This window comes from Manis javanica, chromosome 17 (genome assembly GCF_040802235.1).
Source record: "Manis javanica isolate MJ-LG chromosome 17, MJ_LKY, whole genome shotgun sequence".
NCBI lineage: Eukaryota > Metazoa > Chordata > Mammalia > Pholidota > Manidae > Manis > Manis javanica.
Window position 1 is genome coordinate 62,135,211 of NC_133172.1, and position 69,135 is coordinate 62,204,345.

Below are 69,135 nucleotides of genomic sequence, written 5' to 3' on the forward strand. Positions count from 1 at the left end.
CCCTGAAGCATCCAGATGTTTACACCCAGGCGGCTCACTGCAATGCTCAGCTTTTTATCCAAGTGTTTCATGTAAAACTTTAGTGACTTTTAAGGAACCATAAGTACTGGCTGTATTCAGTCTCGGTCTCCCTACAGGTCAGCTGTGGAAATCCATGTTAAGCCAAGAGAACAGACCCAAATACGATCCCCAAAGGGAAGACACTGTCTTCGTTAGCCTAACCTTTCTCGGTCTTCTGTGATTTCCTCCACCGCCTGAATAAGCCTGACACAGGAAAGACATTCAATCTTGTTTTCACAGGGGAAGAAAGCACAGGAAAAAAATATTTTTAACAGAAAGAACTTAGTGCAAGAATTGAGGTTTCAAGGCCCTGGAAGACACAACTGGAGTATTGTACCTCGGGCTCCCCACTGCAGCAGCCAGCTTGCCAGACAGTAAACACACTTCTAATGAGATCAGTTTTGAGCAGCAGATTCTCTCACTGTGAGTAACAGGCAATGTGCTTCCAAGTGCATGTCAAGCTAAATGGATTTGTCATCTCGGACGGGAGACCCTCCCAGGAACATGACCTGAAGAGTAGCAAGGGGGCCAGGCCTGCACAGTGAGGCCATTTCTTATCCAACCCACGGTTCCTCCGAGCCGGTGCTCAGACCCACCTGAGGCTCACTAGGAGCGGGACCTTCAGTCGTGCATGCGCGCCGCGGTGCCACCGGCATCCTTCCCCAGCCACGCCCCTCGGAGCTCCTGGGTGATACAGGGGGCGTCCAAGCAACACAAGCCCTTAATGCACATTGCTTCAGAGCATGTCTATTTAGGCTAATCAACTGACAATCACATCTTGCAGCATCATTTAATAGGAACTCTATAGAGTTAGTTAAGCCTGTTGGATTTCTGCCTGTGCCCCAGCCCCAGCCACTGAGCCATCAGAAAAGCCTGGACAGCGTCTCCTCGCGATTTAAGGCCTGTGAAGCCCCAGGTGTGTGCCTCGTGAAGGTGATGGGGGTGATGCCGCAGCGAGAGACAAGCCAGTCAGACGAAGAAGGAGGGTCACACCATCGGCTGTCACAGAGGCAGCCTGGCCTTTGGAGCTGACTTGGGCTCCCAGTTCCCAGGACAAACAGCACAGCTGCATGGCAGCTAGCACCGCTGTGCCACCCAGAGCCTCCTACGCAGGGCCATGGGCATCTCCAGGACCGGCCAGGGTGCCAAAGAATGAGGAAAGATACGGACGCCTGTCCTCTCACCAGAACTTGGGGTCTTTCGCCCCAGGGCCCCCTGCGTTTTTGGGTGGGCAGCATGGAAGACGGGGAATGGCTGAAGGCCCAGGACAGTGGGGAGGCTGTCCTAGGAGGCAGTGTTGGGGATCTGGCTGTTGGGCATGTGGGTGTGTTTGTTTTGACAGGAAGGGTCTAGGTGGGGGTGGTTCTGCTCTTACCCCAGCGTACCCGACGTCTACCTGCCAGGGGCTCCCAGAATCTCCGAGCAGGGGGTCCGTGGGAAAGGGATGAAGACTGGTATCCTGCAGAGCCTGGCAGCCAGGAGGTTGGGCTTTGGCCAGTGGGGGTGGGGTCATAGCTTCTTCCCTCCAGGACACACCTGCCTGCTTGGAGGGGGCCCATCAGCCATGATTAATCCCCTCCCTCGGAGGCCTTGGGCAAACATTTAGACTGGGGACTCCCTCTTCTCATTTGTCCAAATATTTGTAGCTTGTGGGTCACCCAGTCACTTCCTGAGAGGCTAAATTTGGGGTGGTTCTACCCACACAATCTCCATCCCCCCAGCACTGCCAGGGCCAAGCTGAGCATCATATCACCAGTGTTTCCAGAAACTTCTGGTTCCAGGGGGGCCACCCTGACATCCAGGACGCTGGGGAGGGGCAGCAGTGAGATGACCCTGCACATCTTCTCTTAGTTGAGCTCCACCCAGGAGACCAGGCCTCACATCCCAGCCCCCCCTGGGGGCTCTGTATCAGTTGTCAGCATTGAGGAGCTGGGGACCTAGACAAAGGACACGTGTAACCCGTGCTGCTGGTGTCCAGCCGCAACCTGGGCTCTGTCTCATACAAAGCAGTGGCCCTCATTCATTCACACCCACAGCCCAGGACGTTCTTTTTTATCGACATCCTCATGATTTTTCTTTTGGCCACTATTTGCTAAACGTCCCCTCAGGTCAGAAGTCAGGCTATAGCCTTCATGTTAAATCTGATTTAATTCTCCTCAGTCCCCCGAGAAGGAGGTATGATTTCTCCCCCATTTTATAGATGAGGCTACTGAGGCTCAGGGAGGTTAGGTAACCCACCCAAGGCTGCACAGCAGTGAAACCACTGTGGACACCGAATGCACTCACCCTCACCAAGCTCCAGACATTTCTGACCCTGGCAAAGGTTTTCCCATGGAAACCAGGCAACGGGGCTGGAGAGACTCTGAATTTGGGAGCTCAGACCAGAGGAAGTGAGTGCAGGTGCCCCTCTTTGCCGATGAGCAGTGACGCTCTTCAGGACCTTGGGGAAGCAGCAGGAGGCTGATTCTGGGGCAGGAGTGCAGGCGAAGTTGGAAAGGGCCTAGAAGCATGGCTGTCCGGCCTGGGGTTGCTTGGAAGCCGGAGCCTGTACTTAATTCTCTCTGGTAAATAACAGCATTGGTTGCTGCTAAAGGGAGTCATTCCCCAAACACAATAATTTCCATCATCTTCTTGCTACAACCCCCAGTTTATGGCTACACGGATGCCGTAATGAGCCCGCTGCTCTGATAGCCTTGTTAAGGAGATAGTTGGCCTTGGGTTTAATTGCAGGATGGAAGGGATGGCTGGGCCCCGCCAGCTTACAGGCAAGTTCAGCACTCGGTGTGGGGCATCCGCTGGCTCCAGAGAAAGCGGTGAGGGTGGAGGAAGCAGTCCGTGAGGCGCCCAGGCCGCCGAGAGCAGGCTGCGGAAGAGGAGGAGGGCACTGGCTAACTTGGGGGGGCTGCCCTCCTGCAAACAGCATCCCTTTGCCTGCCTGCCTGTCCCACGACCCTGTTGGGCAGAAGGCAAGGCCAGCTAGCTGGGCACTGGGCTTGGGATGAGCCTCACCCCCAATCGTGACAAATGAAACACACTTTGAAGTGTTCCCAGCGCAAACCTCCATTCGGTCCCGGCAGGGCAGGGGCGAGAAGGAACCCGGATGAGGGCGCCCTGGCACCTGCTGAAGGCTATGGAGGGTGAAAGGCAAGAGCACAGAGGAACGGGCTGAGGAGCGGCAGCAGGACCTCAAGTAAGGAGGGGCTCTGGGAAGCCACTGCGCCCCGTATCCCACTCCTGGTCCTGCGACTCAGCGCTTCAGCACGGAGAACGTGGCCTGGCTGAGCCTGTGAGCCCCCGCTGCCCCGGAGAGGGGGGCGGGCTCAGGCCTCCAGCAGCTGACGGTGCTGGGCACACCGCACCCAGTCTGTTCTCTTGGATTTTTCCCTTTGCTGCTCAGTGTCAAGGCTACAAAACCCGTCAAGGGAGTGTCAGCTGAGGGCGAGGGTTTGACAAATGGCAATTGTTTGAAAGAAGGGGGTGCCGGGAACTGGAACTGGCCTGATTTATTCTATCTTGGTGGTTCTTAATTTCGGGAGGGAGCGTGTTAGGGACTTTGAGCAGCCAGTGAAAGCTGTGGGCTAAAAGTCCCCAAAATGCACCCGCACACCTAGTTTGCACCTCTTCGATCTCTAATTAGGAGCCATACCTCCTCTGACAGCTCCACTGACTCCATTACCTAAAGCCCCGGGCTCCCAGTCTCCCAGCTCCAACAGATGTGGACCCCTGGCCGACTGCAGGGCCAGGCATGGTGCCCTGAGGGGGCAGAGCACAGAAGGGGCGCAGTCCCCAGACAGATGTCCCCATCCCCGCAGGTGTGCAATCTACCCAACCAGGGAATCACAGCGAACCTTCCTAAGAACAACTCTCCCTACCGAGGAGAAATCCACTTGCAGAACTCCAACTCGGCCAGGGACTTATCCCCCGTTTGTCCTCTTCCTTAAGATTAAGAGTTCTGCGGCTTTGGTTCCCTCCGCTGCTTTACTGCCAGGTGCCAGGTGGGTGGGCCAGGCCTCCAAGATTTTGAACAGTGATTCTGCTTTGTAGTGACCCAGAAGCAGAGATTCAAACGCGGGGTGGTGGGGATGCGGTGCCCCAATAATGCTGCAGGATCCAGCTCTTCAGGTGGGAAGCCCCGGGCGGGGTGCTCGTAGGTGAGTGCCTTCCATCTGCAGGAGCTGGGCACCCTGGCACTACACCGCCAGCTGAACTGACTGACCAGAAAGGGCAGGGAGCAGCGTCTACACAAGCAGTGGGGCGAAAAGCCGTGAAAATGTATCTAGGCAAACCAAACGCTCCCTATCCAGTGTCCTCCAGGAAAAGGTTAGACAGGCCCTGAATTTTCAGTGCCATTTTGCTTTGGAAAGGGGCCGGGGTGCACGTCCACGAGGACGGGGGCAGCTGTGAGCTGCCCGCGGGGCTGTAGTGCCGGCTGAGCGCCGCCCTGGCGCTGCCCCTGGGCTCCCCGCAGCTGCCCCCTGGCGCCCTCCAGCTGGGCGCAGCTCTCCCGTTCTCCCGGAACCGAGGCCGGCACGCACCGCCGACGTCCGGCTAGATCACAGCATAGAGGATGGGTGCTGAGAACACCGAGGAAAAAATCCTGCCGGGTTGGGAGCAGCGGAGGGCCTTGGGGAGTACAGCTACTTCCCCCTGCAGAACGTCCTGCGCCGGGAAGCAAACATTAAAGCCGGTCTAAAATATATTATTTTAGAAATAAAGAGACAAGGGAAAGCAGACAGCGAAGGAGAAAAGGGAGACCGGATTCACCCCGCTGGGGCGTCCCAGGAGGTACCTGGTTGCTGTTTTAAAGAAGGCGGCGCCGGGCGAGAATTAGGGTTTTTCTAATCCCGAAACCCTATTGCGCTAATGCTGGGGGTGGGAGGGGTGGTTATTGCAAAAGAGTTCCCGATTACCGGGGGAGGACGCAGGGCAATTTCACCCAGCCGGAGACTGGGTGGCGGCGGGGGTGGGTGGCGGGGGGTCCGCAGAAGGACCCAGCGCCCCGTCGGGCCCGGACGCGAGCCGTGGGAGTCCTCGCGGCCCCTGCGCGATCGGAAGGGCTGTTTGTAATTCCATCCTTTTTTTCATTAACATAAACACCACTTGAAAAAAACATACACGGCCACCTACTTCGCAGGGAAAGGGCCCCGCGCCCACCGGCCCGCATGCGCCCGCCGGCTGGGCCGGCCGCCTGCCTCGCGGTGCGCGGCCGGGGCCGAGGCCCCTCGGGTGGCTTTGAAGCCTCAGGTCCGCCGGCTCCCTGGCCGCCCCCACCCCACAGTTCAGCTCGTCTCCCCGGCCCCCGCCGCAGCCCCGACGGAGGTGCTGAGTTGTCAACGTAAATGCCTAGTTAAGCCACTTGTTGATAAAGCCTCGGGGCAAATTGGTTCCGCCGTACCTGCCCCCCACCCCTACCCCGCCCGCGCGGCCCTAATTACAGGAGCTCGTCGCCGGCGGCCGCGAGCTAGCGGAGCTGGAGCCCGCGGTCTGCGTTCCGGGGACGTCGGCGGGGGCGGGCGGGGCCGGGAGGTGGGGGCCGCGGCGCCTGGAACCGCCGACCCGGTCTTGGAGGCCGCGCTTGCCGGGGTGGGCTTTGCTCGGAGCAGGAGCAGAACCGGAGGGGGGTCCGCCGGCCGCACAGGTGGACGCAGGGACGGTCCGGCGGCGCTCGCGGGTGCGCCAGCCTCCCCGGTTCGCGCCCACGCAGTCCGGGTCCCGGTCCGAAAACCCCCAGCCTGCAAGGTGCGCGGGCACGTGCTCCTTGGACCAGTGGGCGCGCCGGCGTCCTGGGCCCGAGCTTCCACCCACCTGTGTGCCCCCACCGGGCCCCGCACCCGCCCGGATTACAAGTCAGCACGGTTTGGGGGATCATCTCGACTGGGCCCCCGACCCGGCTGCAGGCTCGGCTGTCTACAGCGCAGGCGGGTGGAATACTGGATCCGTTTCCCGCGTGATTCTGGCTCCAAACAACGAAGCGGGAATAGGCCAAGCAGCAGACCGTTAGTGGGCAGTTTTCCCTTTCATTACTGCGTATCTTTGGTCTCTGCTATTGCCCGTGACCCGTATAGACACGTCCCAGGGAATCTTGCGTTGTCGGTGCATTTCCCGGTTTTGCAGAAAAGAAAATCCGGTTCGAGGCACCCCAGCTTCAGCGGCCGTAGCTTCCGATCGAGGCGTCACCCTCTAGCGGCAACCGAGGTCGCATCCAGAGTCCAGCGCAGAGACCCCCCCCACCCCGGCCCTCCAGCCCCTCTCCCTTCGTGCTCCCGCGCCGCGGGAGCCGGGACCGGGAAGTCCCGCCACGGTCAAAGAGGGGTGTCGGGGTCGGAAGACGCGCGCGGGCCTGGCTCCCAGAAGAGACCCGCGGGCGCCCCGGAGCCCCCCAGCCTCTCTACTCGGACGCGTGCGCGGGGACTGCAGAATCCACCCCGGGGCTCCCGCCGCGGCAGGGCCAGGGCAGTGAGAAAAGGGGGTGCTCACCGCCCCTGCAGACCCTTGCCCAGCCTGGGAGTGTGCGGATTCGCGGCTCCAGCGTCCCTGGCGGCGCCCCGGCGCACACCCGTCCCCTGGGATGGTCGAGGTGAAGTAAACACCGCGTTCACACCGGCAGAACGCACCGTCAGCCCGAGCCGCGGCTGAAACGACTGCTTTGTCGGAGAACGAGAGCGCCGGTAACCAGCGGGTCTGCCCGGGCGCACGCGCTGCCCGGCCCGGTGGGCGCGGAGCCCGTCTCAGCCAGGCCTGCCCCCACCCGACCGGTGGCGCGCCGGGAGCCCGCGGCCTGGGTGGGCGCGGGGAGAAACGCGCTCTGGCCTGGCTGCGACAGTCGGATGCAGAGCCCCCGGCCGGCGCCAGCCCCCCACAGTCCTTTTCTGAGAGCCGCGTGCACAACGCCCCAGTCAGACTGGCAAAACCAGAGAGAGTCTCAGCTGCTTAAAAAGGAGAGAAAGAGAGACGTTAGGGGCAGGTAGGTGGTGGCAGAGGGCAGCTGCCCTGCAGCCTCCCTGGAAAATGATGTTTTGCACACACGGAGAAAAAAACGTGGGGGCAGTGGGGAGGGGTGTTAGGACACCTATTACTAGTCTTTTAAAAGAGCGAATTTCATTCCTAATTGAGTTCGTTTTCATGGTGAATTAAATGGGTCTTAGCCCGATTTGGGGGTGGGTGGGAATGACCCCATGGAAGCTTTGCCTGCAACTGCCTCCTGGACCTACTCATTCTCATATTTTAACAGCAAAACGGAAGGTGGGAGGAAAAGCCAGATAAAAGGATCGCTCTTGACCTTGGGAATAAAACAAAATGTTTAAAATATTTTAAGATTTCTACATTTAAAAATAGCAGGTCTTATTCATCCTCCCATGTTAGGGATCGAATTTTTCCAGGTAATTAATTGTGACAGATTAAGAAAAAAAATACCCAGGATAAAAACTAATCGGTGCTGCGGTAGAGAAATGAAGTGCCTATTTGAAAACCAAGTGCCCCAAGGAAATTACTTTCAGAAAGGAACAGGGCTCGGATCTGTGTGTGATCAGATTGTTCCAAGCTTCGGTGTATTTTAAGCATTGAGAAAATATGTTTCAAAATAAAAGGACTTTGAAGCGTGAGCTGCTGCTTTATGTTCGCCTCTGTTTGATTTTTTAATTGTAAGGGCGAGAAAGCTCTTGGTAATGGGGAGGGACGTGTGCGAGGCAAAAATAAGAACAGCGAGAAGGGACAGAGCCGGGTTTCAAACACAGGAGTGCCGCTAGCTTTCGGGCAGGAGCAGCGGGTGGGGCTCTGCGGTGGCACCAGGTAGACTTGGACCTGGGCTGGTCTGACCTCCCGTGCTGAGGATGAGGAATCCCCCGAATGTCCATTCCCTGGGGGACAGAAACACCTTGGCCTCCAAAGAGCTAAGCTTGGGGCCGCTCCAAGGTCTGCAGTGCCCCAACTTCATGCCTGGCTGAGGGCAGGGGGTAAAGGTTTGCCCAGGCCACGGTGGGTAGGGGCGGTCTAGGCAGCTCAGTGAGCCCACCCCCACCAATGCCCTGTGCAGGCCGGGCCCTGCTGTCCCCTCTCCCTGCGTTTCTCAGGAACTGGGCTGTAGGGCAGCGGTGCTGGGAAGCAGGGTGGGAGTTGGCAGGGCCTCTTCAGGAAGCTTCACTCAGCCCCTGGGCCACGGGGGTGTGACAGGGTAGCGGGACTTGCAGGCTGGAGGCTATTTTGTTATGATACCAGGTGGAAAGATGGGGGATTGGGGAGGTGGGTAAGTTAAGCAGAGCCTCCCCGCTCGGGGGCGGCAGACACCCCTCTTCTTCCTGGACCTGCCAGTGGAGCTGAGTTGGGACCCCAAGTGTGCCCTCAGGAGATCCTCAGCTGCGGAGCCCTCATCATCTGCACAGGGTGCCCCTTGTTTTCCTGTCAGCAAAAGGGGCTCTGAAACAGCACCTCCTCAGCCCCAGGGGATACGGAAAAGGCCCACAAAGCCATACACACAGTAGGCGCTAATGGTTCTTCAAAGGCAGCGCCATTCTCATTGAGTCTTCGCAGCAGCCCTAGGGACAGATAACCTGACTTCCGCCATCCTGCAAATGAGAAGAGAGGCCGCCCGGGATGGGGCAGGGGGGTGGGATCCTACACCCTGTCTCTGGCCCACCAGGTCCCTGGTCTGGGCAGCTGAACCGCGAGGGCAGGAGCCTTGGAGGGGCTCTGCTGCTGCAGGGGCGACGGGGACCAAGCCTTGGGGACGCCCTTGAGATCCCAGCCCCATGCCCTGTTCAGGAGGTCAGCCCTGGGCTCTCAGTCACTGGGAGGCCCCCTCTACTCCACACCCTTTCACCTGAAGTTGCCAGGATTTTAAGGTACTTTCCCACCCACTGTGGCAAAATGAAGCCCACAGGAGAAGGAATGTGTCCAAAGTCCCCCGTGAACTGAGTCCCCTATTTGCGCTCCCCCAACCCAATGCTTTGTCTTGTCGGGCCAAGTCCCCAGCCCAGGGCAACGGGCTTTCAGGACCTCCAGGGAAGGGGATGCCACCTCTCAGCTTCGGGGCCCCCAAACACCGGGGATGAGGGAGCACCCCAGTGGTAACAACTGTGGCTTAAAATTCCTTACAGAAGCCCCTCGGCACCCAGAAGGAGGCACTGCCATCATTCTGGTGGGCAGAGGAGGACACAGGCACAGAGAGGTACGGCTGCCACTCCCAGGTCACACAGCAACGGAGCCAAGTCTCAGGCAGAACCACACTCCTAACGTCTAGGTGATGCTTTTACAGTTCTGTCCTGATCCACATTTACAGTGCCCCCCACCTCCATGCTGACCCTGCACAAAGGACCTCTGGAGTTTCTCCTCTGGTCCAGGCAGCTCTGTGCACAGGCACGGACTGCACCCCACTTAAGATGAGGAATCTGAGGTGCTCTGAGGTTAAACCGTTTGCTAAGGCTCTGTCCTGCCCATGGCCCCACTGCTTCGGCTTTGCTCACAGACAGCTCCAGGGATGTGGGAAAGGCCCAGAAACACCTCCCCACCCTCTTGGGAAAGCCCCACCCCAGGACTGGCCGGCATGAGGTCTGGGACCCATCCCTGGACTACTGGAAACAGAGAAACTTCCATGTCAGAGCAGCCCCAGGAGAGTGTCCAGGGGGTGCTGAGGTAGGCTGCGCCTCCAGACACCTCCCTCCCTCCCTCTCTGTCTCTGTCTCTCCCTCCCTCTCCCTCCGGCTTCCCTCCCTCCTTCTTACACACTCTCACTGCCCCACTGCCAGGGCAGCCGCTGGCTTCCAGCCACTCCATCCCCAAGAAGCAGGGGACCCTGCCTACCCTGTGAGTTTGGACTCTCAGCCTTGGTTTGCTCCCTGTCTGTCAGTCTGTCCGTGTGGTGTCCCCATCTCACCTTGGTGTGTGAACCTCGTTCTCTCACCGCTGATACTGGTCTCTTTGGGCCCTGCTCTCTGTCTCCGACTCTAGGTGTCTCTGGTTCTGATGACCGAATGTCTGAGATCTGTCCCTGGGGAAGGACCACTTGCCCAGCACCCCCACCCAGCTCTGACTTTCCAGGGCTGCCACCTAAGCCCATGTCACACACACCCAAGAGCTCCCTCTCTGATCAGTCATGCAGAAAAGGGCCCAGCAAAGCTGCGCAAGTCCATGCACGCCCATGTGCAAATTCTCCCAGGGGTCCCTGGGACAGCCGAGTTACAACCCGGCTGGGACAAAAGGACCCAAACCAGATCTGGGGGAGGCGTGGGAACAGGGGCCACCTCGCTTCCTCAGCAAGCCCAGCAGTGGGCCGAGCCCTCAGGCAGGCAGGCCTCCTCAGTCCCTCCCTTCCCAAGCTCAGCCAGGTTTTGTTTTCCCCCTAAAAATAACACATTTTCATCATTTTCTACGCCCTCTAAACAGGAATAGAGCATTAGCAGCTATAAACGGAGACCAACAGGCACATTCTGAGTGCAGACTGGCAGGTTTCTGTGAGCGAAAATGCTGTTTTTCATTAAGAAGCAAATCTGAGTGCGGCCCCTCTGTCTCTGCGGTGTTCTAATCCCCTCTTCCCTGCTAGTGGGGTGTGGATGTGGGGGTGTCTTATTTTATCTCTCCCTCAGCTCTGAGAAACAAAAAATACCTTCAAGTTTAACTTATATTTTCCTCCTGACTTATTTTGTTTTGTTTTGTTTTGAAATGCCCCAAGAATTCATTTTCACCTTCTCCGTCACACTGCCCACCCCTCACACCTGAAGGTCTTCTTTCCACCCGAGCCCCACCCTGGGGCAGGCCTGTGGCACCCACTCCTTTTTCTCTGCTGCACCTTCGGGGCTCTGCCCTCACTCCTGCCAGTGGAGCCTGTGCTCAGAAACCACCTCTGGGTACCCGGGAGACACCCTCTCCCCCCACCCGTGCTGGAAGGAAGAGCTTCTCCCCATCTTTCTGACCACAGCTGTCCAGGCAGCAGGGATACACTTCTATCAGGACGCTGAGCGCCTGCCTCTGTGGGAAGCGGCCCAGGCCCCCCGGAATAGGAGCCTCAGGACGCTCCAGGGCCGGGAGCTGCCTCTGTTCCTCGGAGCAGCATGCACTGCGAATGCCAGAAAATTTGCAAAAATCTCACAGAGAAGAAGGCTGTAAATTCCTGGGCTGCAATGTTGTCAAATATTTCATTGAAGAACGTCATGGAAAACGCGTGCTTTTGGGTAAAAGGGCCAAGTGGAGGGGCAAGCTCGGACTGCAGCAGCGCAAGCAACAGCCTACGTTTTTTTTTTCTTAACCAAAATATGAACCCCTCCCTGATGTACAGCTGACAGGGCAAATTAACGGCCGGGGCCTAGGCACACAGACGGCCCTTGTCACAGCTGCTCCCCAAAGGTGGCTCTGGGGTCCCCACCGATGGGGTTTCTGAGCCCTGTCTGTGCCAAGGGGATGTAGCAGGGCTGGGGGAGACCAAGGGTGCTGCCTCTCTCTCCCTTTCACCTGGGGTGCGCCCATGAAGGGCCTTAGGGGGCCCTGGAATCTGGCTTGCTACTGACAGGAGACAACCGAAGCACCTTGGTTTGGAGTTTGGTTGGGCTGCAGTGGGCACAAAGGGGGCAGCACCCCAAAATGTGGGCATGCAGCTCAGATCAGGAACTTTCCCAATAGCCCACTCATCAGGGCTCCCAGGACGCAGGGCCTTTTCAGAAGGGGCACATTCTTCCCTGTCTTTGTATCATCTCTGCACTGGCTGCAGACAGAGGGTCGCATGGTTACAGAAAGTGCATCGTCCCGACATCCCCATATCACCCACCCCTTGCAGAACCACAAAGTAGTAAAAGTCACTCCACCACCAGAAAAACTGAGCAGGAGAGTTGCTTAGCTTCCCCGGTCCCGGAGATCAGAAGAGAACACGCTGTATGGGTTATGGTGGAGGTGTGGTGAGCCGGTGACTGGCAAGGGTGCATGCAGGCCTCCATAACCGTGAGTGCGGATCACTGCCTTCTTATTATTGTGTGTTGGATTTCATGCAAACCTCCTGCCATCCTCCCATTCATGTAGCCGGGCTCTACTGTAAACCATCACCTGGTGCTTGGGTAAACAGAGTCCCATGCAGACCCTCTCCTGGCAATGTGCCATACCCAGGACACATCAACTCATCTCCCTTGAGGATCTGTACCCACAGCCATTGCACTGTACACATCTTACACTGTCCGTGTACATACCCCATTACGCCATACACACACCCTACAGCCGTCTATGTAGCTCTGTATTATGTGGTCGGGAGCACCTAGTCTATACCCCCAGACTATTGGGTGTGCATAATCTGCTGTACTATACACATTTTATAATATTCTGTGTATGGAACACCTCATATTGTGCTTATATGTTCTGCACGCATAACGTATTACATCATCCACATCTTAGAATATTCATTACACATGAAGACACTGCACTGTATCCATATCCTACAGTGTTCAGCATAGGAAACGCATTCAATTTGCACACCTGGTGCTATCCTGTGCTACAGCCCTTACCTTGCACACCCACCCGACGCTGCTGTGCCTGCAGGACCTGCCAGCATGGGCTCAGCTCACCCTGCCCACGTCTCTCTGTTCCACAGCATTTGCCTCCTCTGGACCGTATTCTGAACGTTGGCACGGGTGATCTGTGTGCACATGCAGAGTTTGCAGGGAAATATCCTGCAGATTTAGTGCACAGTTCAGCTCATAATCCGAGGAAGGGAGAATGCCCTCTCCCTCCTGACCTGATGTTTCTCCCCTCTGTCTTCTGTCCCCAGGGACACACTGTCACCCATCATGGCTCCTCCCATCTCCCTTCTGATGCCCTGGATCAGACGAGGCAGCTTCCCTTTCTGCCCAGGGTCCACTTCGGGTCTGGGCCCAGCCCACCTTACCTTGGGTGGTATTTGGACATCTCCTGCGAGGGGTTCAGGGGAGCAGGACGGGGAGGCACGGGCCTGCTGCTAATGCAGAGCAGGGGTGGTGCGGACAGAGCGGCTGCCCTCGCAGTGGGTGGTCGGCGGCCGCCCAGGCCCCCCACCCTCGCAGCCGCCGGCCGGGCACAATCTGAGCAGGATCTGGTTCCCTGCTCGGGTTACGGCGCGCTCTCAGGCCCGGCGGCTTCACTTAAGTAATTAGCCAGTGAAAATACCTTGGGCATGGGGAGTGGGAGACATGGCAGGCGTGTGTTTTTACACCCCTTCCCCATTTGGGGATTCCCAGAGCCGGTGCTGGGGCACAGATTTGATCTGGGTTGAGAGGGGGCTGTTCATGGATCGTTAAGCTGAGAGCAAAAAATTGCCCACATCACTGCCTGCATTTTCTCTTAGCCGCCCTAGAGCTGAGCCCCGGGGTTGTGTGCTTCCATCCGTATGGACAGCTGAAGTGTTTCTCTGCACCGTCTTGTCCAGTGCTTCCAACAGAAATAGGTATCATTATTTGTCCTGCTGTTTAAACAAAGAATCTAAGGTGCCTTACCGTGGCGATGATAGCTGGTGGTCTATATTATATCCTTGAGTGTTGGTAAGAGAATAGATCTCAAATGCTCTCACCACAAAAAAGAAATGGAAATTATGGGACAAGATGGAGGGCGCAGCTGATGCTGTGAAGATCATTTTGCAGCACATAAATGTATCAAATCAACAGCTTGTACACCTTAAACTTACACAGTGTTGTTACCTATCAATCATATCTCAATAAAGCTGTTAAAAATAAACAAACCAACAACCCCTCACATCCCAACAAAAGAACTAAGGCACAAACAGCTTGCGCAACATCCCCACATGGTGAAGGCCAGATTCAATCCAGACTGACTCCCCCAGTCTGGAGGCAGAAGGTCTCTGCCCTGCCCCCTGCAGAGACCCTCACTCGCCCTGGGGCCCAGGACTCCGTCCCTGGTCCCGCTGTCAGACTTGAGGTTGGCTCTGGCTCTGCAGGGCAACCTAGGACAAGGGGTGACCTTGCTGAGCCCCAGCTATAAAGGGAGGGATAATACTGACCTGGTAGGGGCTTCTGTGAAGATTAAGCAAGTATCTCGGGGGTGTTTAACTAGGGTTCTAGGATCTCCCATGGATGGGGAGATCATGGGTATATGGATGGGCTCCAGGTGTTTGGTGAAACCTTGAAAATCATTCTACAAACGTTGCAATTGTTGGAGGGAGGCGGGATGTAGTTGTCAACAGTTTATCAAAGGGATTCACGGCTCAGAGACAGGTTAAGGACGTCGCAGGGGCTGCTCATACGGCAACTATCAGTTCCCAGTAAGTGTCTGGTGACCGTCAAGTCCTAGTGCCATCACTGAGTGTGTGGTGACTGCATCACTGCCAGCTCTCTGAGCCCTCGGGCCTGGGAAGCCAGTGGTGTGCACGGCGATGGAAGCATTTCTAATTCCCCTGCTCTATACTCTTCACCTGTAACAAGGCATCTAGGGGAGGGTGACATGCATGATAGTCTAACCCTTGTGGGTGGAGGGAAAAATGAGAGATGTTCCCTTGGCAGCGCTGGCCCACCCAGGAGAGGGCCTCACTGGGCCTCAGTTTCCCCACCCCAAAAATAAAAGACCAGGGGAGACCTCTCAGGGGCATGTTAAGAGCCAAACCTCTGGGCACGCTGAAAAGCCCCCGTTACTACTGCTGTGGCTTTCCCCATAATTGAGGGAGGGTCCTCTCCAAGTTACAGAGCTGGGAGCTCATGTCCCCACCCCTCCCTCTCACACACATCCCCTTTCCTCCTGCCTCGGTGGAGATTAGGGGTTGGGGAGAGCCTTCATCTGCCACATTCCTAGGGCTGCACCCGTGGGCCCCTCTCTGAACATGGTAACTGCATGTCAGAGCCTGAGGAGAAAGTGGAGGCCAGGTGGGGCCCCAACTCCACACTTTCTCCCCAAGAAAGCAGGAGCTCTTGTACCCCAAAACACACAGGAGTCCCAAGGGGAGCCGGTGAGAGACAATGATGTGCAGGAGGGGGGGAAACTGATCTGGGGTTGGCCAAAGGTGGGCCTGCGGGGGCCCTTCAACTGGGGAGGGACTAAGAGGGAAGAGGGCCACGGGAAAAAGACCCCCTCACTTCACGCTAGATAGAGCCCCCTCACTTTGGAGACACCCCGTCGGTGGGGAGGAGCAAAGGAGAGGCGTTCCTGTCACTTTCTGGGGTCCGGGGGTACGCGCTACACCTCTGGCTGGCTTGGGAGTGGGGCAGCCTCCCTGCCAGATGCGCTCCCAGCAGCTGGCGGCAGCGAACCCCTCGCAGGAACGTCCCTCCCGCACCGCCCAGGGCCTCCTAGCCTGCAGCTGCCCTTTGGCAGAACAAAAACAAAACAAAAAGTGATAGAGGACCGTGCGAAAGCTTGTGTGCGTGGACACACTCGCGGGTGGAGCGACAGTGCGCAACGGCGTGTGCGGCAGGGCTTGCGTGGGCGCGCGCACAGGGCAGGTGTGTGCTTTTAACCAAAAGTGTCCTCGAGGGGCAGCCCCGTGAACTCACGCAAGGGCTGGGAGCTCCCGAGCCGGGCGAGGGGTGTTCGCCGGGAAGATGTGTTCAAGGCCACGCACACTGCGCAGGGTACCCGTGCTCTGTGGGTGCCGTCTGGCGGCGTGGAGTGGGTGGGCTGCCGGTGCGCGTCCATCTGTGCGAGGACACCACCACACACACGCCCTCACGTCCCACCCTCACCCCTTCCCCGGGCGGGCCGGGCAGCCTGCGCGCGAGCCGGGGACGCGAGAGCCGGTTGGAAGCGCGGCGCGGAGAAGGGGGCTCCCTCCCTGGTGTTCCGCGAGCGCCGCTCCGCCGGGGAAGGCGGCGATCACTTGGCACGCTGCGCCCGCGAGTCCCCAGCTCCTCACATGGACGTGCCAGGCGCCCCGAAGGCGACGAGGCGTCTGCCGCCGAGGCTGAAGGCGTCTGGGCGAGGAGGGGGGCCCGCGGGGGACAGGAGGCAAGAGAAACCCTAGAGGCCGGCGGGCTTTGAAAGGCGCCGCGCGCGGGCTCACTCTGAGCCGGCCCGGGGTTTTCGCCCGAGCTCCCGCCAGGGCACGGCGTCCTGGCTCCTCGCGGCGACCCGCGAAAACACCCCTCGCCCACCTCCTCCCACCCCAGGGCCCTGGCTCGCGAGGCCGACCCGGTGCCCCGCAGTCTGGGCGCGAACAGCACTCACCTGGGTCCCTGCGTGACGCGCTGCGCCGGGCTCCCACGCCGTCCCGCACCCCGCGCCACGGCCCCCCACCTCGTGCCAGCCCCGCGCCGCAGGGCCACGAGGTCCGCGGGGGAGGCCGTGCGTGCGAGGCCCCAGTTAGGGGCAGCCAGGCGCGCCAGGGCAGCCCGGGCCCGCGCTCCCTGCCCACGCAGACGGCTTTCCGGAACCTGGCCTGGCGTGCAGTGTCAGGGGCCCCCGCCGCGGCGGCAGGCCGAGCCCACAGGGGCATCAGGCCAACTCCCCCCCCTGCGCACGCGGAACTCTCCATTATTATTATTAAAGAATCCCCCAGAATGCGTTTACGTTGAACCGTATAAACTTCCTGCCAGGGCCTTTACCAGTTTCGAGATATTGCAACCTGTTTTTGGAAAGTGGGGACCCCAGGACACAGGGGCCAAATAGGCGGGTTTTCAGTGTGCGGAAGGCAGGGCGGCTGGTAAGGAAGGGTCAACCAGGCTAAGTGTGGGTTCAGATCGGGGCGCAGCTAGTGTAAATGAGTGGAGGTAGGTGCGAATTTAAGCTTCTGTGTGCGTGAATGAGCGCATTAGTGGGCACGCACATGCCTGAGAGCCGTGTGCCCTGAGTGGGAACGCACGAGTGGGTGAGCTTGCGTGTCTGGGTCCGTGTAATTTACCGGGTTTGCATTTGCATCAGTGACTGCATGCGTGTGCATGGGCTCGCGAGTGCGTGAGTGAGCGAATGAGCGGGGGCCCTTGTTCGGGGAGCCTGTAGGGCTGTGGTCCCCGCAGAGCCAGCGGTCACTCCCGCTCGGCCCCGCGGCTCCCGCCGGAGACAAAGCGGCTGCGACGCGCCCTGCGCTTTCGTTTTCCCTTCGCGCTCGGCTTCAGCGGCTGCCCGCCTGCTTGCGCGCGGCTGGGCGAGCCCGAGAAGTCCCGGGCGCGGCGCAGTCCTTCCCGGGGCGGGGAGAGCGGGTAGGCGGTCCCTCGCTGCAACACACGCCTGCCGGCCGAGGGACCCGCAGCCCAGCCGGCTGTCCCCGCGATGGCCACGACCTGGCGGCCGCCGCCGCGGTTGCGATCTGCCACCAGGCTGCACGCGTCGGGGAAGGCCCGGGACCCGGGGTGCGTGTCCCGCCGCGCCGCCCGGGAAGGCGGGGGCCCGCGCTTTGCGGGGCCGAGCCGCGGGCCGAGGGCGCATTAGCACTTGCTCGCCAGGTCGGTGGAGGCGGGGCGGGTTCTGCGGGCGGCCGCTGCGCGGCGAGGGCGGGGGCCCTTTAAGCGCCCCCCGACGCGGGGCCCGGAGGGGGGCCGGGAGGGGAGGGACTGCTGGAGGGTCTTACGCCGGCCCGCGGGTCGCCGCCGAGAGCAGAGGCCGGGAGGAGACGCGGAGCCGAGCGCCGCGGGTGGCGGGACCGAGAGCAGCTCCGCGCGGGCCCCGAGGTGGCGCCTCCCCCCAGAGCCGGCCGGTGGGGGGGGGCTTCTGCGCGGCCCGCGCCCGGGCTGCCGGGAGGCGGCCCTCGGCCTCCGCTCCGCTCCTTCCCCGGTGGGAGGGCGCGAGGGAAAGAGGGAGGAGAGAGGGGCGGGGGGAGGGGGCCGGGGAGCGAGGGGGCCCCCGCCACCCGCCCGCGGAGCCGGCAGCGCCTGGGAGGACGCCGGGCGGGGGAGGGCGCGCCGGGCCCGCTCGGAGCGGTGGCCGCCGGTGACGGCAGAGGCGCAGCCGGCCCCGCGCGCGCCGCCCCCTCCCCCGCGCCCCCTCCCCCTCCTCCTCCTCCTCCTGCCGGCTCGGCGGCGGCGCAGAGCAGCGGCGGCAGCGAGGGCGGCGGCAGCAGGCACCCGATGTCTTCGGCGCCCGACAAGCAGCAGCCACCGCACGGCGGCGGCGGCGGCGGCGGCGGGGGAGGCGGCGCGGCCATGGACCCCGCGTCGTCCGGCCCGTCCAAGGCCAAGAAGACGAACGCCGGCATCCGGCGCCCCGAGAAGCCGCCCTACTCGTACATCGCGCTCATCGTCATGGCCATCCAGAGCTCGCCCACCAAGCGCCTGACGCTCAGCGAGATCTACCAGTTCCTGCAGAGCCGCTTCCCCTTCTTCCGAGGCTCCTACCAGGGCTGGAAGAACTCGGTGCGCCACAACCTCTCGCTCAACGAGTGCTTCATCAAGCTGCCCAAGGGCCTCGGGCGGCCCGGCAAGGGCCACTACTGGACCATCGACCCGGCCAGCGAGTTCATGTTCGAGGAGGGCTCCTTTCGGCGGCGGCCTCGCGGCTTCCGAAGGAAATGCCAGGCGCTCAAGCCCATGTACAGCATGATGAACGGGCTGGGATTCAACCATCTCCCGGACACCTACGGCTTCCAGAGCTCCGCCGGCGGCCTCTCGTGCCCGCCCAACAGCCTGGCGCTCGAGGGTGGCCTGGGCATGATGAACGGCCACTTACCGGGCAATGTGGACGGCATGGCTTTGCCCAGCCACTCGGTGCCCCACCTGCCCTCCAACGGCGGCCACGCGTACATGGGCAGCTGTGGCGGTGCGGCGGCCGGCGAATACCCGCACCACGACGGCTCGGTGCCGGCCTCCCCGTTGCTGCCGGGGGCTGCCGGTGGGGTCATGGAGCCGCACGCAGTCTACTCCGGCTCTGCGGCTGCCTGGCCGCCCTCAGCCTCGGCGGCGCTCAACAGCGGCGCCTCCTACATCAAGCAGCAGCCCTTGTCCCCTTCCAACCCCGTGGCCAACCCCCTGTCGGGAAGCCTCTCCACGCACTCCCTGGACCAGCCATATCTGCACCAGAACAGCCACAACACGCCAGCTGAGCTGCAAGGTGAGTGGGGAGGCCAGGGCTGCCCTTGTCGGCAGGCGGACATCTGTGAGTGCACGGCTGGGCCCGGCCTGAGCCGCTGACCGCCCTGGGCCGAGCCGGCGGCCACTTCCCTGGGGTGCCAACCCCAGAGCTGTGGGGAGGCGTCAGCTCCCCAGGGTGTCTCAGCCTCCCCCACCCCCCTTTGAGGAGTGTGTCCGGCTTGGAGGTCCCCAATTTGGACTGATATTCATCCTGTCTCTTTTTCTGTTCCAACTCCCAGCAGCTGGCCACTCCAAGCCTGGCCAGGTAGGCCCTGTCTTCACAAAAAAAGGCTCAGACTCCGATAATCTAATGCCCTTTGGGTCCCTAAGTCCCCTCACACCTCAGCAGGTTCCCAGGACGGAGCAGGGGCCCAGCTCTGGACAGCTGGCTCAGCCTCCCTGGGGGGCCACTCGGAAAGCTGCCTGGGCAGAACGGAAGAGTCAGGCCTAGAGCCGCTGGGCCCGGCTCGCAGGGAACTAGACCGGCGGCCCTGCAAACACTGAGTCCCGGGCATTTTGTGGTGACAGGCAGAGTGGGGCTGTAGCCAGGCCCAGACGAGGGTCGCAGCCGCAGGCCCCACAGATTCTTTGTTTCTCAAGATGAAGGTTTCCAGGACCCCAGAAAACACCCCCGTCTCTGAGAAAAAGGGTGCAGAACAATCTTCCCTCCTGAAGAGCCCTGGGCAGCGCTCACGGGCAGCTCCCAGGCCTAGTTCTGGAGAGACCCTGGGCAAACTGAGCAATGCTCAGGGCCCAGCTGTCAGCAGCCTGTGGAGGCAGGAGACCGGCTGGGAGGCCGGAGGGCCACCTCTCCCTGCCCCCCGGGGTCTCCCTGCTTGCCGCAGCTGTCCCCGGGGAGTGCAGGAAACCCTGTTCCACCAGGGGCCCTTGCTGGGGAGAAACCGCCCTGGTGACGGCCCTGCCACTTCCGCGCTCCTGCACTGGCCTCGCACTGTGAGGGGTCTCCACAGCCGTTGGGATTAGGAGGTGGGTGCCCAAACGCCAGGCACAGGCAGTGAGCTGCCCTGGAGGCGGAGGCCGCCAAGGCTCTCCTTGGCATCTGCCGGCCCGTTGCGACCCGCCTCACCCCTTCCCCCCTTCCGCCTCAAGAAGCTCCAGACCAGAGCTCCGTGTCCAAGGCAGAAGAGGCCCAAGCTGCAGAGAGAGAGGGTTCGATCGTCACTGGTGTCCCAGGATCTTCCACAGGGGCGCACAGCCCAGGGCCCAACCTCCCAGCTGCTTGGCTGATGGCAACTCAGGGAGACTGGGCACTACGGGGGAGTGTAGGGAGGCTGTGCCATGCGCCCGAGCCAGGCAGGCCTGTCCTGTGCTCCCCACCCACAGCGCTGCTGCTCTGCCTGGACCCTAGACCCCGGAAGCTAACTCTTTACCCCCCTTGTCCCTCCTGTCACCTCCCCTTGCAGGCATCCCTCGGTATGCATCCCAGTCACCCAGCATGTGTGACCGAAAGGAGTTCGTCTTCTCTTTCAACACCATGGCATCCTCGTCCATGCACTCAGCCAGCAGCGGCTCCTACTACCACCAGCAGGTCACCTACCAAGACATCAAGCCCTGCGTGATGTGAGGCTGCAGCCACAGGGCCCTCCAGGCACGAGTCGGCCCTGCCCAGGGACCTCAGAACCCATCGCAATAAACTGCTCTGTTCTCGAGGTATAATGGTCCACAGAGGAAAAGGGTTTGATGCCTCCCCAACCGGATTATTTGGAAAGGAATCCCCAAGGCAAAGAAGGCCTGGCGCCGCGGTCGGCTCCTCCTTCCCCACTCCCTCAAAAAGTCTAAAAATGGTGGCGGTGGGGCCTGATCGGACTGCAATTGTTGGTAAATAATTACCGATTTTTGATTCAATCGAAACCAGCGAGAAGGTGCTGTGTTGGGGGAAAATCCTCAACATGGAAACAAGAATTCTGCTGCAGTCTCTCCCTGTCCTCCCCTCCAGTGGGAAGAGTCAGGGAAGGTTTTCAGGAGAAAGGCGAACATGTGAGACCATCATGATCAAATACTTTTATTTTTTGGTTGAGTATTTATCTTTTTATTTTTAATTTTTTTGGAAAGAATATCTTGGCAGTGAGTCTCCTTCAGAGCCATCTTTCGCAAGGAAGGAGGGGGGCAGGCAGTCGCACCCTCCCTCCCACCTCCGAGGGCCTCCGCTCACCCACAGGTGATTCTTTGTGCGAACAACTTGCATTTCTGAAGCCACTGTTCATCTTAAAAAAGAAACCAGATGGGCCCAGGAGCGGCCGCTCTCTCCGGGCCTCTCTGCGTCCGCTGCCGCCTGCCTCGTCCTCCTCCCTTCAGGCTTTTTGGGTTTGTTTCTGCTTCCAGTTTGGCTTTTTTGGTGGGTGTCTTTTCTCTCGAGACCCGACTGTCTCCCGATGTCTACTGTGAACTTGCTGGTGTGAGAGCGGGGCGCCCGCAGCGCGCCGCGGGACGGGGGAGGCCCGGGGAGACGCGGGGAGTGCCGGTCAGGATTGCAGCGACGACGCAGAGAGGTTAAGGCACTTTTTGAAACTATAGCAAGGCTCATCCTGTTATTTATTCTACTTTGTTTCCCTAATAATCCAAACACCGCATAGGCGCCTCTGTTTATCAGTATTAATGGTGTAACTTTGTTGGCAATATTTGCCGCGTAGAATTTTCTTTTTAGATATCCATTGTAAATTTGAAACAAAGTCCGATCTGTGTAAAAACAAATTTCCATATGTTTTATATAAATATATATATAAAATGAAGGACTATCCCCCCTTTTTTAGTATTTTGGCTGCTGGGGCGCAGCAGTGGTGACACGTATTTTAAATCTCCTGCACTGTATAAAACGACAATTTGAGGATGTTTTGCCTTTTGTGTATTTTTCCTTAAAAAAAAGAACAAAAATAAAAATGTGTAACATTTGTACATGGCCTTTAGCATTGTATCAACTAGAAATAAAATCGCATGAGTATCTGTTCGGGATTGGGATTGTGGAATATCTTCCAAACCCCAAAATATACACAGAAACTGGCTTGGGAGCTCTAGACATTTAAAAAAATTTTTAAATATGTATGATTCTGAATACTTTTTTCCCTCTTTTTTTACTTTTCAGCTAATCCTCCTCTTTTCACTCATTTCACATTAGAAGTGAAATCTGGACAGGAATAACAATTTTTCTTGGTTTCTGCTTTTTAAGAAGAGCCCTTTGCCCCTCTAAATGCCATTTCTCATTTTGAAGAAATAATCAAATGTAAGAAAAACTGTGTCCCTTTCCCCTAGGGAAGACCATGTATGTGCTAAAAAATACACATACATAAATTGTGTTTTTTACTTTTTTTGCCACCAGGAAGAGTTTCTGAGCTTCAGACTCCGCTGTTTCCATATTCCAGTAATTATAAATCATGAAACAACCCTGAGGGTTCTTTCTGTAGTTTATTCTTTGGTGCCTTACGCTTGGTTTTCCTCAGCTGAGAAGTAAAATCTGCGCAAGAGAATGGCCGTTGGTGGGAGTGCGAGCCGGCATGTCCCCGAGCCGGTGACATTCGCCTTAAACCATTCGGGGAGCGACCACCTTAAAGCCCGCGCCTCTGACCAACCTCCCTCTCTGCTCCGACTCCCGGCTGCCTAGGGAAACAGGCGCAATAAAGCCCCGTTGTCGGCACGGCCGCTGTGGACCCACCGCAGCCTCCTTGCGCCGTGGGGTCGTGAGCCTCTGAACCTGGTTCTTCTCAAATTTGACGTTTTGGATGTGAGGGTAATTTCCCCGGTGCTCTGTTACATCAAGATTATCGATAAACTCGCCCAGGCAATTAATGTCCGAAACTAACAGCTGTCTATAATACCGAGATGAAGGGGACAGGAAAAGGCCGGCGACTCCGTCCCTGGGGTCTCGGGTGGGCTGAAGCGTCGGGCCAGGGTCTCCCGGGTGCAGCGCACTGCTGCCCATACGCGCCTGACCCTGAGCTCCGGGAGCAGAACTGCAGAGGGCAGAGAACGCACTGTGCTCCCGGGCTGAGCTGGAGGCTCCCTCTGCGCATCGCCGGCCTCCCACCAGTGCCTGGAAAACAAGGCCAGAGAAGAGCCTCCAGCAGGGGAAACCTGCCCCCGCACCCAGACAGCCTCCGCGGGCAGGCAAGAGCAGGCCGCCTCCGGCTGTGGGAGGTTGTGCCCCAGGCAGGACGGAGGCACGCTTCTGTCTCCCACAGCGACTCCAGCCGTGTGCCCACTCGCTAGGCTGCTCCGACCAGCAGAGGCTCCGTGCACCCTGGTTGTGCGTGGCTTTGGGGTCGCTGGACCAGAGGCCAGGGCAGCGGCAAATCCGGGCTTCCTGTTCATCCCACAAGCGGCGCCTGCATTTCTGTGGGACCTCTTAGCACACCCGTCTCCCAGCCAGGCTGGGTGGGGGGCACCCAGAGGGGCCTGTGTCTGAAAACCAAGCCGGGGAGCCTGGGAGTGGGCCCGCCTCTGTCTTGGTCTCGCCCTGGGGACTGAGAAGGAGAGAAAAGTCCAGCCTTCCATAAGGAGAGCTTGGCCCCAGGCAAGAACGAAAGGGCCAGAATCTGCTTGCAAACTTGCGTCCGCACCCGCATCTGAAAGCTCACGCCACCGCTGCACGGGAATCGTGCTCCCTCGGGTCTTGTCCTCTAAAGGGCTCGCTCTAACCATGGGTCACCTGGGCGAAGCTCCTACTGCCTTGCGCTGCCACAAGGTTTGCCCGGCAGATGCAATTTACGAACTTAAAATGTACAGGCGCTTCTCGGTCTGGTGCAAACTCACGCACCCTGCCTGCTTGTGCACATGGGTGTTGGTCTAGCATAGGCGCATACTAGGTAGAATTGATTCAAAATCTCTTCGCATACCTCCAGAAGTTTATCCTGGAACAATGTAAGTCAAGATGCCCTAAGTGTATAACTCCCCAGGAGGGAGGGAAATGGCAAGGATGTGTGCCCCAAGTGTCTGCCCGTGGATTATACACCACGAGGACTTTCTCCCGCGGGCCAACAGCCTGGGCGCCACAGACCTCAGCTGCTCGCCAATCGCAGATGGGCCTCAGTGCGGCCGCGGGGCACCCCAGCCACCGCGGGCAGGCAGAACTGCAGGCCAGCCCACCCTTGCCACCCGGAGCCCGCTCCTGACAAGGCCCATTTCCCAGCCCCCAGCCCCCAGAACTGGAAGGCGCTCAGGGTGTGCACTTCAGATGGGAAGGCACCTGGCCCACAAGGTCCACTCTGGCCCACTGTTTTCTTTTCCCTTTGGGGCTGGAGGGTTGGGGCAGCAACAGGGTGGTGGCCTGGCTCCCGCCTTGCAGCCGCCTGCTGGCAAGCAGCCCTCAGGAGGTAGTGGAAAGACAAAGCTGGAGTCCTTGCTGCCCCCATCTGACCTGGGCAAGCCCTGTCACTTCTGAGCCTTGATTTCCTCATAATACTGCCCTGGGGACCTAGGGGCTGGGGGTTGGTGGCCAGCGAGGGGACGCCTGTCAGGAGCAAGGGCTGGCCGGGCTTCCTGCTGCTCAGAAGGAGCAGCCATTTACCACCCTCCCGCCCTAGAGGTCTCCTGGTGTGCACCTGGGAGTAGGCGCGCCCTGTGTCATACAGGGTGCAAGAATCCCTATTTTACAGGGTCCCCTGCTCAGGGATTTCTGACTGGCACCCACTTTGGGAGCCACCGAAAGGCCCATCTTCCCCTAGGCCACACCTGAACTTCCCCTCCCCTTGGGCCATTCTTCATGGCTCAAGAGGGAATTTTGGCAATGGGGGTGGGTATGGGGCTCCGACATGAGCCCACCCCTAGGCGCTCCTTACTGCCAGGCCAGCAGTCCCCAAAGCCCAGCAACTGCATTTGTGAGGTGGTTCTCAGTGCGGCCAGGAACTCATCTGGCTAAGGGTCAGTCTCCTCCGGTGCTCGCTGGGTTCCTGAGAAACCCCGGGGAAGGCCGCTCGGCACAGCCTCTGCTGCCCTCTCCCGCCAGCTTCCGGAGCAGCCTGGAGTTTAAGCAGCCATGAGCGAGAACGGGAGCCCAGCAAGCAGTGCGCTGCTCGCACTCCGAGCTGTGCCGTGTGCAGGCCTCACGGCGGCCTCCTTCCACACACATCTCAGCTCCGCTTTTCAGGCACTGTCTTGGGGCCATCCTGGGCTGCTCCCACCTCCCAGTTGCACAAACTGAGCTGAGACAGGGTAGGGGGCTTGCTCCAGACACTGCTGGTAAGAGGTGGGCTTTCTGACCCCAAAGCCTGTGTCCTTGGCCATTATACTACATGGCTCCCATGCACCCATTTTCTTCCATCCTAGGGAAAAATGAGGAAAGCTGACGTTTGGCCCAAGATCCAGCTTCTGTCGGCTGTCAGCCTCCACCAGGGAGACGGCAGTGGGCAGGGGTGCCCCAGGGCCCTGGGGTCTCCAGGCCCAGCACCTCTCAGACCCCTCCCTGCCCTCACGTTCATAAGGGTGGGAAAATGTCTTAGCAGCCTCAGCTCAGGTCCTCATATTCATCTCCCTTCTGGGACGTGGCCCCGTGAAACTGTCCTTCAATTCTGTGGGCTCCCTTAGTCTAGCAGGAGAAACTTGAACAGAAGTTGAAGGTCGAGGCAAGAAAGGCCAACTGCTCCTCTTTGCTTCCGGAACCTTCTGGGCATCCACATCTCAGTTTTGGGCTTTTTAAGGAGAGAGGCCCTTGTTCCGGCTCTCCTGCAGGCAAGCCACCTGCCCCTGCCCAATGGGACACTGACTTACCGCAGGACAGAGAGAAGTCAGGGGCCATAACAATCATACTGATTTACGGGCTTCAGGGATGGGCAGGAAGAGAGGGACCAGCGGCGTTTGCGGCCATAAAGTCCACACACCTGTCACCACGGGTTGACCAGTGTACGGTCTCCAGCACCAGGAAGCTTGGGGTCAAACTGACACCCTGAAGAGAAAACGCCAAAGGAGGATGACCCTGAGCCCCAAGCAGAGGCAGAAAGCTGGCGCTGTTCCCGATGCAGGTGTGCACCCGGCCACCAAGGTGCCCCACCCGGCTCTCACAGCGTCGTGGGCTGGCTGTCCCGGGTAAAGGAGGTGTGAGCCTCCCAGAAGGGGAGAATCGCTGGGGCCACGTGGAGGCCACACTTCATGGCTTATTTTCTAAGTTCTCTCCCAACAGGATGGCGGTGCAGGGAGAGGCGGCCTGGGGAGAAACAGCTGAGGTGCCCCCTCCGTGGCAGCTTGTAAAAACCAGTGCCATCACACCAGGGAGGCGGTGCAGACCACACCACCTACTGTGTCTAGAGTATACGGCCACCAGGAAGGGCGCCATGTCCTCAGATGTCCCCTGGAAAAGGGTAGAAACGTTTCTGCTTTTAGGAAATTTCCCCCAAAGCCAGCCTTAGATCAGCGCACCAAGCTTCCGGGGCCCGCTGCGACACCTGGGGAGGTGAGACCCCCGTGAGGCCTTCACCGTGGTGCCTTCCCCCGGGGACAGCTCAGGGTCAAGGACGCTCCTTGGGAGAGCGGGCAGCCCGCCCGCCCCCGCCGCCCCAGGGATCGAGCCCCTTGGCTGCTTCTCCCCGAGGAGGTGGCGCCACCTGCTGCCCACTTGGCGGAGTGCACGTTGAGACGGCCGAGACCCCGCCCAGCCCAAGGGGCAGCGACGTGGCCGGACCGGGACAGCAGACGTGCGCACAGGTGCCCGGTTCTGGTGTTTCAGGCCCTTTGACCTTAGAGAGTTAGCTACTCTAATTAATTTGGCCTTTTCCTAATTACACAAATGATAAGGCTTATTTAAGATAAAGCAAATAAACCTTAGAAAAGTGATTAGAGCGCAGTCCCCACCGACACACGTCCCGACACGGCTCATTGGCCCCAGGAGACGTTCCCCTGCACACAGAGCTGAGGGCCCCGAGGGCCCCGAGCACAGACCGTGAGGGGGCGGCGGGGAGCACGGGGCCGGGGCCTTCCTCCCGCCTGCCTGCCTTGGCGAGTCCGGGCGCGTGCTTCTGCCTCCGTGCCTCCGCGCCCCCACCCGTAAAGCTGGGATGATGGCAGGGGCACCCCTCCCCGCGCACCATGGCGAGGCTGAAGGGAATTAAAAATCTAGGGAGGGCTTATGGGCTGTGAGACGGAAGCACGGGGCACTCTGCCCGAGGACACACAGCCAGCGCCAGACACACTGCAGACCCTGGCGGCGGCAGGGCTCCGACACCGTGCGCCTCGCCCCTGAACCGTCTCTCAGGTGCCCCCACAAGCCACTGTGGCTCCCAGTCACCCCTGAGGTCCTGCTGGCGGTCAAGGCCAGTGTTTCCCCAGGGGACATGCTGGCAAGGAGAGGCCCTGGGGCTGCAGGCCAGCTCCACTGTGTGCCTTAGCAGGTCAGTTAACCTCTCGGAGCCACGCTGTCTCTCTCCTGGAAAATGGGATGCAAATTTAGTGGGGTTCTTCTGAGGGTTAAGTGAGTGAATCTGCTTCCCAGGGTGGGGAGGGTGTTTAGTTTGCTCACAACTCAGCACCTCAGAGCCTGAGTTCACTGCTTCCAAGCCATCCAGAGCGCAAAATGTCCACATTACATGATCGCATGTCAACTCCCATTTCAGCCTTTGTGATTTATGGACAGCGAATGAAGGGTTCCATTCACAAGAAGAAATCCTACCCGCTAGGGGACCAGGAGTGTGGGTTACCCGAAGACGTCTCTGCTTGCGTTTGCCAGGGCGGTCTCCAGTGCAAACACAGGGTGACAGGGACTGGCAGAGTGACCAGGACTCACCAGGGGCAGGGGCAAGGGGGACAGGAGGGGCTCTGCCACCACCAGAATCAAGCCACCTCCACTTAAGCGCTTCGGTTTCCTCATCTACAAATGCAGGAAGATATGGGGCTTATTTCAAGAAACAGAGGCACACCTGGCCGGGGCCCTCGTACGTGGGGCAGCAACAGGGCAACGTGTGGGCTAGAACTGAAGGCAGGGGACAGACGCCACAGGAAGTAGACACCAGGACGCTCCTGCAGGCTCTGGAGCTGAGTGGACCCGGGTCAAGTGCATCTCTGCCACACTGGCATGCCGTGTGCCCAGGAAAAATCAACCCACCCACTGCATTCCTCTTCCGGAACATTCCCGCAGTTGTCGGCCTCTTTCAACCACAGGTGGCAAGGTAGAGATACTCCACAGTGAAGGAAGACACATGGGTGACTGGCTCTGGCTCGGTCCATGGCCAGCTACACGTGACCCCTGGCTGCAGGACGCACTAGCTGGCGGGGTGGGGGCCAGTGGGTCCTCTCTGGACTTCGGTTATCCGTCTGAGCAGGGATGCCCCGCAGAAGTGATCATGATGATTAGGTGAAACACGCACTTGCACATCTACATAATTTAAATTTCCATTATAGCTTCAGTTACATGTACTTATTTATACATATCATTTATATATGAATACCATTGTAATATCAATGAAATTATGCAACTGATTATTAATGAATAAATCACCCTCCAAACTTAAAGCAGCAAAAGTCATTTACTGCAGGCCAGACTTCAATCTGGGCAGTGCTCTGGGGGCATCGGCCCAGATGGTTCCTCTGGGCTAGAGGACCCACCTCCAAGCGGAGCGCCCGCACAGCTGCCGGGTGGGCCTCTGCGCACAGCCCGGGCCTCCTCGGTGTGGTGGCCCGGCTCCAGGACGAACCCCGAGCTGCCAGTCTCAGACTCCGCATGCCAGCCAGCAGCGTCCCGGGGCACTCCGGCCACAGCCTGTTAACCAGGCTGTCCCCCCGGTGCCGGATTCAAGGGGGTGGGCACCCCCTTCTCTCCATGAAGGAGTGCAGGAGAGCTTTGCGGCCACATTTTACTATGGCCACAGCATTTAAAACAGCTCAATGAACACAGCGATTTCTTACCAGGAGGAAAGGCGGTGCGCTCAGGTGGGCAGCACCCCTCCCAGGGTGCTGTGGGAGCTGGTCCTGTTCACCACACACTAACCCCCTCCAGCTTTCATGTACGGAGTTCTGCGTAAGATTTATATTGGAGAAAGGCTTCCCCAGGACTCCCTTCAAAGAAGTCTTAAAAATGGCTTAGAGCCCATGGCCCTCGTTTTAGAGGTATCTGTTCTGTCTGGAACTCTGGTTGGATGAGATCCAGATGGGGGAGTGGGTTTAGCAATCTCCGTTCAGTGATTTCTGCCGCGGGCAGGGGCGTAGGACTCAGAAGAGACCTCTTGGAAAGAGCCATCTGCAAGCCAGAGCTTCCCGGGGGCAGCTCCTGTGGTGAGGCTTCCCAAGAGGCTGGGGTTTGGCACAAAGGCAGAAAGCTTCATTATCTCATGCCAAGTCAGATCGTCCAGACCTGGTCCCTGAACGCGCCGAGTGCAGGTTTCTCATGCTGGCCGGCAAGCGCCCAGCGGGTTACCGGTGTCTGCTGGGGCGCAGGGCACACGGGGTGGTGCGTCTTCCCTCCCCTGCCGTCCCACCTGACGTTCCACCCTCTCTCCAAAGACGAGCTTCTCTGTGGTTTCAGCTGCACCTGCCCTTCCCCGAGGTAGTCCTGCTCCACCTTTACCCGCCACCTTCCACTTAGGTGGCGACAGGGGCGAGGTACGTGGGTCACCGGGTGACAGTGAGAGGCCAACTGGTGCCCAAAGGGTGGCAGACCTCTGGGAGCGTGCAGGGTGTAAACAGCACTGTCTTTGCTCGTCTGCTGGGAGAGGAAGGAAGTGAGGGGAGCAAAGCTCTGCTCTTCAGGGCAGAAGCCAGAGCGGGAGTGGGGCTGTGCCCCTGTCCAGGCCTGGGGCCCTGAACGAGCCCCTTCAGCCTTCTGAGAGCGGCTTTCTTCCATTATGAGAGCCATCCGTTTTCCATCCATTTTTCGTGCATGGAACCAATTCTTACCAAAAGGCTTGACTCTTGCCCACAGGGGTGTGCAGCCCTGGCATTGGGGAGCCTCCAGCCCAGGGGGGCCCAGGTGTGAGAAGTGGGGTATAGAAGGGGAAAGAGATTTGGGGCGATTATCTGTGACAGTCAGCTCTGCCAAAAGTGGCTGTGGGACCAGGTAGGGGCTCACTTGCTCCTGAGTGGCCTCAGTCTCCTCATTTGCAGAAATGGGGAGAGCGCTGCTCCCCACATCAGGGGGCTGAGACAGCGAGTGCCGGGGCCTGGCCCACAGGGAACATGTGACAGGAGCACCCATCTGCCCAGGGAAGCCAGACGCCAAGGACCAGGGCAGACGGGCACTGCCCGAGGACCCCAGACTGACTTCAGGTGCGGAGACAAGTATTGTAAATACTTCTGGCTGTCATTCCAAAAGTGACTTGGGTGAAACTGAATAAAACAATCTACACAGGGACAGATATTAGCAAAGAAATCACAATGGTCTTTAGGGTGCAGGATCATTCCTTTCCCGATGTCTCCCAAACAGTTTCCGAGGCTTGTTGGAGTTCTAGCTCACCTTCAGCCACTTTGCTGCACGGTAGGAATCCCGTGCGTATCATCTTTTCAACAAGCAGCATGACTGGGTCTGTTGCTGAAACACTTTGAAGAACAAGAGGTTTGGAGAGCCCGCCACCGCTCCACGTAGCTGAGAGGAAGCTATGAACTGCGTATGTCTTCCGGATGCCTTGACACACACGCAGCCTCCATGAGAAGCCTGCGGAATGCCGATGCGCACGCTGCCCCTTCAAGGCCAGCGCCCCGTCACAGAGCTGCCGCTCAACCAGGGAGAGCTGAGCAAGGGCAGGGGTGCCTTGGCCGGACGGCCAGCCGTGAATCAGTTTTGCTGGGCAGCATGGTGGCGTTCAGGAGCCCGTGGGAGGAAGGACGGTGGGAGAAACAGAGCACCAAGAGGTTTGGCCTTTCTCCTTGAGTTGGAGATTCTTTTCCAGATGTGAAAACTGCACTGTTCCACTGACTCCCCAACCCCCTTTTCTGCAAGTATGACATGGATTACATGCCTGACCCAAAACACTCCAGAAAAGCAATGAATCTTCCATGCTGACAGCTTTACCAACTCAGCTTAGGGGGCAGCTGGTTCACTGGCAATATTTTTATACAGCTTAAGAGGGACTTTTATTTGTTGCATTTGGCAGGGTTAAAAAGGATAACACTAATAACTGCATAAACTGCACTAGTTAATTGGCTACCTGGAAAAGTGTTTTTCAGAGAGCTCATCTTGGAAGGATAATTTCTGTGCCAATCAAAACCTGATAGTCTGAAGGGGACAAAGGAATGAACTCCTCGTTAAATCCAGGGTCTTGCTTATGAAGCCCTTGCCTATCCCAACATTTTAAGACATTCTCTTGCATTATCTCCAAGTTCTTTTGTACTTCCTATTGCAGTTAGATGTCTGAACAGCCGAGAATTTATTCCCATGGGCAGTACGATCTAGAAATCCGAGTTGTTTTACTCAGCCCTCATATAGCAACAGTCAGCAGCTCTCGTTCCATGTCTTGAGCAAGTCCTCCCTCCCTTTGTAATTAATCTTATGTTCTTGATTCCTACCAGCTTCGGAACTCTCTTTTCTGTTCCACCGATGTGCTGACTCGCCGACACCATACTGCTTTAGGTTCTGAAGCTTCAGAGTGTGTTCTGACCCCCGAGGAGGGGAAATCCCTTCTCCTTGCTCTCGCCTGTTGCTGAGCATTCACGTGCACCCGACTGAGCTCCACGGGGAAGCCCTGCGGGGACTGTGACAGTCATGGATAGCGTCTTAGCACAGGGAGTCAGCCTCCTATCTCAGCCACTTGGCTGCTTGCTTTCCCTATGCTGATCAATGTCCCACGAATACAAAAATGATAAACTCGTTCACAGGATCTTGATGTCAATACATCTGGGTTATTCTGGCTGCACGTGACAGAAAACCCAAGCAATGCGGCTTAACCAGGAGGGATAACTCAGTACGTACGGCAGGCCGGACACGGGGCTCCCGGGGTGTGACCGAGATCCAGCACCTCCGCCTTGGCCCCGGTGGACCCGCTCACACGTTTATCCCGAGTTGCGGCACATTTACCAACATTCTCGCAGCTTGGGCACCGCAGGGAGTGACCAGAGAGGCACAAACTCGCTCCTGTTCTCCTGGAACACTATTCTAATGGCAACAAATCAGCAAAACAGACAACAGAAACTAAACAGGCATGCCATGTACAGGAGGTGTTCTAGAAAAAAAACCAGAAAATGGAGCGGGGAGTTCAGAGGATCAGATGCTGCCTACAGGACGGGCCTCCGACGTGCGTGCTGGACACCGAGGGGCAAGGCGGGACAGCCGTGCGGGCAGGGTGGGCAGCTCAGGAGGAGAGGCGTGAGCCCAGGAGCCCTATGGGGGGACTTGGCCCGTGTGAAGGGGCTCCTACCTCCCCCTTTTATTCATGACACCTTGGGAAAGGGGTCTGCATTTAATAAGCAAGCCTAAGGACGGATTTTCTTTCTGAAGTCAGCACAGTATTTTCATTACAAAACCAATGAGAAAATGCTTTTTCAGAGGGAGACTGAGGGTCCTGAGAACACTTCCTTCAAAGTACATGCACAGCCTGTCTCTTGAGGCCTAATAATGTGCTTAAGACACGCTCTCAAGACCCTCTGGCAAAAAGATTAAAATTTCCAATGCATATAAATTTGAAAAAAATGGAATCTCCACTTACATGCTTATTTTGACTTTTTGCCCAGGATCAATTGCAAATGCACTTCTGTTTAGAAAGCATAGTTCAGCCAAAATCCAGCCTAACAGGAAGAGAGAACTGGAGGAAAACCCCAGAAGCATAAGTTGCTGGGCAAACTGAGTGTGCGGGCTTCGTGAAGTGGGCTGGGACACCTCATTTCCCAAAGCCAGTGTCACCTGCAAGGCAGGGCTTCTTGCTGTGCACAGGGACCGGAGTGGGCAGCAGAGGGCCCCAACCTGAGGGGGCAGCAGCCGGGAAGGTGGGGAGGCGCAGAGGAGACCCGCGGGGTCCACAGCAGCTGGGCGCTCCCCCTGCGACGCTGGACTGAGCCGTGAGTCTGCACCCAAGAGACGCAGCGTCTACCTTCCGCCCAGGAGCGCGAGGCCAAGGATCCCAGGCCTGGAGGGCACTCTGGTCTGCCCCGCCCTGCTCTGCACTGGCCCGCCCCAGGCAGGAGCCTCTGCCGGCGTTCTCAGACCGGCGCTCCTCTCACATCCAGAACACAGACTCTAGTAAAGCACAGTCATCATCTACTTCCACATATTTATTGCCCGCCTGGTCCCTGAACCCTGTAAACTGCTGTCTGTACAGAGAAATCAGCACGGCTGTGACATCCAACAGGCCCAAGGGCCGGGATGAACCTGAACACAGGAAGTGTGACTGTGTGACAGCTAATTTCCCTGCGCACCAGGCAGTAGCTGAAGGCTGCGACTTCCTAGAGCGGTGTGAACTCAACGCGGCTCCTGCAGAACAGCTCCTCCGCGTCCTGCCATGCCGGCCTGAAGTCCACAGGGCCCAGAGAGGGACAGTCACAGGTCAGAGACATCTGGGAGATGGTCCAGCCTGGCTGCCTGTCGAGTCGCCGTCCCTCTGCTGCCTGGCCAGTGCCACCCTCAAGGTGCTGGTGCCCAGGCTTAAGCCCTGCAAGCAGGACATGGCCTGCTGGGCCGAGGCAGGGTCCTGGTAATGGAGCAAGGCCCCGTGCTGTGGCCCCTGCCAGGTAAGCCGCCGGGGGGCTGCACCCAGGTCTCGGAGGGCTCTCTTCAGCTCCCTCACTCGGGCATCTCGGGGAAGGTTCCCAATATAAACAGTGTTAGGGGGCACATCCCCCAGCTGCATGGAACCTGACCCCGGCTGGGGTGGGTCCTGGGGTCTCCTGGCAGTGCTCAGGGGAGCTGGCTGCTGGCTGCTCACTTCCGGAAGGTGCTGGCGCTCATCCTGAAGGGTGACATCTTTCCCAGCCCGCTTCTCTTGGTAGCGAAGGCTTCTGAGTATTGGAATCTTCCTCATCATCTCAGAGCTGATCTGAAAAAGTAAAGCAGCCCCAGCTAGTCCTGGGGTATCAGGAAGGCCATAACCTGGGCACGAGGGAGAAAGCAATGTCCCAGGGCCCTCTGCCATGCACTCACATAAGTCTCTCTCTGCCAGGCTGCACCGGTGGTCCAACCTTCTGGGGAGGAGGGCCCCACTGCCTTAATCAGTAGTTTTGCATCCCCTCCCTACCACCAGCTTAAGTGTGACCTGGCCCCTCGGAGCCTTGGGGCTGTGTGCCCAGCATGCCACGGCAGCTCGCAGAGAGCAGCTCTATCTTCCTAGAGGCCAGGAAGCAGACAGCTGAAGCCTCCTGTTCACAAGGGGCGTAGCTAAGGGCACAGGAGTAGGGGCTGCAGGCCACGAACGGCAGCTCCCCAGTGACCCTGCAGGGTAATGGGGGATCCGCGCTCCAGTCCCTCCCCCCAGCCTATGCCTTTGGGTGGGATGAGGTCTCCGCGAGGGCTGCAGGTGTCTCCCCTCCCCTCCACCCGCTGCAGAGGACATTTCTCAGAGCTAACCCTTCAAGGCACTACTGAAAATGCAGAAAAAGGCACATCTGAACAGAATACCACCTCTGAAAACACCTGCCCGGAACTGGCCACCAGGCTTGCTGAACAAGCTGCAGGGGCCGTGCCCACCTGCTGGGGCAGACGCGCTGGGGGCTGCCCCTTAATCAGGCTGAGCCTGGACAGCGCAGCTCGAGGCGGTGGCTCCCCACAAAAGTGGGTAATGGCATACGTATCAGCACACGGAGGAGCCAGGTACAACAATTCTACATAAATGGCTCAACTTGTATCAATGTCGTCACATTCAGAATCGCATGTGACTCAGGGCAGGGCTCTTACCCTCTCTGGGTGGCATAGACCCTTGAGAGACGTGGGGGCTCCCCCCAAGAACTACTGCCCCACGGTTTTGTGTGCAATTTCCCGAAAGCTATTCAGGGACCTGCGAGCCCCGAGGCACACAGGCCCGGGATCAGGCTGGGTAGGCAGTGTGAGGGCCAAACACCCGCAAACACCCGAGAACAGCTGAGTACCCCCCCAACATAAAAGCCTCAATCCTTGATCCGCACCAGGCCCTCCCTCCCAGCACCCGCAGACAGAGCTCCCCGCCTGGCAAAGCCCTTCCGCAGGTTGAGTCCTCCCCCATGGGGCAGCCCCCTACTCCATAGCCACGCCAGCGGCCTCAGGGTGGGCACACGCCTACTCCGCCCCTCAGAGGGGCACACAGACCCCCGGCGGCCGCCCTGCCCCCTCGGGTGTCTCTGACACACGCGAGTCTGGTCTCTGCCTGGAGACGTCCACAGGACGTGATGATCCCCTTCTAACCAAAAGGAGCTCCTCCCTGGTGACCCTCTGCACGTCTCCTGAAACGACTTGTCTGAAGCGACTAGACATGTTCTGGGTCCCCAACAACCCCGCAGATGACCACGGGCCACCCGCGCCGCCCCTCCCATGCCCCACCCTCAGCCTGCCTTCTTGAAGAGGCCAGATTCTCCTGTGCTCTTGGAGTTTTTAAAAACAGATTTAAACTGGCCATAACTACATTCATAAGGGTTTCTTAAATTACTAGATCCAGCATTTAGGAAGGATGATCAAATTTAAAACTACGATTACAATCAAAGAAAACAGGTGACTATGCACTTATATGAAGAACTAAATGCAGCCCCCACTCTGACACCCAGTGAACACGGCACTCGTGCCAGGAGGAGCTGCTTCGGCAGGTGGCCACCCCCAAGCGCCGTAAGTCCCATGTGCATTTGCTCAGGGGGACCACAGGGTGGAAGGAAGTGTTCTTGGGAAACCCACCCCCCGGGCCAGGCTCCACATTCAGGCAGCAGAAATGCATCGTGAAACGTGTCTTGTGAAGCAAAAATACAGCATGTGCATGTCACAGGAGCCACTGTACCCTGAGCTGGCACGCATCAAACTGTGGTCACTTGAATCATGAAAGCGTTTTAACCACACATTACAAATTAACAAAGTCTATAGCACTGTCCCACGGCCATGCACAAAGGGACCAAACATTTACAAAGGGAAATGCAGAAAATGTTCTGCTTTTGCACGGAACAGCTCGCTTCCAGAGCGGGATGTCTCTGAGGCTAAGGAATGACGAAGCCTAATGAATGCCGGCTCGCTCCTCCACGCTCGCCCACGAGCCCTAAAAGGAAGCATCTCCCTAACTCCGCGGTGGCTTCTGCCACTCTCCCAGCTGTTACCGTCTCTGTCCTCTGTGGAACGGCGTGGGGTCTCGGCTGCCCCACAGCTCACAGAGAGGCCTCCGTGCACCAACCGGGAGGGCTGGGCTCCACACCCAGGACGGCCCGCCACAGCGCTATTCTGTCCCCCGGCTGGCAGTTAGGGACATTCGTTACGTGCTGTCAAACTGCCATGTGAAATGAAGAATTTTGCTTGTTAACCAAACGTTAAAAAAAATATCTCTGCCTTTCTGTAACTAAGCACTCCATTAAAAAATAGTATAAAGCAAATTTGATTTTCTTTTATATGCTACAACCACTCTTCACTAAAGCATACGGACGTCAGTCATTTACAAATACGTTATTCTCATTAAAGATTAAATTAAAAAACCGGTCCCCTAGAAATACCTATGCTAAGCCCAATACAAATCAGAACTCTCTCAGGCATCCCTTGCCAACCCAAAAAGAAGAGACTGGTTCTGACCTTACCTCGCCCACTCAACCAGTTTTACAATCAGGGGTTAAGCTGCTCTTCTTTCTGGCTCTCACTGTACTTGACCAGAAAATAAGGACAGTGAGAGGAATGATCCCTAAAATCCCTCTCATTCTAGAACGTGAGGACATGTTCAAGCAGCTGCTAGCAAAGAGGAACCCCGGAAATACTTCGAATGTGAAATAGCGATTTCCACAAAAATTACTCGTTCTCTTGCATGAGTCTGGCCCTTACCATTCACTGATGGTAAGTGATGGTAAGCTTCCAGATACTTCTGATAACGGGGATGAGACGATCCCACAGAGGAAGCGTGCAGGGGCGGCGGGGGCAGGAACGCCGAGGAACGTGTCGCCTCCCCGACGTCGGTCGTGCCTGGGAGCCGCCACCCGCTCTACCTGCCTTGCCTCCGAACTGCAACACGGCTCGCTTTAGACATCCTTCTGCCAGAAGTGGAGCAAAGATGTCGACAGGAAAAGGCTCCACAGGGTCACCCCTTTATCATCACACTCCTGCCGTGTGTCCTAAAGGCCAAGCAGGCGGTGGCCACACCCCGTCACCGAACAGACCATGTCCCAGTGTCGGGGAGACGGTTCTCCTGGGAGTGACCACACACAGATCTCTGCGTTGCTATACATTTCTTGAGGACACATTCCTAGAAGGTGGATTATTGGGGCAGGTACAGTAATCCTTTTTAAATAAAAGCATCCATCAGCCCTCTTAACTTACTGGCCCAGTTGCAGGCAGGTGTCAGCTCACATTTAGCTGTTATTTCCACAGAACCAATGTCCGCACGGGATCTGAAATCGAGCCTCCGTGTCCCCGGACTCTGCGCTCACAGAAGGCCCTTCTCCCAAATCCTGAGCCTGCCATTCTCCAGAAGTCAGTCAGCAAGCTGCGACCCTGAGCACAACCCTCCCAAACGGGCCAACTGTGAAGCTACAGAATCACCGGATTCTTTGAGGCTAAACACAGAATGACGCTGGCAGAATCTGATTTCCTTAATTGAGAAAATGAGCTGCCTTGGGAAAGTCAGACGCCTAGGTAAGGCGGCTGGCGTCACACTCTGCCTGTACCAGCGACAACTCCTTTCGGGCAGCTACTGTGGGCAGCGTGGGAGGTGGTCCTTTGATCTGCGGCGCTGGCGGCCAGGGGCGGCCTCCCGGGTGCCCAGGGAGGCTGTTCTCTGGAGCTGACACACGCCTGCTGCTGGGCCACGTCTCCGGGCTTGTCTTCAAGTGGGTCTTCCTCCCTCCCTCAGCTCCATTCTTGCTCGGCAGAAAATAAAACCTGCAGGGCCTGGCCGGCCGGGGGCCCCACGCCGGGCTGTGCGGGGTGAGCTGGGCTGCATGAGGCCGGCCCGAGCCTCGCCCGCAGAGGGCTGCCCTGCCGCCGCTTTCAAGGTGCTCACCTGGGTCTGGCGGGTGGCCATGCTCCTGAGCACAGCGTCCTACTGCTCTGCTGTGAGTCACCGGACGACACTGGCCCAGGGAGCTGACTAGGCTGCAGGGGGGCCGCCCTCCAGGCCCTCAGGCTGGAGCAAAGGTGGCCGGGTAGATGGCCCTCGGCCCGTCGCAGATCGTCTTGTACAGGTAGGGACATCCAGATCACTGTCCCAGAAACCAAAGGCCACCTGAGCTGGAAGAACTGCCTGGGGGTTCAGGACCACGCCCCCATCCCGATGGCCACGTCTCCAGCCTGGCAGACCAGGCGTCCGGGGAGCTCTGGGTTCTCAGGAGGGGGGCTTACGAGGAGGTGGAGCAGTGGCCGCCCCTCCTGGTGGGACGCGGCCAAGTCTCCCTACTTCTCCAGGTCACCGGGCCAGGAGACCACCTAGGAGACAGATGGGTCCCCTGCGCCCAGAGCAGATGCACCTTCCTGAAGGCAGAAGGGAAAAGAGAATGTCTCCATCTCCCTCAGTGAGAGGCAGTGGAGGGCACGGTGACAGCACGCAGCTGCGGGGAGGCATGGGTGAGAACCAGCCTTGCTCAGCAAGCCACGGACCGTGACAAGGTTCTGCCAGACTGCTCGCAGTTATGACCACGTCGCTCTATGACAGCCACACAGGGGACGGTGGCCCTGGCTCAGCAGGCTCATGCCTGAGGCTCCCACACACTGCCGACAGGACCCCACTCAGGATAAGCAAGCGGGGGGCCTGGGGAGCGTGTGTCAAGGTCACAGACAGAGCGACTAGGCGGCACCATTACTGCTTCCCCACTCAGGCCCTGCACCACCAGCTATCTGTCCTGCGGGGTAGGGAGGCCCATGTGGTCCCAGAGGGTGGGGCAAGGAGGCCCCCCCTCAGAGCAGCTGCAGTCACACAACAGGGTCCCCATCAGACTGGTCCAGAGGCTGGAGGAGGGTTCACATTTCATGGAAGTTGGGACAAAGGCCAGGGAATCAAATGCTGCCTAGCCTTTGTGTATAAAGAACAAGTGAAAAAGTGTGTCCCATTTTGTACACATTTCATGACCTTCATCCCAGGGGTGTGTGGTTTTGAGAAGAAAACTGTGATTCCGGGTTTTGCAATATACAAGAACACATTCTTGGATTCTGACACCCAGATGATACTGAGTCTCTGGGGAGGCTGTCATGGAAGGATACACCAGGGGTGCCACACAGTCTGTCTGAAATACTGTCATTGCCCAGCACTGAACTCCCCCCAGCCCCTCCTCAAATCTTCAGTGGAATTTAGGCGCTTTTTCCCAGCACCAAAAACAATCCTCTCTGGCTGCACCCGTCGCATGGCCAAAACAGCAACGATACAGGCTGCGTTCCGATACGTGACCCATGCAGAGATGACCGTGGGCAGCAGAACTGAGAACGCAGGACCCCAGACCAAGAAATGACCTTTTACAAGTGTGAGATGCTTCCAAGGCCTCATCAATGACCAGCACCTTCCAGGAAGACGGGGAGAAGGGGAGGTCTCAACAAGCTATACGGGCCCCGGGCCTGCACGCAAAGAGACGGACCTGTCTCAGGAAACTCTGTTTGGTCTTGATTTGTGTAAGAGGGATTACATTCATCTAACATGCCTGACAGCCTGACTTGTTGCTATTTTTATAGTTTTCCTGTTAAAATCCGCAGAATGTAACCATGGCTGTTACCCAGAACAACACCTCTCTGCCCAGAGAGGCCTCCCAGGCGCTCCTAATGTGCACTGCAGGCGGCCCCCTGAGTCCTGCACGTCTCTGTGGCCAGCCACCCCAAGTGACCCCCCACACCCACACGTGTGATCTCAGCTCTGAGCAAGGCCACCCTGCTCCTGTGACCTGTGTGTCAGCCTCACTTAGGAAGAAAACGTGGACCCAAAACTCTGAGGCGAACCCAAATTCACAGGAAAAGACACCAAGGGACATTGTAACATTCATGCAAGGTGCCACTGCCTTCTCCCCAGAGCTCGGGGTGCGCTCGGGGGCCCCACCCACCACTCCCGGTCACACATGCCCTCCACTCTTATCGGGGGCTCTCCCGGAGCGGGCGCAGGCCCTGGGCGGCCCAGACGCCGCGCAGCGGAGGCTTTGGCCGGGAAAGGCCCACTGGGCTGCCGGAGGGCTCAGTGCTCCTGGGAGTGGGGCTGCTTCCGACGCTGGATGTTCGGGCATAGAAAACAGGAGACGGGGACAAACATGCTGCCTTGGCCGACAGGTTCACCCCAAACCAACTACATCTTGTCCCTGTTTTCTCAGGAATTCCGGCTGTCTGCCTACAAGGACCCCTGGGGTTGGACTCCTACTGCGGACAAACAAGCCACTGCCAGCCGTGGAGGGAGAGCCGCTCAGGCATCAGCCTCTGAAGGCTCCGGGGGCAACTGCTGCTCGCCTCAGTCCTGCCCGGGGATCCTGCTCCGGCGGTGCAGCTGGGTGGCAGAGCACACGCTCAGGACGGGAGCCAGCTGGCCGACAGAGACTCCAGGCCCGAGCCCTCCTAGACTTGGTCTCCCGTGCCATCTACAGTGAGGTGTTGGACAGCAGGGGACCTGAACTTGGCTGCTTGTCGGAATCCCACAGGTTTGCAAAGCTGATTCTCAAGCCCGCGCCCGGAGGCTGGGATTCAGGAGCTGCGCTGTTCAGAAGCTCATGGTGGTTCTGACATACAGCCACGCTGGGTCTGGGCCCTGCAGCCATGCCAGACAACACACGTAAAGAGATACTTTAAAATTACAGGCCAGCACTGGCCCTCGGTGCCACGTGGTGACCCACCTTGGACCACGTGATTCCCGCTGGCTTTGGGCGCTCACACCCCGTGGTGATGACCCTCGTTGGAGTGAGGATATAGTCCACGGTGAGGTCGTGATCCTCAAGGAGTGCTTCCGGGATCTCGATGACCTGGTCCAGCAGAAGTGGGTGAAAAGGCCGACGGGGACCCAGCTCCAGCCACGCTCCTGGCACCGCTCAGACCCAAACCCACCGGGGTGAGGCCTCCCTGCCATGCCACTCAACGAACCCGCTCGTGACACCGTGCGGGGTGAAGGCACTCGTCTGCCTCCCCTCTCCCCGCATCTCCCTCCCCTGCGCCCTCTCAGAGGGGTGTGCCAGTGGCTCTGCCACCCGTTCACAGGAAGCACCTGGCAGTCATGGACAATGGTGACCACTGGCGTCCCCTGGCTGACCGCTCCCATCGACACCATCATGGCATATTCAAGATCAGCATAACCTTCTCCCTTCCCAATTCTCCAGCCTAAGAAACAATAAAGAGAACCACCATCTCTGTGGGGCCGGGGAATCACCCAGGGTAACATTTTCAGGAGGTCCTAGTCTAAGGAGAAACTCGGATCCTATCCCCCTGGCCTCCCACAGGAGGCCCACAGTCACCCACAGGGGCTCAGAGTCAGCAACACTGCGCACGTATAGTGCTGACACACAGCGGACCGAGCCGCAAACCTTTTGAACATGGTACAAGAGGAAACTGAGCTCTGTGTGAGCAGGACGCACATTAAAAAGTAAGGAAAGAGTAGTTTTTAAAAAACTAAGAACCGATTCCTACTAAAAACAAAACTGTTTTCATCTGTTTCCCTTGGAGGGAAAAATAAAACCTCCACGGGGGATACGTGAGGTAAGATGGCACAGCCTTGTCTTCTAAGAAGCGCTGAATGGTCCCCCAGTTCCGCCCCCAGTGGTCTTTCCATCTGCGGAAGGAGGGACGGTGGCAGCTGCCCAAGCTCATTACTCTGCAGGTTCATGGATGGCGACACAGCAGGCAGACCGCACGGGGCAGGAGGAGGAGCGGCGCGGGGGGGAGGGGCCAGGGGGGCAGCACACGAGATGCCGCGGCCCCTGGCGTGAGCCCGCGGACCCTGTTCAGGGGGAGCCCGTGACCCGGCCGCGGCTTCCCCTTCTGTCTGACTTGCGTCAGCGGCATCATCACGCAAGTAAGCATCGCTGTCCATGCATCTTCCTAAGATTCAGACGCGATCGTGCTGCCTCCACAATGAAGGCCGTCAACCATACAAAGCGGCAAGAAGGACGATTCAACAGAACTAGCAACGGGCAGGGCGGCCCACAGGAGGAGGCAAGCAGGTAAAAGCAAACGTCAGCAATGATCTCCCTCATCCAAGTGCAAATCAAAAGACAAAAAAAAATACCACTGTTCACTATCAGGTAAAAATTACAGTCTGATACTTCCAGTTGTCAATCAGGGCTGGGAGAGGCACGAGGCACACAGTATTGGGGATGACGGTGGGCGGTCCGGCAGTGGGCCACCTGTTCCCTTCACACATCGTGGGCTAAAAATGAAGACTGATGATCTTTCACAAGAAGTTTTTGCTCATTTCCCACTGCCGAGACCATGGCCCAAATCCCGTCACCTGGCCTGGAGAGCCAGCACCAAGCACCGATGGGCCATGCCGCGAACACCCTGCTCCTCCTCCCAAAGCCCGCCCCGAGCTGGCGTGTCTGCTCCTCCCCTCACCGGGGCCCAAGGGCTGGTGCCAGGCCCAGGCAAGGCAGCTCGCGTGCACCCGTCCCTGATGACAGATGAAGCCTCTGTAAGGGGACACACAGAGGGCAACGAATACATAGTAGCTCAGAGCAAAAGCTGGGGAGGAAGAGCAAATTTCAGTGAGGACAGTAAAGGTCAACAGGTAAAACAGTGCTCTGGGCCCACAGCATCTCTCACACTTCCTGGAAGGCTCTCTTGAAAGACCTGGCTTTGGCTAATTAGCTTTCAAAGGGAGAGTTTGGGGAATGAGCTTCTTGGAAGGAAAGGAAGCCAGGGCTTTCCTAGCAGGCGGCCCAAAGCACAAGCACAAGCACAGGTCTGGGCAGGGATGACGCCCTGGAGCCACTGCCCGCTGTCAGAGCACCCAGAGCGGGGAGGGGCCCTGGGTGGCGCGGCGGCCCCAGCCCGCTCTCCTGCTAGCACAGCACAGCGCCAGGCAGGCTCGGGCACCCACGTCGTCCAGCAAGCTGCTGCTTCCTAGCAAGGCCAGCTCTAGAGCCGACGTCCCCCATCTACTGGAGACCCCTCGAACCAGCTATTTACTGCCGTCCTACACACTGCGGCTCCAGTTACTCAAGAACGGAGGGAAAACCTTTCATCACCTGAAGAGAGACTACCTCGCTTTATTTTTCCTGTTAAGAAAAGTGAAAATGAAGGGGTTGAGCGGGACTGGGAGTGCGAGGAAGTGAGCTGATTCTTCAAAATGAATGGCAGACACCGCGGTTGCAGAGGGCGGGCAGGCAGTGAATCGGAGTCACTTACCGTCAGCATCTCCGGGATGAACAGAGCCGGCAGGGGGTCCAGCTGCAGGCCGCGGCCCAGAGTTCCTGTCTTTGATCTTACCTTTTTCAGAAACGGCGACAGACCCCACCACGAGCAGGTCCACGTGGAGCCGGGACTCCAAGCCTACGGGAACGCTGTAGTCCCTCACGCCCTGCAGACAGACGCGCGCCCTGAGAGCCGCCGCCAGCGAGCGGCCGGCCCACCTCCTCACCCAGGGGCAGGGAGCACTCTGAGGCCGAGTCCCGTCCTGATGAGGCAGACGCACCCGCAGCCCTACTGCGGGAGTGGCGTTTCAGGAAAACCATGGCTCTGAAGCCATTTTAGGATAATTTCCCACAGTTTCTTCCTCAGGAAAGATGCCAGAAGGAAATGACAGCACAAATGAACAGGATATTAATTTCATGATATGTAGCAAGTAATTTTTTCCCACAAGGCAGAAGAGCATGGTGGTTGGAACACAGGCGCAGGGGTCACATGGAACTGGGATCCCACCCAAGCCCTGTGACCTCAGCAGGCGAAACCCTCTGAGCTCGTTTCTTCATCTGTGAGACAGGGACACCAGCCCCTGCCTCCTGGGACTGGTGTTAGAATGAAAAGAGGCAGCAGGTAAGACATGGTTGGGAAACATGTGTGACACTAATTCAACATGAAACACTGGAGGCCATTATCAGAACACCCACTTCGGACATTTTACTTATTTGACCAAACGCCCCAAAGGTACACCCACCTGTACGAACTAATGGAGGCCAGTCGTTAATGGCAGGGAGGCCGACAGGGCCACGATTCTCAGACAACAAGGGCTACAGATCATCGAGAGAGCTAGATTCGGTCACGGCACGGAACAGCACCGGCAGGACCAGATCCCTGGATGTGGCACTGGGCCTGTCTGCATGTGACCAGTCACTTACAGGACCAGGACGTGTGATCAGCCTGCCGCCTCCCAGCCGTCAAACCTCAGTCGCTGGCCCATGGGCGCCCTGCTGCAGTAAAGCACTTTCCTTGCCACACAGTGACCGTGGAAGCAGGCGTCTTGTGTCCACGGCTCGCATCCTTCACCCTTTATAATGGGCTCAGTGCCTCGCGGCCCTGGCGGGCAGACGCCTGGGTGCAATTGTGCCTGTCAGACTGCCTCTTCCCTCGCTTGGCCAGCCCCCTGCCCGGGCCACCCAGAGCAACTGGGGTCCCCGATGCTCCAAAGCATGCTTGATTCAACAAAAACAGTCACCAGGTGGGCAGAAGGCCTTATGATGCAGTTAACAAAGCCTTTCGCCTGCCCAGAAGTGGTCACCAGGACACATCTACACCAACCACAGGCAGAGGTGACAGAGCAGAGAGGGGCAGACCCAGAGCCTCATCTGCAAAGAGAAAGGCCACACCAGCCACTCCCAGAGCAGGCCTGCAGGATGGCATCCCCTCTGCCACAGAGCTGGCCACCGAAGTCACTGGCTCACTGAAATGTGCACCTGCACACAGGTGCAGCCTGGAGTCTCCCTCCACTCTACCATTTCTCCTGCCGCAAAGAAAAGCAAAATCTTTTGGAGGTTCATGGCTTTGAATCTCTGGTTTCAATCCAGTACCTCATGTTATAAAAAAGGCCAAACTCTGCCACTGAATCCTGATGGAAGTCCGGTCACGGGCGCTGGTCTGGCTTCACCCTGGGCCCACCATACTTCAGGAATGCGCACAAGGGACTGCCAGTGCCTGCTTCACGGGGAGCTCTGGCAACGAGCAGGGTGACGGTCACCTTTCAGAGGGGGCAGGACACCGTGGAGGCTGATAGCGCACCACAGCAGCACTACATGACCCCATGATGACCCCTCGGACACACGTGCCCCGGACCCCAACCCCAGTGAAAGGACGCTCTTGCTGTCTGGAACCTATGACTGACAGCTGTTAGCTGCTGACATGCCCTGCCGGCTCTAGGAAAAGTGGGCTCGCATCTAGGTCCGCACCTGCCAGCTGCAGAGGATCGCATGGTTTGCATGTCTGAGCACTGACCAGAATCATAACCGTCTCTCATTTTTCTGCCTTTACTCTCCCTTTGCTCTTTTTCCTACACATTTTATATTATTTCACTTTATTATACATACACTTTATAAGCCATATCACATTCTATTTTTGGAACAGGTCAGGTTATCAACAAATGACAATAAAGCATTCAATTTTTATGTATTAGACTTGAGTGGAAAAAAATCCCTTTCAAATAGGAGTATATTGATGCCCTATTTCTTATTCTTATTCTTATTTGAGTCTCTAGGACTCTGAAAAAGTCACCAAATTTTATTTCTTAATCTGTAAAATACAAGACAAATCCCATTATAAGGCACCCTGATGGGTACTTACACACTTTGGTTCTATACGTCGTGAAGCAGTCAAGAGAATCCTGTTACTAAGTTACTAAAGCCATTGTTATTTTAGAACCAATAAGGCAATTTCCAACTGAACGTACTTTGGAAGTTCCAACCTGTGTCCCCAGTTGCTCTGGTGGCGTGTGAGAAAAAGCTGTAGGGTGCTGGACATCACATGTCCACACTAGAAGGCGCCAGAGAACCATGTAACTTGTTTCCCCTTTTTTTTTTTTAACAGGGAATTAACAATTTGCCAACTTGGTAGAAAACAAATCAAGTTTCACACACAGAATACGTGTTTTCCCAGTTTTTCTACTTGGCCCGCTAATGACAAGATTGCTGAATACTTAACACCTCCATACATTTGGCTTTGTTAAAAGTAAATTCCAGCTGCGGGTATGACACATTCTTCTTACTCACCTGAGGTCCCAGCTGAGAACAGCTCTTTCCCTGCGGGGACAGGAGATGCTGCCTGCCCCACTTACCTGGGAGGTGGCACATTTTCTCAAGATGTCTTTGGTGGCCCCAGGGGGCGGCGTGATCTTGTTAAATAGCCCCGTTCTCAGTCGTGGTGTTGGAACCAACAACGTTTTTTTGCTCTTTTAAAAGAAAGACAATCAGAAAGTTATAAAATTAAACATAGGAACTTCCTTGTGGATGCTTTTGACATTTCAGGAAGGGAAGCAAGTTGCTGTTTTCTGCATTTTTTGGTGTGTGCCAAGGAAATGACCTGTTTGCAAACCCAGCAGTATGTGGGGATCAATTTTACTTTTACTGGGTAGGTACACTACCCTACCCAGCCTTAGGGTAAAACTCAAATATTCTACCTGACTTGCCATTCAACATGGTTACAGGTAAAAAAAAAACCTGTGCCAATCCACACGAAGATCTGTTCTTGCAAGAATTCCAACCAGAATGCTCCAGCACCCTCTGTTCTCAGCATTACAGACTCCACAGTTAGGAAAATGCTTTAATCTGCACGGGCATCACACAGCTGCGTATAAACGACATTCCACCAGGCACTTAATCTAGTTTGCAGTCTAACAGATCAGTACTCGTTATAACCAATATTTTAGCCCTCAAAATGCCTTCCTGTGAGCCCCTAAGGGGTTCTCAAAGCGGGGGGCCCCAGCCAGCAGCACCAGAAGCCCCTGGGCACTATTAAAATGACGAGGTCCTGGGCACAGGGCACAGCAACCTGCTTCAACCCACCAGGTGAGTCTGATGCACAGGAAAGTTTCAGAACACTGTCCAAGGGCATCTCTGGAAATTATGCAGGAGTAGGCCATGAGGCAACCATAACATTTATGACTTTTGGATAAAAAAAATAATATATTTTAGATTTTGAGTAAGAGATGACAGCCTGAGATCCATAAAATACCTATAAAATCACAGGCTGGCTTACTTAAACATAGGTTTTTTTTAACCCCAAGAGAAGAGTATTTCAACACGAGCAATGACCATGGGCTCCCTTCCTTCTGAGTGTCAAAGAGGTTTGGGTTCATTTCATTTGCAGTCCCTAGATTCCGGTTACTCCCTTTTCCGGAAGCTGCTCGTCCCTTTGCTAGGTGGTCCTCAACCCTAGTTGTCCTTCAGAAGCACCTGGAGAACTTTCCTTACCAAGGTCCAGACCTCTGGGCCTCTGAGCCAGAAGCTGACACTGGAAGAGTCTTCAGCCCCGGGCAGGGTGGGGGTGCGGTGCTAACGTGCAGCCCAGCTGGCAAATGCTGCCCGGGCCGGAAGTTCTCAAAGCACCCTCAGGAGTGTAGGGAAAGCAGAGACCCTAGAGTCTAGCCTGGGAGGCTATAGGCCGCTGTGCCCAGATGTGCCCCGCTGTGCCCACAGCCATGTGCCACCATTCCTGCCTGCATTCAGCGGGGCTGAGGAGCCTGCAGGCTTTCCTGCTTCCCAGGTGACTCCTGACCCACTGAAGTTGCCAGAAACCACTGAGGAGCCTAGAGCCACAGAGCACAGGGGCCACACAGGCGTTTGTGTCTCTCTTCAGCACCGCATCCCTGCGCCCGGCACAGAGCCCGGAACACAGCAGGCTCTCAGGGCTCGGCTGATGATTACCCCGGATGTGAAGTACCAGTGAGCACTCCGCTGTCCCATGTGCACTGCCACTTTCAACGGCATGACCCCAGCACCAGCAATGCCTTGTTTCAGCAGAACATCAGCCATTATGTTAAAGTGATGCTGTTATTTGAATGTCATTTCTTTCATACGGTTGCATTTATATGTTTATTTTGGTTTTATGACTGCAGAAGAACTATGAGCATTCATATTTCTTACCAAATTGTATGTTTATACATACTAAATTACAAGAAATTAATTTAAAGCAACCTGGGGGAATTTACCTTCCTTGAAAAGGGGCCTATAGCTTTAAGACAAGAAGTGCTGTTCTGATTCATGTTTTGGGGACTCTATCAGATTTCCTCCTCGTGGGTTACCAAGTTTCAAAGAATTCTAATATTATAAATGTAGCACAGGGAAATGGACATATATAATGTAATCTTTCTCCCCTGAGGAAGCACATCAGAACTGACTGCCTCAGTGTCATCATTTCAAATATCCTTTAGCTTTGAATTTAGAAACATTCAGGACTCTGGCTAGCGAACAACTGACAGACACCCGAAGCTCCTGGAGAAAACCACTCGGCAGGGATGTTCTAGGTTGGAGGGATCAGAAGCTCCACGCCCCCCATATAAGATGCACACACTGCCCAGCCAGGCGGGAACGTGCTCCCGTCAGGGGCCAGAGCTCTGGCTCAGGGAAACAGGATTACCTGCAGTGCCAGCAGCCGGGCGCCTTCCAGTGGTTTATCAGGGTCCACTTTGACTTCCTGCGTTCTGGCAAAAACTTCTAGGTCTTTGACGTTTTGGCAAGCCAGGTAAGAGCCCTAGTTAGGCAAACAGACAGGGTTGCACTTACGTCAAGGACGAGGAAGCGAGCATTTTTCTGGGGCGCGTCGGGATTGACTTTAATGGTTCTGGCTACTTGGAACTCCTGCAGACACGGGAAACGCTCGGCGGCACGAGAAGCACCCTGTTTTTAATGCAACTGCACGTTACTAAGGGACCAATGCAGCCCCGGGCCCTCTGCTCCGGCATCTTATCCAACAGGCAGGGAGGAGGCTAAGCCTGAGATGAGCGCCAGAAGCCACCCAAAGAAGCGTCTGAGAAAGCTGTCAGGGCGGAAAGGGGCTGAGAAAGCCAGCTCACCCTAATTTGTCTCTTACCGAATAACATACACATTCCAAAAAGTGTACAGATCTATGTGCATTCTTTGAATTTTCAAAACAAAACGGGCGCACCTGTGCCCCCACCTAGACCTGGGAAGAGCGCCCGTCCACGGCCCCGAAGCCCAGCCCCCTCCCAGGAGGCTCCACATGGGGGTGTTCTCGCTGATTCTGGGCAGCCCTCTTCCCCTGCACTTGCCGTACATCCCCCCGGGGGTGGGAAGCCCGAACGCAGAGCCCAGGACAAAGGCGTAACAGAAGCCACACAAAGGAACGTCTTTCGACGGGACAGGAAGTAGTTCAGCCGAGGCCCAGAAGAGAGCCGGAGCCTGCTGCCGAGACGCCGGGCGTGGGCAAAGCCCAGCCAGACTGGGGGACAGCAGGCGGACAGGCCACGTCCCTGGGGCCCCGCAGAGCAATTATTTTCAAGGAGCGCTGTCTTTTTCTTGTGGAAAACATGGAGACCGCAGATTATAAGCCATGTCTGTCGGCTCTTTCAGGCAAACCTTCTTCTATTCCTACTATCATAAACAGACATCTTTGCCTTCTATTCTGAACAGTCGGGAAACTGAGGCCCGGAGTCACCGGAGACCCGCAAGGCCTCTGTGCAAAGGTGCTGGGGGCGGGCACCCCTCTCAGAGCGCGTCCCCGCCCGTGGCCCTTCGAAGCCAATGCCGAAAAAAGGCAGGACCGCAACACGCGCCCCACGGGATGAGTGCTTCCCTCCCGGTCGGGCGGCAAACACGCCTCCCGCCCCCGCGCAGCGGGTCACACGTCCCCGCCCTCCCCCGACGGCAAGGCGGGAGCCGCTGGCGAGCGAGGGCTGGGTGCCACGGTGGGGCCGCCCTGCCAGGTGGCTGCACGGCACACCCTGCTCACTGCTCCACCAACTCGGACCTAGGGGAGCAAGTGTACCCGCCTCCCCGGGGCTGTTCCTTTGGGAGTATCCTCGTTTTCTCCGAGTGCTCTAGGAAGGCGTCCATACCTTGAAGTTGGGAATCCTATGATGAACAGGCCGTGGAAAATCGGCTAAATTCTGCGACTCCATGCAGTCCCAGATCTGTTCACGAATGTCCTGCTTCGAAACACCTGTTGCAACAACGTGTTTCATTAATACAGCAGAAAGGAAGCCCACAGTGCGCACAGGCCCAGCCCCAGCGCCGCCCCAGACCAGTACCTGGGGCTTCTGGCCTCTACATTGAAATATCAGGGTTAGTGGTGTTACACTCACAACAAACCGATGAAGTCCAGAAAGGGTCAATCAGCACTACCCAGTGTTCAGCCTCGTCCTACTAATGTGTAGTGAGCGGGGTCAGAGAACACAGTGCTACCCGCAGCATGAAACTAAGCCTTTCTGGAGTCCTCGCAGAGAGAGCCATGTTCTGACCAGTCAAAACACTGCAACTGAACACTCAGTTTATTCAGTCTTGTCAGAGCTGCCCATTCATTCCTGCTGCAAATGCAGAAAGCTGGCCTTTAGCCTGAGTGACACATGTGTAAGGCAGCCATTACTCTGGATTACCGACCACAATCCTGTTAGTAGTGTGGGAATTGTATTCTACATCCAGCTTTGGAAATGCATTTTTAGGCAACAGACATTCTCCAACTATCTGGTTGGAGCAACCCTAAGAAAATTTTCATTAGCCAGGGGCTCCTGTTGGAGTGGGGAAATATAAAAAGCCATTGCCAGTTGGGTAGAAAAACATATCCCAGCACATTCATGTAGACACAGCTCAAAACATTCACTGAACTTTTGTTTTGCTCAGTCCAAAAGGATATCTTCGTACAGAGTATGTTTCAAGTCACTTTGAAATCTACCACTTGGTTTGTTTTCCTAAGTATCGTATGGCCAGTGCTCCGGAGAAGGACTGCTGCTCCCCCAAAGCCCCCCAGGGCTACGCCCGCCTGGCGCTTGGGGAACATGCATCTCTGAAGCTGCGGCAGAAAGTCAGCTATTTTTTTCAGAGAGCTGACGTGGCGTTCACCATAACTAAACACACCCAGACTGCTGGCGTGAGGTTCTGCGCCCCATGTGTGCGGCCGGGCACCTCTCACCCCTTGGGCAGCAAGGAGGGGCAGGTTTCTCTTCTGAGGCCCGAGGTCTCCCTTTGAGCGCAGCCTGCTCCAAAGCCGGCACCAGGCCACGGCCAGAGGGAGTCGGGAGCCACCTGCATCGGCGGCGGGATGGGGCCGGTGGCTGGCCTCTCACTGTAAACACTCCTAAATTGTGTGGCTCTGAATCATGTGGATCAATTACATTCTAAAAACTTAATTTTTTGTAAATGGCTTTTTAACACATACAAGGGTATATAACGAAGTCGCCCGCCTTGCTGTCCGCAAGTAAACCAGGTCCCTCCAGAGGCTGTTGGGGCACCTGCGTCTTCTGGGGAATCTGCCCTGATGTCCCAGGCTCCACAGGAGCCCCTTCCCTTGTCCACACGTGCTATCATCTTGAAGATTGGTCCCTGTGCTATATAAAAGCGCCCTCATCCTTTTTTTGCAGTCGCATAGCATTCCACTCCAGGGATAGGTCAGCATCTATTCACACAGTCCACTAGTTATGGGCAACGGGTGGCTTCCGCCTTTTGTTACTGCTGTCTGCTTCCTCACCTCTACCTTCCCCATCTTATGTCAAGTTTGTTAACCCTCTTCACGTAGGTCTAAGGGCCACCACTAGAGGTTTCCACTGCTTATCCCTCAGGCTAAACCCGGATCTCCTTGGCACAGTCTGCAGACACGGCCCTTGACAGTCAGGTCCCGAAGCCTCCTGGAGCCCACTGAAAACACTACTGGTGCCTCCAGACCCTAGCTGTACTTCTAACCAGTCTAGAAATCAGAGCTATGGATTTGGGTGTGCTCAGGAAATACACATCTCTGAAGATGCAGGCTGAGATTCCACCACTGGCAGCCGGGATAAGGCCACCCAGGCCATTTCCAGCACTCGGCCCCTTCCTTCCTTCTGGGAACTCTGCCCTTGGGGGTCTCTGCAGGAAAGTCTGCTCAGCTCCCTGTTCTCCAGCAAACCCTCACTCTCTGAGGCCTAACTTCAGCACCACCTCCAGGAAGTCTCCCTTCCACTCTGCCCCAGTGCCCTGGGGAACCCTCTGTCAAAGCATGTGGCAACAATGCGAAAGCAAAGCTCCTGCCCGCGAAGGCGTGCTGGCCCCTTCTGCTTCCTCTCCCATCAATCCTCACTTCAGATTCAAAAAAAGTGGCTCAACCACTGTTGGTCTGTGGCCCACACACCTGCCCACCTCTCCCTTTCTCGGGCTGGGGTAGCTCCGCTCCTCACCCTGCAGGTCTAGCTGTCTGCCACAGCCCCAGGAAGCATTCTCTAAGTGCTCGGTTGCAAGCAAATGTCCCTTCTTTAGGAACTCAGAGCACCTTCACTGTTTGCTTGGCTTTTCCAAACACAAACTGTACTGACACAACTATAAGGTTGTTACATTTATCATTTTCACTAATCCAGAGGCCCTACAATAGCCTAATGCTGTGTAGGATACTGTGGGGTACACAAGGAATGTAGGAATTGTGGCCCTTGCTCTGGAGGGTCGTTTAGTCACAGTTGAGTGTCATTTGGACAGCAATGGGCTGACTGGAAGGGGAAAGGAGAATGAAAGGAAAGGGCAGGCCCTTGCCCTTGGAAAGTCACGAAAACGTGGGAAATGATTAGGATAATAAAAGGCGACATATATTAATGTGTGAAGTGCCTGAACTCTGCTCTCTACTTGCCTGTACACTCAACAGGCGGCAGGCCTGGTCAGGTCAGTTTGGGTCTCCCGCACCCTTCCACCTCCAGCTCTGAGCCCAGCCCTGGCACTTGGCGGGCATCTCCAATGGTCTGTACTATCCTCCCACTGAATTATCTGCACCTGTTCACATGTTGCACGTGTAGTAAGGGCAGGAGTGCATGTACTCCCGGTCGTGGGACGTGGCTTTGAGAGACCCTGGCTCACCATCCTGCTATCAATCGCCAACACCAGAGGGCGGACTCCTAAAGCCCAGGGGCTCTGGAGTGAGGCTCCCCAGTGCCCAGGACCAGGCCTGGCACAGTCGAGGCCTCGGAAAGCACCTGCTACGAGCACAGTGATTAAGCACCATGGCCTTGAGGTTAAATTGGTTTCCAGCACCGCCCCTGCCACCAGCTGCGAGCCTGGGTATCCCGGCCGTTAAAGCAGGGGTGCTGCGGGAGGGCGGACCTCACGGCGGGGGTGACGACTGGCGCGGGGCGCAGGCACCACCCCCTCTCCCTGCAGGTAACCCTCAATCTTCTTTTCCCCACTTTACGGCACCCACAGGACTGGGCATCCTTCCGTGGGCCCCCAGCAGAACCCTTCCGGGGGCCCTCCGCGCCGGCCCCGCCGGGGGCCCCCCGGCGCTGCCCGTCCGCGGTCCCGCGCGCGCCCCGGGGCTGGGGGAGGGCCTCACCCGCAGTCGGCTCCATGGCGACGCCATCAGTGTGCGACACCGCCCGGGGCGGAGTCGGGCGCGGAGTGAAGTCACCGCGGCGCCCTGCCCCGCGCCTGCGCGCTGGCCGCGAGGGGGCGGTGGCTATGCCGCGGAGGCCGGTGGGGGCGATCGCGCGTGCGCGGACGCCTCCGCGGGGCGAGGACGAGGGCGGGAAGGGGGCGCGAAGCCGAGCCGTTTCTCGTGCGCTGGGCGAGTCCGTATCGGGCGCCGGGCGTTTGCCGCGCGCCGGGACCAGCGCGGTGAACAAGTGCCTCGCCTCTGGAGCCCACTGACAGTTCCAACACGTGCCACCTCCTTCTCTGTTCCCCGGGGGCCTGCCCGTAATTGCTCCAGATAGAGATTCATCTCTGAAACCCTGCATTCAGGTGCACACGCCTGGCTGTGCGTCCGACACAGCCTGCAGCACTTGTTTAAAATCTTAAGTTGCTGGAGTGGGATTCTCTGGGTCTGGGGTCGGGCCCAGCGCAGCCTCCGGTCGAGTCCTCCCTCTGTGGGTTCTGAAGCCGCAGTTTGCGAAGCGCCCTTACATCTTACCGTGACTCTGGCCCTCCTAGAGGCTGCATGAACGTGGCAGCCTCCGTTCGCTCACCCGCACCATTCACTGAACACCCAGGATCTGAGGGCCAGGAGGCAGCTTGGGAGTCAGGCAAGCGTAGGACCAAGTCTGCACCTTCCCTGGGCTCCACTCTAGCAGAAGGGGTATCAGGAGGGTCGGCTGGCCTTGCATTCGCGCTTTAGCAAGGTGACCCTACCGTCACACGATGGAGGAAACCATTAACCACTCCCAAGGAGTGATGGCACGCCCTACACACTCAGGAAGTGGGGCTGCTTCTCAGTTGTACACCCGGTACGACGACCCTCATAAACCTGTGAAACAAAGCATTTTAGGACCCACTACACAGAAATGGGAAATGATGTTCCAGGTGTTACCAGGACTCATTCAAGGTCTTACAGAGCTTCCCCCCCGCGTTTATCACACAGAACATAATTCATGACAGCAACAATGTACGAATGTGCTAGGCGCCGGGCCACGTGCCTTGGAAACCATACCTAAATGTCAATGAGCGAAGGTGGCAATGTGACTGGCTATCTTTAGAGGAGGAAAAACATGTTAAAGAGCCTTCACCCAGCTGGGAAGGAGCTGCGAGTGCTGTAACCCAATGTGCTTAACTGCAAATCTTGTGGCTCCTGGTCACAATTCTCAGTCCTCAGTGGGATCCATAGCTTTAATACGTAAAGGCATTAACAGACCTTCTGCTGCAGTAGAGTGACCATGCCTTTCACCAGGCTCCTAAGAGGAATACAAAGCGTTGCCTTGGACAATAGGAAGTTATAAATGCAATCTCAGAGTGGTCTCTGTCCTTTTCCCACTTTCGGAAAACATCACAGATCTGCAGGCAGTATTTCATGTACGTTGCCTGGCCCCAGCTCAGAAATGTGTGCACAGCTCCCTGGTAGCCATGCTCACAGCAGTGCCCAGGTGCTAAGCAAAGTCCAGGTCTCTGAGATGGACACTGGTGTGACCCCCAGAAGGCAACCAGACATGGAACAAACCCCCAGGGGCAGTTTTAGAAAGCAGGTGACACCACAAAGAAAGGACATGGCCTTTGGCCCTTCACGCCATGTTTGCAAGTTAGAAGAATCCCAAAAGCCAGGCACTTATAAGAAGAAGTAATTTTATAAGAGACCCCTAGGAAGAAATTGGCTGGCTCTCGTGTAAAAAATGTTCTGATACTGTAACCCAAATGTTGCAAACTTGATCATGTATATGAACTTGCATTTGGATCACTTTAGGATTTTTAAAAAATAGATTTTATTGTTAGAAACATTTAGGTTTACAGCAAAGCTGAGTGGAAGGCACACAGAGTTCCCATGTCCCCCCAACACCACCCACCCCGACACAACCTCCCAGCATCAGCATCCCGCAGCCCAGCAGCCCTTTGTCATGATCCACACTGACGCACTATTATCACCACGGACCGAGTATCCCTGTCCCCCCTGGGGGTCTCTGTGCCAGAGCCTGATGCCCCGTGTGGTGGTTTTAGGAGGTGGGCCCTTTGGGAGGCGACTAGACTCTTGCTCTCAAGAGTGTGCAGAATGCCCTTACAGGGGGAACTCCAGGGGGCCCCCCCACCCCTTCCACCACGTGAGGATGCAGCCGGAGGACAGTTGTCCACAAACCAGGACGCAGTTGTCTCTGGACACCAAGTCTGCTGGCACCCTTGATTTTGACCTCCAGCCTCCAGAGCCTTGAGAAAAAAATGTTAGTTGTTCCAGCCACCCAGTCCATGGCATTTTTGCTGTAGCAGCCAAAGCTAAGACACCCAGAGCCCTCAGGTTACCTGAGGGTCACTCTTGGTGTCGGGCCTTCTGTAGGCTTGGACGGGTGTATGATGACATGTGTCCATCATCACAGTGTCGCACAGCAAGTTCTCACTGCCTAAGGATCCCCTGGGCTCTGCCTGCGCCTACCCCCTCCCCTCCCCACCGGCTGTCTCCATAGTTCTGTCTTTCCCACAGTCACAGAGTGGGACTCTCACAGCTCCAGGGGCTGCTTTCCCTTAGCGATGTGCAAACGTTTACGGTCTTCCCTGTCTCTTCATGGCTGGACAGCCCATCTTCTTTTTGGCGCTGAATAATGCTCCAGTGCCTGGATGGACCACGATTTGTCAATCCATTCGCTTGCTGGACGACACCGTGGTTGCTTCCAAGTTTCGGCAGTGATGAATGAGGCCGTTGCAACATCCTCGTGCAGGCCCATGCGAGAATCATAAAGCATGCTCCAGGCATTTCATGATGAGGTGTCAGAGCACTTCAGGACCTGGCTAGAAGGATATATACAGCGGAAAGGGTAGGAGCCGGAGGAGCTGGACCATGCATCTCCAGCTGTGTGACTCTAGGGAATTCACTCCACCTCTCTGAGCTTCTGCTCCCTCTTCTGTACAATGCGGGGAAATGATTCCTCCCCTGGAGTCAGGGAGACGGTGGAGCAGGCCAGTACTCCCAGAGCCTAAGCACGGTTGCCCGCCCAGCCGGCAGTGAGCATGCTGGAGATGTTTGCCTTCATTGTTCTGCAGCGATCCTGTTAGAGAAGAGAAGGCAGGTGCTGAGAGATGAGGTCCAGTGACTCACCCGAGGTGCTGGAGTGCTGACAGCTAGGCCTCCCCTCATGCGCTTCTGAGACCCCACACTCCCAGCCTCTAGACTCCACAGGTATGGGCGTCAAACATTCAACGCCACAGTCCGCCTCTGCTCCCTGGCTTCTCCCTGCGTATAGGCAAGAGTGCGTACCCTCTCCCCTGCCACACGTCCTGGAGTGCCAGAAGACAAAGAAATATCACACGGATAATTCTAATGACAACAAAGGCCAGCTGCTGAGAAGCTGGAGGGTCCCCTCCCCCTTCGGGCATTCCCCTGTCAGCTGGCTCTGCTCCCAGTTCTGTGCATGCCCCCCTCCTGGGATCAGGTGACACCCGTCCGTCAGCACCCAGCATTGCATGGGAGATTGGGCTTTGGCAAGACAAGGGTGCCTGAAGTGTTCACAATGACGCCTTGCTATTCCCACTGCCACCACCCAGGCCAGCGATGTGTCACCGAGCCTTAGCCTACAGCCGCCTCCTGCCTGCCAACCCGGCCCCTTCCCTGAGGCTGCCGCCTGTTCCTCCTCCTCCTCTTCCCCCTCCTTCTCTCCCTTCCCTCTTCCTCGCCCTCCCTCCACCTGAATCCCACCTGCAAACAACTGTGGCCCAGCTGTGACCTCGTGGCTCCCATTGCCTCCACCTGGCCAAGCACAGCCTGCTCACCTGGGCGGTCCAGGCCTTTCCTGGCTGCCAACCTGCACACCCCACCCTATCTCTCAGCCAAGTTTCATCCCAGGCAGCTCTGAACCCAACTGTGCCCCCTCGTCCTGTGTTTTGTGTGTGTGTGTTTTTTCCCCTCCCAGAAATGCCCCCCGACACTTTTTGCACATCCAGTCTGCAAAAAATTTCCCATCCCCAAATTGGCCTGTGCACTAGCAGGAGGGAAGGGCAAGATGCCCACAAACACCTCTAAACAAGTGGGGAATCAACACACACAAAGCTGGTGCAGGGGCGCTGACAGCCCAGGGGCTCCACTGGGAGGCACAAGGGAACCTGCATTACATCTAAAAGACATGTCCCTGGGGAGCCGGTGGAGGGATGGGCGTGGTACTGCCCGCTGCACAGTGCTCCTGTCACCCTCAGGTGAGCCCAAGTTCATTTAAAGCTAGTTTAAGACATCCAGACATGGTGACAATTACACAACAGCGATAACCACGTACTGTCTGGTCACGTTGTAAAATGCCCCCCTTGCACGTGGAAAACAGCCACTTTCTTCTAAGTAAACTTGTTGCTATTGGTAAATACAAAGCAGGAAGGCGGGTTATGGTCGTGATAGTCACCAAGGAAAGAAAGAGCCCCAAAGCCTAGGTTTGGAGGTACACTGGTGACTGCCAGACGAGATGCTGAGATGGGTCAATCACTCTGTGAGTGGGGCGGGGTGGCAAGAAGATGCTCTTTTTGAGCTCAAGTCTTCTGCACTATGCGGGAGGTCGGGGGAGGCAGGCGACTGATAGACCAACAGACCGATCATATCAGACAGGGCCAAATGAGTCAGGGTCGGGGGTAGAGGGACAGGAGGAAGTAAGTGGGGCTGGGGACGCCGCAGAGGAGCTGACCAGGCAGCAAGGGGAGAGGGCCTGCGGGGGGGGTGGGGGGTAGCGGGGGAGCACTGGACGGCCCCCACGTGGGAGCACAGCGCAGAGGTCGGGGGCCAGCCAGGCAAGGAGCACCCAGTGCTGGCAATGCTCTGACGTCCCTCAGGGAGCCGCTGGGCTCTCCTGACCTTATTCAGCCCTTCAGAGGAGCCCCTGGGGCCTCCCTCGGGCAGCACCATCAGGAGACTTGGTGGTTGCTTTGAAGCTCAGGCCAGAGCTGCCCCTGGATTACAGAACACCCATCCCACAGGCTGCAAATTTGGCAGAAAACACCACCTTCTCTCTTGCCTTTGTCCAAACAATCAAAGCCCTGTCTGCGCCTCCCAAGGAACAGTCCACTCTTCACAGGTTCCAGTAATGATCCATCTACCCCACGGGGTTAATTGCAGGGTTTCAAGTTGGTGATGTATAAAGCTGAAATTTCATAGACATTGAGTTATGTGTGCTTAGAAGTCACGCCTTCATGCACACACGCTTGACTGTGTATTTAGAGTTAATAAAAGTATATATATATACATACACACATAAGTATTTCCATGTAGACGATTTTTATTTACAAAGAAGTTTCTGTTTTAACTTTTTAAGTCTCCTCTAATTTCCAAGGCCCTAACCCTAATTTCAAAGAAATGGGTAAGAGATCCCTATTCCTTCACCTGGTAGCTGCAAGCCTCAGGTTAGTTATTTAAGATCTCCAAATTGCAGTTCGCTCACCTGTAAAATAGTGGTATTGACAGCATCTACCAAAAGAGGATGAACAAGCTGTCGTGAGGAGCACAAGCAGCATGGTACGCACACATAATGTTTTCTCTTGTACATCAGGGGACAAAATCTTGGGCAAGTATACATGCATCCAGTCAACATTCTTGTGCACCTATTATGTACCAAAGTGCCATGCCAGGCGCTGGGCTGCAGAGAGGGGCCAGGCAGAGCTTGCAGATGCCAAGCAACTGTTGACTTGCCCATCTTCCTGTCCCCTGGGTGTGCTGGGGCTATGTGACCAGCCTTGGCCAATGACTGGTGAATGGAAGTGACACATGTCAGGACAGGAATTCCCTCTCTTGTCCCTGCCACGATAACAGCAGAAGCAGCCTTAGCAAATTCAGGCTTCCGAATGATTTTGATAATGAGAACCTCCACCAAGCTGGGGTTGGCTCAAGATTAAGTCCCCAAGACTTAGGGTGTTCATTACTGAGGCATATGCCAGCCTCAATGGACTAATACAATTCATGTAGTTGGTATATAAGCCACGCAGTTACATAGCAATATGGATAAAGGTGACCATACAGGACGTGTATGAAACGGACAGCATAGAGAGCATGTGATTACTCTTTAGGAAGAAACATTTGCATGCCTTGAATATGCTGCTCTGAAAGCATCTACAGTGCGCTTGGAATTCCTGTATGTCTGATTGCATTAATTGTGGCAATGCTTGGATTAGAGGACAGATAAGCTCCTAAGAGAATCAGCTTTTGTTTTCATTTCTGTCTTGTTTTTCTTTAACAGCCGCAAGTTAACATGATGAAGTCCATGGCTGTTGATGGCTGTTTCAGAAACGTCCAGAACACAAGGAGAGGGGGTGCCAGGGGCCGCCTTGGGGCCCCACATTAGAGTGTGCACCTCCTTCCATGGAAAGTCAGTGTTGTGTCACATCCCTTTTTTTTAACTTTTGGAGTAACAAAGGTCTTTGTCTCCCATTATTTTTTAATTTTGAGGAATTTCAAACTTACATTGTAAGCACGATGAATAGGCTCCGCAGCGGTTCCCATTTTACTCGATGCCTTCCTCTCCCCACCCCCACTTTCACTTGATTCTTTTCAAAGTTGCAGAGATGATGAATATCAGCCCTAAATATTTTGACGTGTACCTGCTGAAAACAAGCGCATGTTCGTACTTGACCACGTATAATCATCACACTCAAGAATTTTAACCTTGATACAAGATTATTATCTAATATGCACTCAGGTTCAAATTTCCCCAGGTATTCTCAAACCTGTCCTTTATTAGTTTTTTTTAACTTCCTCCATATGGAATCAAGCATTACCTTTAGTTGTCAAGTTTTTTAAAGTTTTCAATCAAAAAAAGTCTTCACCCTGTTATTTCATTATTTGCAAACCGTCCCATATTGCTTTAACTCCTTGGCAAGGCCGCGCTCAGAGACAAAACAGGCTTGGATAGTTTTCATGACTGACATGCTTTTTGTCCTAGAAAAAGAAAATTGCTAGGAGCCAGATTACAGTGCATTTTTAAGCAGTAACAGTGACTCTGTTTAACCCAAGGGTTCACCAGATCCCAAGTAGATTCCGGAAGCCTGGGACTGCTTTCATTCCTGGTCCCTTTCCCTAAAGCCTAAGACATCTCTTGAGCCCCAAAGGGAAGTGATTGCAGAATAGGGTCCCCTCTCTGAGTTCACTGTTGTGCTCCAGAAGCAGAAGGGGCTGCAGATGCATTTACAAGTCTCCTTCTTTGTAAATCCAACCCAGCGCATTTTTCGGATGGGTTCCCTGAAACACGTGCCACACCTGGGCATCAAGTCAGTCTCCGTGGGAAGACCTAGTCGGACAAGCAACTTGTTCAACAAGTTGCGGAAGAAAATACCCGGACCTGGGCCACTGAAGTGGTGCAGATTTTACTGGCTTAACCTCAGAGACTCTCTCTAGAGAGGATTTCTTGGTCCCCGAGCAGTTTCAAAGACATTGCTGTTTTCCAACAGATCACCTTGCAAAGCTATGGGAAATCTTTTGTTTTCTCTTAATCGACGCGCCGCCCAGTTTTATTTACCTTCTCTTCCTTTATACAGGTTTCTGAAGGCTCGGCTCTTGCCACGCAGTACTGAGGTTCATCCACCGGGGGTCAGCACCTTCATTGGAACCCGCTCGGTCGTGCTGTGCCTTTTCTCTCTTAGGGTAGTTCCCGCGCCGGCCTTCAGGGGGCGCCAACACCACAGGTCGGCCCCGGCTGCTCCAGGCGCGGAGCCGGCGGCGCCCGGGGACCGCGCGCGGCGGGACGAGGGCCTGGAATCGCCCTCGCCGGCACCGTCGCTTTTATTCTAGGAAGGCGCAGGGCCCTCCGGGGCCCGACTCGGCTTTCGGCTCACTGACAACCCTGTCGGGAAGGGAAGAAATGGGCAAGAAGTCAGCAGCCCCCAATCCCAAGCACGCTGTCAGGTTGAAGGAAAGATCTGAAATACGGTTTTTGCAAAATCCAGGTGTGCGGAAGGTGTTGTTTTAATAACCTGAACAAATTACCTCTCCCGGAGTCCTACCGAGCGGAGGAGAAACCTAATTCCAGGCGCAGAGGAAAAAGTCTCTCTCACTTTTTCTGTCTTGATTATAAAAGTTTCTTCCAACAACACTTTTTGTGGGGGGACAGGCGGCTAATAATTTTGGCAGCTCAACCTAGTTCTTCTCAGAGGACATTGGCTGAAACCTGGACCCCTTTGAGACTACAAACAGGCAGAAACTGCCATTTGGAAATTTGTTTTCCATGATCCTTAGCTATTTTGGTTTTTGCCCTGTGCTGTGATAAAGCTTTTAGAAAGAAAGAGAGAGAAAAAAAACCCTCATAAGAACAGAATAAATAATATTCCTCCAGGAAGCCCTGCAAACCCAGGACTGTTTCTCGATTGACAGTTTGCATTTCCAGTAAAATTATGAGAGAACTCATGGTGCCTGTCACACACTCCAGGAGAAAAGCGCTTTCTGCCAGAGGTATTTTTTTAAGATGGATGGGAAAATAATACAGATATTAATAAAGTCGTAGTGGAAGTTGGGGTCTGGGACGTTCAAACCTTTCACCTGTGAACTGACGATTGGGTGGCTTGATTTTACTTCATTGCAAAAAGAAAAAAGAAAAAAAAACAAAAAAAAAACACACCCAAAACACCATGAAGTTAGAGAAAGAACTCAGAGCACCCATAAAAAATATAGTGAGTGTTTTGGGAACAGAATATTCAAGGTAATACGAATCAGTTTTGTACTTCCCCTTTGCTTTGAATTTATCAAAATGTAAAACCATTCAGGGATAATGCACATAAATATTTTTTTCTTTTGTTCTTTTACTGAAACCTAATGCGATGTCTCCAATGCTTTCTGCCCACTTCCCGAAACTGAGTGACTGACCCTAGATGCACAGCTTTTCCTGGGAATCTGATAAGCAGCCGACGGAACAGGTCGAGGGAAAGGAAATGTGAAATATGGAGGTCTTATCTGAAGATTTCTTCCCTACCCAACCCGACGGACAGTTCCCAGAATTCGGACCAGCATTTAGTCCTTCTTAGGGAAGTCTTGCCCCTTCAGGGTAAGTGGTAAAAGGGGGATTCGATTCTTCTAGGTGTTGAAGGCATACATAGTCCACAAATAACAAACTTGCGGGATACCTAGAGGGAAGGGAAACGCTCTAGAAGGCGAGGACACCGAGTGGACCCAGGTCAGCAACACGAGGAATATCTTCTTCGGAGGTGTCTTAACCGTTCGCAAGCGCGTACCCCGTCTTCCCGCGGAGCCCCGGCGCCCTAACCGTCTTATCAAACACCAACCAAACCAAACAGGCCGAGATGTAGAAAGCCAACCCGGAGAATCCCAAGGCAGCTTTGCCAGGAGCGGGAGGGGGGCACTGCGCCCAGGGGCCCGTGCGGCGCGGAGGGCAAGCGTCTAGGGGCGAAGCCCCCGCAGAGGCAGGCTCGGGTTTCCCCTCCGCAGCAGGAGAACCCCGGCCTTGCCTGGGCCGGGTGGCTGGCGGCATTGTTCCCGTCTTTGGGGAGCGCGGGAGTCAGCCTGTCAAAGGGAATTCATTTCTGGGAACAGGGGGAGCCGCCGCGAAGCTGGGGCCGACGGCGGGCTGCGGGTGCCTTCGGGAGAGAAAAGGGGGAAACGAGCGGTTATTCACCCTCTCCCCCAAACTCCGTAGAATGCTCACGAGGACGGGGATGATTTACCGAAGCCACCTCGCATTTAGAGGAATAAATTCCCAAGATGTTGCTATTCCCCCACTCCGCCTTGCCCCCGCAGACCCCACGGCCTGCCGCCTCCGGTGCGGGCGACGGGCACTCAGTTTCTATAATTTGACTCTAAAACCTTTGCAGGTCATTCTGGACGGCCCTGAACCGGGAAAACTCCCTCTTGGTTATTAATTATTTGCTTAGATAATGACAACATCCAGGGGAGGCCCCTTCCATTCCAATCCAGCACGTTTGCTTTGAACCCATTACACCTGGGCCCCTGTAATTAGGAAATCTAATTATTCGCCTCATCACTCATTAATAAGAAAAATAGTCCCAGGGCCTTTGCTACTTACTAGGTCTTTAGGGAGATATTTGACCACGTTAATCAATTCGATTTTGTTTCAAACTACCTTTTATCTGCAAAGGAGGTTCAGGGTTTTCTTTTTTTTTTTTTGCCTTGGGCACGTGGGCCTATTAACCAAAATGTGATAATAACATAAATTTTAATAAGATATAACTTTTAAAAAATCTTTTCAAGTCAAGGGTGAGCTGCAGAGAAATCTGGTTCGGCGCGGCTGGGTCTTAGAGCCGCCGGATTACGGCGCTGCGCGACCTGATTGGTGCTCACTCCCCACAGCTGCCGGGTTATTGGCCCAAAGTTCCCGGAGAGGGCGTGGCCGGAGGAAAGTAAAAACTCGCTTTCAGCAAGACGACTTTTGAAACTTTTCCCAATCCCTAAAAGGGACTTCGCCTCTTTTTCCGGGCTCGGCAGAGCAGCCACTCTGGACCCCGGCTCGCAGACCCGCACGGCGGCCGATCTGCCGGGGGGCTCGCAGAGCCGCTGTGCCCCTACCGGCGCTCACCGCGGCCCGCCTCGGTCCCCTGCGCGCGTGGCGTCTCCGCCGCGTCCCCGGCCGCAGGCTCGGGCTGCCGCCCGCCGGTCCCGAGAGCGAGCGAGCGAGCGAGCGGGGGCCGGCGCTGCGCTAGTCGGGGCGCGCCCTCCAGGATGCTGATCCTCCCGGTGCGCTGAGAACCAGCGCCCCAGCTCCGCCGGCGCCGCCTCCACCGCGCCCCCGAGGCTCCCGGGCGCCCGCCCTCCGCCCGCCGGCTCCCTCCCTCGCTCGCTCTCCCGCTCGCTCCCGCTCTCGCCGGGCCTTCCGCGCGGTCGGTGCGCGCGGACGGTGGCGAGCCGTCTCGGACGCAGCATGCAGGCGCGCTACTCGGTGTCCGACCCCAACGCGCTGGGAGTGGTGCCCTACTTGAGCGAGCAGAACTACTACCGGGCGGCGGGCAGCTACGGCGGCATGGCCAGCCCCATGGGCGTCTACTCGGGCCACCCGGAGCAGTACGGCGCGGGCATGGGCCGCTCCTACGCGCCCTACCACCACCACCAGCCCGCGGCGCCCAAGGACCTCGTAAAGCCGCCCTACAGCTACATCGCGCTCATAACCATGGCGATCCAGAACGCGCCCGAGAAGAAAATCACCCTGAACGGCATCTACCAGTTCATCATGGACCGCTTCCCCTTCTACCGGGAGAACAAGCAGGGCTGGCAGAATAGCATCCGCCACAACCTCTCGCTCAACGAGTGCTTCGTCAAGGTGCCGCGCGACGACAAGAAGCCGGGCAAGGGCAGCTACTGGACCCTGGACCCGGACTCCTACAACATGTTCGAGAACGGCAGCTTCCTGCGGCGCCGCCGGCGCTTCAAGAAGAAGGACGTGCCCAAGGAGAAGGAGGAGCGGGCCCACCTCAAGGAGCCGCCCCCGACGGCGTCCAAGGGCGCCCCGGCCGGACCCCCCCTAGCGGACGCCCCCAAGGACGCCGAGAAGAAGGTGGTGATCAAGAGCGAGGCGGCGTCTCCCGCGCTGCCCGTCATCACCAAGGTGGAGACGCTGAGCCCCGAGAGCGCGCTGCAGGGCAGCCCGCGCAGCGCCACCTCCACCCCCGCCGGCTCCCCGGACGGCTCGCTGCCCGAGCACCACGCAGGCGCGCCCAACGGGCTGCCCGGCTTCAGCGTGGAGAACATCATGACGCTGCGAACGTCGCCGCCGGGCGGCGAGCTGAGCCCCGCGGCCGGGCGCGCGGGCCTGGTGGTGCCGCCGCTGGCTTTGCCCTATGCCGCCGCGCCGCCCGCCGCCTACGGCCAGCCGTGCGCGCAGGGCCTGGAGGCCGGGGGCGCGGGCGGCTACCAGTGCAGCATGCGTGCCATGAGCCTGTACACCGGCGCCGAGCGGCCGGCGCACATGTGCGTGCCGCCCGCTCTGGACGAGACCCTCTCGGACCACCCGAGCGGCCCCACGTCGCCCCTGAGCGCCCTCAACCTCGCTGCCGGCCAGGAGGGCGCGCTCGCCGCCGCGGGCCACCACCACCAGCACCACGGCCACCACCACCACCCGCCGCCGCCGCCGCCGCCGCCGGCTCCGCAGCCCCCGCCGGCGCCGCAGCCCGGGGCCGCGGCGGCCCAGGCGGCCTCCTGGTATCTCAACCACAGCGGGGACCTGAACCACCTCCCCGGCCACACGTTCGCGACCCAGCAGCAGACTTTCCCCAACGTCCGGGAGATGTTCAACTCCCACCGGCTGGGGATTGAGAACTCGACCCTCGGGGACCCGCAGGTGAGCAGCAACGCGAGCTGCCAGCTGCCCTACCGATCCACGCCGTCTCTGTACCGCCACGCAGCCCCCTATTCCTATGACTGCACGAAATACTGAGCTGCCCCGGCTCTCCCCTGTCCTGGCCCGCCCCGGCTTCGCCGCCCAGACCCGGCCCTCTCAGACAGTTCAGGCTGCGGAGAAGCAAAAGGCACCAAAACATGTCCACCAGCTGCTTCTCAGGCCCGGGAGCAGAGAGCGCGCCAGCCCCAGCCCTCTGTGAAGCTGCAGGTAACTTCCATCCGCCGCCCCGTTTCCGAGGTCCCAAGAAGCCCCTAAAAGGGACGCAGCCCAACGACGTGAATATTGATTTTAAACTCCCCCTCCCCGACCAGCATTGCTGTGCTCACTGCTCCACTCGGGGTTTCAAAAATTAAGTTATGGACCGAATTCCATAGCGACCCAGTAACGACTCTCTGTAGAGCCCTCCATAGGTATGTGGGGGTCTCTATAGATTCTGTATGTGCTGTGTGTAATTTTAAATTTCTCTAACCGTGCTGTACAAACGTGTTGATTTTTAATCAGGCTATTTGTTGTTGTTCAGAGCCATTAATATAATATTTAAAGTTGAGTTCACTGGATAATTTCTCATCTTGCCCATCCATTTCTAACTGCCAGATTGAAAATTCAAGAAACCTATGTAGGGTTCCCCCCCTCGAACAATGATGAGACACAATTCTTTTCCCAGTTGTAGGTCTTTCACAAAACAAGAAAATAATTTATTATTTGTTTTTGGCCGATAAAGAAGTCAAGTATCTGATACTTTTTATTTACAAAGTGTGATGGTTTTGTATAGTAGATTCCTCCCTGAGCATTCCTAAAAGAAAAAAAAAAACTAAAAAAATTTAACTTCACCTTTGTTTGTCTTATGTGGTCTTAATTGTTGTACTTACCTTAAAATAAACCCGTGTTGTTTTCTGCCCAAAGTCCGGACAGTGTGTTTGTGTTCTCACTTTAAAAAAAAAACAAAACAAAATGTGTTTGTAAATCCACCTGTTTGATTATTTTTGTTACCCAGGTGGGTAAACATGTAGACATATACAGATAATCGCAGAGGAATGGGGGGCACTACCCTGTGGTTAGTGACAGAAAAGTCTTTTGATTAATTCAAAATCCCGCACTGGCCGAGGCGATGGAGAGACAGTCCTGGTTAGATTCGGCATCCTCGAGGACTGCGTGCAGTAATGTAATTTGCCGTAATGCGTTTTACTAAATGCACAGAAACATGCCGATTGTCAAAACAAACAGTACCATTCTATTTCAATGCCCAGCCATCTCCAATTTAGGAGGCATGAAGGGAAGGGTAGATATTTTCCATTAGCTAACTACAAACCAGGGGGAGTCCTGCTTTCTCTTGATTTCCTAAAATACGGACTTCCTTCCCTTCCCCACTTTAATGATTTTCCAGAAAAGAATTTGAACTGGGCCTCAGAAGGTTGAAAGGGGACTGATTCTACAGTGCTTAATGACCATCCCCAAAGGCGGCCAGGTCAGAGGTGGATTTCAGACCTCTCCACTTCTTGATCTGGTTTCTAAATCCTTACCCTATTGCAGTGAAAAAAAATGTAAAGCCTCATCACCCTTCCAAAATAATTTACAATGCTTTCAGAGTTTTAAGTGTATCAACTTCTACAGGACTTTAAATAATAGGGAGATTTGTTTTTCTTTTCCATTTTGATCTCTCCTCTTTAAAAATTTTAATAGCGATGTAGCCTTTGTGAGGTGGGGCTGAGGGTAACTGGCTTTCTTATCTCTTTCATTTGCTGAAAACCAGTGTCCCTAGGGTTCTCTGTGTGTGAATTTTGGGGCCAGAGGTTCGAATTGGGAATGTGTTTCCCACTCCAGCAGGTGAGCTGCACTTCGCCAAAGGTGAAGCTCCTTGTGGACTGAAAGTTTCAGGCGATGACGATTTTTCAAAAGGTGATTTTGCTTGAAACAATGACGTTGAACGTTAACCTGGGTGTTGTGCTGATGGTGTTTTAAACATGCCATTTAGTCTCTATGTTACCCTGACATAGAACTGGGGGAAATTTAAGCATAATGCATTTCTCTGTATGTGCGACACAGATTCTTTCCTCCTGTGGCCCCAGAGGTGGCATGTGGTCAAGACTTACAGGCTGCATTTTATTCCTTTTTGTAACACGCAGGAGCTGGGAGCCTTGGTGCTTGGCGCTTGACCTTCAGCAGGGCCCCCGGGCCACCATGCTTTGCTTGAGTGAGCTGGACCAGCCATCCCCTCTGTGCTACAGAATGAGGCGCCCAGCGCTGCTTGCCCAACTCTGGCGGTCTGGGTTCATTTTGGCCGCAGCAGAAGAGCATATTCTAGCTGGCTTTCTCTTTCCCCAGATGTTTCAGAGTCCTCCCTGAAAGCTTGCCCTCATCTTAAGATTTGGAACTCAGAGGAGGACTGAAAAAAACACACGGAAAATAAAGAAAAGAACAATGGGATGGAGTGGGGTGAAGCCTGGAGCTGGCACGGAGACCCCTCTGGGATTTTCCTCTGGGGAAAGAAGGCCTCCCACTGTGCATAGGCTGCTCACCCAAGCGTAGTGGGGGCCAAGACAGGGGCCCTTCCATTCTCCTGGGAATGTGTTTGGGGCTTTATCCAGGCCCTGGAGGAGGCAGAGTGGAGAGGTGTGTCAGGCCGGTCCGCTGGGCCCCGATCCCCGAAGGCTGCCTCAGCCTAAGGCCCTGGAGGCCAGGGTAGGTGCGGGTCAGTGCGGGTCAGTGCGGGAAGGCCGGCCTTGTGCTGGGCGCTGGCTCAGGGCTGGGCGCAGCCCTGGCCTTCAGCAGCACTGCGGACCTCGGGCCTACGGGTGCAGCGGCCTCGGGAATCCGCTGCTTCCCCGGCGGAGCAGCAAGATGCGGCAGCGCGACGCCGAGCGGCGCCCGCCCGGCTGCTCTGCGCGTCTGCAGGGACTGCGCGGGGACCAGGCTGTCCTAGTTCCACGCAGCCGCTCGCCGCCCCCTCCTTCGGCCGCTCGGTCCTCCGAGGCCCAGGGCCTTTCCGGGAAGGGGGAAAGGAGGCCGGGGATGGAAGGGCCGGGGCGCCAGTCCCAGGCTGCCAGGACTCCCGGCTGCGGCGGCCCCAAGGAGTGCTTACCGCAGTGTGCGCGAAGCCGAGCGGGGTACCTGTGTTCCTTGCCGACCCGATAAGCGAGGGCGAGGCAGGTTTCAAAGATCCTGCAAATGCAGTGGAAGCGACCCGCGCGCCGCAGCGGAGCCCGTTTTCCGTGGGTCCCCAGCCGACCTTGGCTGGGTGAACTGAGCCTCTACCCGGGGTCCAGTGTTGACAGATACGGGCCGACCTGGAGAGAGCCCCACGTTCCCAGCCTGGGAGACGCAGCAGCGGGGGGAGCGTCATTCCAAGACTCGGAGAGAAGCCCTGAGCTCGCCGCCACCAGTGAGAGGCCGCCCCGTGCGGCCCAGCCCAG

General features: G+C 56.5%; 3 protein-coding genes across 5 annotated transcripts in view; 2 read left to right on the plus strand and 1 right to left on the minus strand.

Moving 5' to 3' along the window:
• The first annotated feature begins 17,941 nt into the window (after positions 1 to 17,941).
• On the plus strand, positions 17,942 to 21,920 carry FOXF1 (forkhead box F1). The gene is made up of 2 exons (XM_017656072.3): positions 17,942 to 18,987; positions 20,432 to 21,920. The coding sequence occupies exons 1-2, from the start codon at positions 18,009 to 18,011 to the stop codon at positions 20,590 to 20,592; spliced, it is 1,140 nt and encodes a 379-aa protein (XP_017511561.2). The 5' UTR covers positions 17,942 to 18,008; the 3' UTR covers positions 20,593 to 21,920.
• An 11,196-nt stretch (positions 21,921 to 33,116) lies between these two features.
• Positions 33,117 to 53,436, minus strand: MTHFSD (methenyltetrahydrofolate synthetase domain containing). 2 transcript variants are annotated; one of them, XM_036993806.2, is made up of 8 exons: positions 53,332 to 53,436; positions 49,889 to 49,992; positions 48,451 to 48,564; positions 46,151 to 46,264; positions 43,378 to 43,468; positions 41,162 to 41,274; positions 40,797 to 40,922; positions 33,117 to 33,898 (listed from the first exon to the last, which is right to left on the minus strand). In XM_036993806.2, the coding sequence occupies exons 1-8, from the start codon at positions 53,345 to 53,347 to the stop codon at positions 33,410 to 33,412; spliced, it is 1,167 nt and encodes a 388-aa protein (XP_036849701.2). In that variant the 5' UTR covers positions 53,348 to 53,436; the 3' UTR covers positions 33,117 to 33,409. The 2 variants fall into 2 exon arrangements, with proteins under 2 accessions (XP_036849701.2, XP_036849702.2); XM_036993807.2 differs by lacking the exon at positions 48,451 to 48,564 and adding an exon at positions 48,597 to 48,710.
• Positions 53,437 to 63,651: 10,215 nt separating this feature from the next.
• Positions 63,652 to 69,135, plus strand: part of FOXC2 (forkhead box C2) — a 6,662-nt gene continuing 1,178 nt past the window's right edge. Inside the window, exons 1-2 of one of the 2 annotated variants that reach the window (XR_012126635.1) lie at positions 63,652 to 65,932; positions 67,849 to 69,135. The exon at positions 67,849 to 69,135 is cut by the window's right edge and continues 1,178 nt beyond it. Coding sequence is in view for 1 of the 2 variants with exons in the window: in XM_036993739.2 (XP_036849634.2) it covers positions 64,253 to 65,761 (1,509 nt within the window). In the remaining variant the exon portion in view is untranslated. Of the gene's footprint in view, positions 66,628 to 67,848 lie in introns of those variants that run through there. The other variant, XM_036993739.2, reaches the window with a different exon arrangement.

Coding starts and splice junctions, on each gene's coding strand:
- FOXF1 (XM_017656072.3), top strand. CDS start 18,009: ATGTCTTCGGCGCCCGACAAGCAGCAGCCACCGCACGGCGGCGGCGGC. Junction 18,988..20,431: donor CACGCCAGCTGAGCTGCAAG/GTGAGTGGGGAG, acceptor CTCCCCTTGCAG/GCATCCCTCGGTATGCATCC.
- MTHFSD (XM_036993806.2), bottom strand. Junction 40,923..41,161: donor CCATTGTCCATGACTGCCAG/GTGCTTCCTGTG, acceptor CTGCTGGACCAG/GTCATCGAGATCCCGGAAGC. Junction 33,899..40,796: donor CGGGAATCACGTGGTCCAAG/GTGGGTCACCAC, acceptor TTACTTTTTCAG/ATCAGCTCTGAGATGATGAG.